The sequence below is a fragment of the Zingiber officinale genome, chromosome 1B (assembly GCF_018446385.1).
Source record: "Zingiber officinale cultivar Zhangliang chromosome 1B, Zo_v1.1, whole genome shotgun sequence".
Taxonomy (NCBI): Eukaryota; Viridiplantae; Streptophyta; class Magnoliopsida; order Zingiberales; family Zingiberaceae; genus Zingiber; species Zingiber officinale.
In genome coordinates, this window is record NC_055986.1 from 110,954,600 (window position 1) to 111,026,688 (window position 72,089).

A 72,089-nucleotide genomic window follows, 5' to 3' on the forward strand; every position below is an offset into this window, starting at 1 on the left:
ATACTAAGCTTCTATGGTGGAGTCCAGAAAAACACCTATGCTTATCACTCTTCCATAGTTATGACTTTACCTCCTAAAATAAACACAAAAACCCTGAGGTTGACTTATTATTGTCCCTATCCGATTGGAGGTCAAAATCCATACAACCCATAGGAACCAAATTAACTGTCTTGTAAGCTAGCATATAATCTTTAGTGCCTCTAAGGTACTTTAATATATACTTTACTGCAGTCCAATGTCCTTGTCTAGGGTTACTTTGATATCTGCTAACTATGCTCTTAGCAAAACAGATTTATGATCTCGTGCATAGCATACATTAGGTTGTCTAACTGCCGAAGCATAAAGAACTGCCTACATGTCCTCAATCTCCTTTAATGTCATCGGAGACATCTCTTTAGATAAAGACACTCCATGCTTAAAAGGTAAGAAACCTTTTGAGGAGTTTTGCATGCTTTAAAATGAGCAAGGATTTTTTCGATGTATCAAGCTTGGAATAAATATATATTTTTTCTTGTGATCCCTTATTACTTTGATCTTAAAAAATATATACATTCTCCCAAGTCCTTTATATCGAATTATTTGGACAACCATACCCCTACTTCTGACAACATTTTGATATTGTTTCCAACTACCAAAAATGTTATCTACGTATAGTACAAGAAATACCACCACGTTTCCATCACACTTCTTGTATACACAAAACTTATCCGTTTACTCAATAAATCCATAGGTGTGGATTACTTTATTAAACCGGATGTTCCAAGACCTTGAAACTTTGTATCAGTCCACAGATCGATTGAGCTTACATACATGATACTTTTTACCCTTTGCAATGAACCCCTCTGGTTGCTTCATATGGATGCTTTCTTCAAGACTTCCATTAAGGAAAACTGTCTTGACATCCACTTGCTAAATCTCATAATCCATATGAGTAGCAAAAGATAAAAGAATCTGGATAGACTATAGCATGGCTACCGATAAAAAATTTCCCCTTTTTCAACAAGCCTTGTTTTGAAAGTTTCCACCTTACCGTCTATCCCTCTTTTTCTATTATAGACCTTTTACACCCAAAGGCTTTTACACCACTTGGTGGTTCTACAAGCTTCCAGATTTTATTAGAATACATATATTCTAATTCTATTATTCATTACTCTTTGCCAAGATGCTTCATATTTATCTTGGAGTGCTTCGTCATATGTCCGGAGATCAGGTTCATGTCCTTCAGGGATCGAGTTCAAAAACTCTCCCAAAACATGAATCTTTTAAGGTTGCTTAACAACCCTCTCACTACGACAAGGCATTTTCTGCAATTGTGTATCATTTGTGATACGTGTTGCAGTTTTCTTGTGGTATCTCATCTTGTACAGTTGGTACTAGATTAGACATGTCTTTTATTATTTTCTTAAGAACAAATTTACTTATGAGCACGTGGTTCATTATATAGTCCTTTTCTAAAAATCAGTCATTGATGACCTTCTGATTTTTAAGACTATAAACCTACTTTTGTTTATCTAGGATAACTTACAAACAAGTGAACTCCTATCCAACTTATCATTATCTCTCTTTAACATATATGTTGGATTACCTGAATCCGAATATGCTTCAAAATAGGCTTCAGCAATTCTATATGAGTAGAGAGTTATGACTTGGAAGACACTATGTTCACTTTCATTTTCAGAGTTTATCCTTAAAACAAATTTGGTAATTTTCTGAATAACTTATCATCTATCTAATTATTCCATAAGAGTTCTTTACCTTCTTTCTACTACACCATTCTGTTGGGGTGTACCAGATGCAGTTAGTTGGGATTGAAATCAACTTCTGATAAGTGACTCCTAAAATCTCTCAAGAGGTACTTGCCACTACGATCTTCCATAGTGACTTTTTACTTTATTCCTCCACATCAACCTTGTACTCTTTGAACTAATCAAAGTACTTAGTCTTGCGGTACATTAAGTAAATTTATTTGTATCTTGAATAGTTGTCTATAAATTAGACAAAATATTCAATACTACCTCTTGTCTGGATAGTCATAGGATCACACAAATCAGAATGAACCGATTTCAACATATCTTTGACTCCATACCCTTGGACTTAAAAGCTTCTTGGTTATTTTTCTTCCAAGTAAGACTCGCAGTTGGAAAGATTTCCACTACCAATGAACCCAAAAGTTCATCACTACCAATGAATCCTACTCAAGTATAACCTAGCTTTATATGCCAAAGATATAATTGGTTCATTTCGAAGGTTGCTTTCTCTTAAAATTAGAAGATGTGTTACTAATTTCCATTTGTTGCATCGTGGGAGTTATTGGATTATAAATTGTCAACCATCATACCGGAATAGATAACTTTCCTATTTTTCTTGATAACAATTTTGTTATCAAAATAGACATAATATCTATAATAGTTTAGAAACCGAAATCGAGTTCTTTCTAAACTTGGTACGTAAAGACAATTACTTAAAATCCATATTTTATTCTTATCAAAGGATAAACATCTCCCACTGCAACAGCTACCACTTTTACAGTAGTGCCCATGTGGACGGTGATTTACCTTTCATTTAGTTGTCGGGTTTCCTGGAACCCTGCAATGAATTGCAGACATGATTAATGGCATCTTGTATCTACACTCCAGGTTCTGGTAGATAACACCACTGGACATGTTTCAACTAATGAATTAAATACATCTAAATTGTTCTTAGTTCTAAGAAGACAGTCTACCTTAATGTCCAAGTCCTATTTTCAATCATTACAATTGGGACTAATAAGTCTTTTTCTATAGTATGACTACTAGGGATTGACAAACATCCTAAGAATCACAAAAATATTTGATAAAGATCAACTCCTTAAAATCTCCATGAATTTTGTGTATACAAAATCGAAGAGGAGATTTTATTCATTAATTTTATTATCTCGTCAACTTTACTTTATGACGAATAAAATTAATAGTTGATCTGTCTTTGATCAAATATTTGGTCAAAACTCTTTGAATTTAAAATAAAATATTGATTCCTCAAACAATATTATTTAAATTCACCAACACCTCAAACACCGTGAATTTTGCATGCCACGTTAGTGTGGACGTATACAAATTCAACATTTGTAAAAGGAGGGTTTTACCCATTAACTATCTTGTCAACGTATCTTTATGACAAATAAAATTATCTCAAACACCGTTAATTTTGTATGCCACGTTAGTGTGGACGTATACAAAATCAATCATTTGTAAGAGGGTTTTAACCCTTTAATTTTATTATCTTGTCAACCTAGTTTTATGACAAATTAATAGTTGGTTTCATTTGGTCACACAAATAATAGCAGTGACTCCGATGGGGAGGATACTATTAGATGTGTCTAAGTGTATACCATTACTTGACACTAAGTCCATTAATAAGATTATGCCCCTTCCGTTGGGGAAGATCACACGCTCTTAATTAACTTCCTATAGTCATCCAAAAATGGAAGTCTGTTCTAGTGATCCACAAACAAGCTCATCCGTTATGGAGGAAGGCACTCAGAGCCAACGCGCAAGCTTGTTTGCATCACTTACAAACCAGTAATGGAGACCATGGGATTTATTTAAAAATCCCTCTCCCACTTAGTTATTTATAAACGAGGAATTTTAACTATGCTAGCCTACTAGTCATGTATACTAACATGCACACACAGCACAATATAAAAGCAATAAATAGAAAATCTAATTTTCAACTATTATGGCTTTTATCTCTAGTTGTCCTCCGTGTGTTGTCATTCCAAGCTGTTGCCATATTTGGCCACCGCCACCGGGTCTAGCTGTCGCATCCATCTTGCTACTAGTTCCGCTGCGCCTCTGGTCCTTAGAAGGTTCCACGCTTTGCAAGATTCGATCCGCGACATACATAGAATTTTACATTTTGATCCTATATTCCATAAAAGTAATGTACATGTATCTAGATCAAAAATAAAATCCTAATAAAACTAAATACAGCTCCTGCTGTATTTTAATACAATCATGCACACACAGATAAATGCCCTTGACATGTCCAAGGGTCCAATCACACACATAATAACTAAAAGTCATAATAGTTGGATCATGCATCCACAAAGTTAGCACATCCTACTATTAACCTGCCAAAATTATGTATGACATGTGCATAATTAAACTAATACCAAATACACAGAGGCAAAACCCTAGCTCTGATACCAATTGTTGGTTGCTACTCGGAAAACCTATAGGTTCCACTGTACAAAAATTTTGTACAAAGGTCTGAACCTTTTCCTAGCTACCATGTGTTCTTTTAAATTAAATTTTGGATCGCCTGCGGAACTTAACACGTTTGATCCAAAACTTAATCTATTTGTTCTTTTAGGTTTTAACTTGGATCTCCTGCGGAACTTAACACGTTCGACCCAAGTCTCCTTAAGTTATTAATTCCATTAAATATTAATTTCCATAAAAGGTTCCCAGTACTGACGTGGCGAGGCACATGACCTTCTTGGATATGGGAGCAACCACCACCGACTAGACAAAACCTTTAATAGAAAGCTAATATTTAATTTCCTAAAATAACTTTAGGTTAACCAAAGAGAACAATCTAATCACAAAAAGAAAGAAACAAAAGAACACAACTTCGAAAAACATATTCAAAATTCTAGAACGTAAGCCTCTTGTATTTGGTATTATTTCCATAAATAACTAGCATGATGCGGAAATAAAATTTACTAGTTATACCTTGTAGAAAAACCTCTTGATCTTCTACCGTATTCCTCTTCTAACCTCGGACGTTGTGTGGGCAACGATCTTCCGAGACGAGAAACCACCAATCACCTTCTTCTCCTCCTAGCTAGGTTCGGCCAACAAAGAGGAAGCTTCACCAAGGAAGAAAAACAAAATACTAACCAAGCTCCAAGAGATGCTAGCTTTCTCTCCTTCTTCTTCTTCTTCTCCGAGTAGTATCCGGCCACCACAAGAGCTCCAATAGAAGGGTAGGGTTCGGCCACCACAAGAGGAAGAGAGGGAGAGGTTGGCCGGCCACACCAAGGAACAAAGAGGGAGAGGAATAATAGATGTTGTGTCTTGTGAAGGCACCTCACCCCTTCTTTTATATTCCTTGGCCTAGGCAAATTAGGAAATTTAATTACAATAAAATTTCCTTAATTTCCTTGACATGATTTAATTGAGAAAATTAAATAAAATTTCCCAATTTAATCTCTAATGGTCGGCCACTTCTAGAGGAAATAAATTAGACAAGTTTTAATCAACAAATTAAAACTTCCTAATTTGTTTCCGGAAATTTTAAATAAAATTTCTCTTTAAAATCTCTTCATGGTTGATAAAGGAAATTTCTATAATTTTAATTTTATCAACATGTGAATAATTTTTAAAGAGAAAATAAAATAACTCATCAATCTACAAATAAGGAAAGAGATCTAATCTCTTTCTTTAATCTTTTGTAGATCTTTTACAAGAGAGATATTTTAATTTTAATTCTCTTTAAAAAATTATTTCTTCCACATAATAAAAACTAAAATTAAAATCTCTTTTTAATTTAATTTGGCCCCACTAGCTTGGGTTCAAGCTACCCAATAATATACCTAGGCCGGCCCTAGCTTGGTTCCCAAGCTAGCTTGGCCGGCCCCTTATTAGTGAGTATAGAAGGTGTGTATAGGTGGGTATAAAACTTCTACAAATAAGAGGCTACGATAGGGACCGAGAGGAGGAATTGGTTTTGGTCTCCCGATAAAATTAAGCATCCCGTGTTCGCCCCGAACACACAACTTAATTTTATCAATGATAATTCATTCCACTAGAGAATTATCATTGAACTACCGCACCAATCCCAAATTACATTTTTGGGCTCCTTCTTATTATGAGTGTGTTAGTCTCCCTGTGTTTAAGATATCAAATGTCCACTAATTAAGTGAGTTACTGACAACTCATTTAATTAATATCTAAGTCCAAGAGTAGTACCACTCAACCTTATTATCATGTCGGACTAAGTCCACCTGCAGGGTTTAACATGACAATCTTTATGAGCTCCTCTTGAGGACATTATCAACCTAGTATCTCTAGGACACAGTTTCCTTCTATAATCAACAACACACACTATAAGTGATATCATTTCCCAACTTATCGGGTTTACTGATTCAACGAACTAAATCTCACCCATTGATAAATTAAAGAAATAAATATCAAATATATGTGCTTGTTATTACATTAGGATTAAGAGCACACACTTTCATAATAACCGAGGTCTTTGTTTCTTTATAAAGTCAGTATAACAGAAACGACCTCAAATGGTCCTACTCAATACACTCTGAGTGTACTAGTGTAATTATATAGTCAAGATAAACTAATACCTAATTACACTACGACCTTCCAATGGTTTGTTCCTTTCCATCATGGTCGTGAGCTACTGTTTATAATTTATAAGCTACTGATAACATGATCTTCTGTGTGTGTCACCACACATCATGTCATCTACAATATAAATTAATTGAACAACTACATTTATCATAAATGTAGACATTCGACCAATGTGATTCTTATTTCTAGATAAATGTTTATACCAAAAGCTAGGCTTTTAGTATACACTCCAACAAGAATATCTAGTGAATATCGATGTATTTCATGATGGTCATCATATATACCACGACATCTTACTATAGTATAATCAAGGATTTTATCTATGCATCTAGCATGGATATAAAGATAAAGTACATGTCATATTGAATTGAATTATATTAAAATAAAAGATATTTATTTACAAGAGTCAATAAAGCTCTAGCCAGAAGTTGGCTTACAGGGCACCTCCTCTAACTTTTTCATCTTTACTTTTCCTTTAAAAAATAATTAATGAATGTTTTGTGCAACAACCAAGATGATTTTAATTTTTTCACTAATATATGTATTTGGCAATTTTATAAAATATCTATCTATATATATGTGTGTGTGTGATACCCTGCAGGACTTAAAAAAACGCGCCTATGCGTGACTACTTCATTGGCTTCTGTATGTGGCTTTTCCTTTTGCTTTTCATTTGTTTTTGCATTTTCATAACATGTTCCTCTTCACAACCAAGCTGAACTCTCTCATCAAACCTCCGAAGCGAAGCTAGGGCAAACCCTATTTCACTGTCGCAACGCCACCCTCGCCTCTCACTGTCCCTCGATGTTCCTCACTCTTAGATCCTCGTGCCCCTCACCGTCCCTCGATCACGAAGCTTCCAAATCCTTGCACCCCTCACCGCCCCATTGTTCTCGCTATCAAGAATAGCCAACATATTAAGGTTTCCTATGGGACTCTGTCCTTCAAGGTTGTCGACCTCTAGCAGCCGCAACTCCTCTATGTGAGACTCCTTATCTTTGCTACTTGCACTTCGTTGCTAATAACAATATACTTAATGTTAGATTTTGTCACTCTAATTTAGGGTTTAGGGTGAAATCTATTGATGGGAAAATCTACTACTTCCCATTGTTCATAGTTTTTCTCTCTTCTATTTGTTTCTCTAAGGCTGAATGTATCCATTTCTGAAATTAACAACTACTAGAAATTTACAAGATCAATTGTTGGATCTTGTATGTGAGCTTCATGATGCAAATGTTCAAGGCTTAAAGTATTCTATAAAAATCATGTTGGTTATGGTCATTCTTATATTTATTTCCATGATCTTTTAGAGGATGCATTTTTCTTGCTCGTTCCACAATTGAGATATTCTATGCTAGATTACGACAACATTCTTATTTTATATATATATATATTATTTAGAATATTTTTTCTGGCTATTTGATAATGTTATGCAGAGTTTCATTCATCTGAATCTGAAATTTCTTAGTAATGGATGAAAATCGTGGTGAAGATCAACAATACATTCCTCAAGTTGCAGATAATCGAAAGCCAAAATATGGGATGGAATTCTCATCAATAGATGAGACATTTTTATTCTATAACCAATATGCATATGAATCCGGATTTAGTGTAAGGTAAATAGTAGCAAGAAAAATAAGATAACAAATGAAGTTGTGTGGAAAACATTTGTATGCTTTAAAGAAGGGCAAACAAATGATCAACAGAATAAACAAGTAAAAGGTGATCAACGGACAAGGGAAAGAGCACGTGGCTAAGTTAGAACTGATTATAAGTCAAAAATTTCACTTATCAAGAAACAAACTGAACCGACATGTGTTGTCACTAACTTCATGGAGGGTCATAATCATCTACTCTCGATTTTTTCAAAGGTGTATTTGCTATGCTCACATCATAATATTTCAGTAACAAAAAAATGTTGATTCAATGGTTTTTCAGAGGCCAATGTACTAACTTGCCAACAAATATAACTTTTCAAATTTTTTTCACTTGGGATTTTTGGGTTTAAAGATTTAAGGTTTGATTTATTTGGTTTAACCGAATTAAAAATTTTAAAATCAAAATCGAATCGAATTAATTAAAATAATCAATATTTTTATAAAAAAAATAAATTTTTAAAATAACCAAACTGAACTTTAAATTCGATCGTTTGATTCAGATAATTCAATTAACCAACTTTTACTCACTTTAAGCCTAATATTCCTTTGTAGGGACAATATGGTCTTATTTATTGAGTGGCAGAAGAATCACAGCTTTGATTAAATAAGGCAAAAATGAAACAAAAAAAAAACAAAGATTTCAATTAGTGTGTGTTCATATATAATAATTTAACATGTTTGAGACTTTAGACAAGAATAAGAGAGTTTGAGATGGGATCGTATTCATAAATAAATGAATTAGTTATATAAGTTGTGCTTTGAAATTATCTGATAGATGAAAAACATCTGTCTTTCTCCAACATATATTGATTTTGGTTAACTTGTGTTCATGAATTATATTAGTTTGTGTCGACCATTGCCGGGTTGACTTGGCTACTCCAAACATCATACCTAAAGATCTAATTTTGATTGCTTCAATCTATTGCTCCAAGCAATTCATGGGTTGGATGTTTAATAGCTTCTCAGTCGGTGGCAAGGAGCATGGAGGCATACATAATACAAAATTATAGCCATCGGTCGAATTGTTTGATAGAATGACTCTTAAGAGATTGTTAAGTAAGATTTGAGATTCAAATTTGAAGTTGATTATAATATGGTAATATAACAGTTGATTATAATTAGAAGTTGATTATATTAATTTTATTCAAATTTGCAAGTATTATTTTCCTTTAGTTTGATACATCATTTTATTCAATAGGGTAATATAGCAGTAAAACGTCTTCTCGATTTTTAAGCATCTAAAAATTAAGTTATAATCTCAGTTTTTAAACATCTAAAAATTAAATTATAATCTCGATATATTAATAGATATTTTTTTTTAATAGACTATTAATTTACAAAAACTAGACTAATAAACTAAGACTCCACTATAAATACTTTCTAATTTATTATAATGACCGAGGGATCATCCCAAGATTAATGATGCAGCGATAAGTAAGAGCATACTTGGCACGAGGTAATTGTCACAGTATAGGTCAAAGCCAAAAGCGGTCAACATCGGGAAGCGAATCATTGGCCGATCATAGAGACTCTTGTCCAATCGGTCATCTGAGTAAACAAGCATAATTAGTCCGGTCAGCAGGAAAACAAGCTACACAGGCTGGAAGCCCAAGCCGAGCAGACCACCTGTCTGGCTCGAAGAATGGCGTTAGCATTATATACTTAATGAAGCAATAAAATGATAAAAGAGAAAAAGACGAATAATTAATAAAGAAAAGAGAAAATCAAATAGAACACTTCATCTATCATTAAATGAGAAAAAGTCTAGACAAAGATATACTCTATTGGTAATCAATATTATTAAACAAGTAAAGATGGAAGGTCACCAGAAAAGGTATAAAAAGGGCACGCCAAGTATGAAGAAAGGTAAGAAAAAATCTTTATCCTTAGTACTCACTTTTTTCTTACTTGAGCGTTAGAAGATCAACGTCAGGAATTCCTTTTATCACCTCCCGATTTTCCAAGTTCGCGTCTTCGGGCAAGATCAATTAATACACATAAACTGAATATGCGATACCAATTTAAAAAATTTAAAAAAAGACACTATTATTAATTTTTAAAAAAATGTTAACTCAGACGAAGAAAAAAAAGTGTCCCGTCCAATTTGTTTTAGTGGATGAAAAAAATAATTACAGATAGATTTTGCATCTGTCCCTTCTCTAATTTTACAACAAATAAACAATGAAAATTATATTAACTCTCGTACAATCCATCCTTTTTATTATGATCCTTCCTAAACTTTAGGGTAAAACAAGGCTTAAGCCAACAATAAGCATTCACTAATTTTTAGCTTATCAATGGATTCATCAATTTAACCAGTTGAAAATTTGTCTAAGGGAGTGCAGTTGTCGCAGTCCCAAGTCAGGTTTAGTCGGTTGTCCAGGACAAAACAAATGATCTAAATATGTGATCCTACAACATAAATACTAAACAATTTAATCACTGGAAGAATTTTCTTGCCAAATGTTCGTATCAAGGTACATCGCATAGGATCATTTTCCATGTTTACAAAAATGAACATAGAGCTGAATGGTCACCACCGTGTCAGAGAGGCCACCGTCGAGTAACAGGAGGGCATAGAACTGCATAGCGAGTAACAAAATATCATCAGTTAGATTTAACTTATTTGGTCGCAGTGGCAAAGGCCAGATCTTAATCGTGTACCTTGGTTTAAGCTGAAGGAATTTTTACGGAAGAAAATGTCGAATGGATTTGTGTCTTGCTGTCGAAGCAAAAGTTTTTCCAGGGGATCTCTACAACAATCAAGTTGATAGTTTGAGCTTGCATTTTGTTAAAAAAAAATAATAGAAAGTGATATTTTGAGAAAGACAAAATGATGCGAGAATAAGAACACACTATCAGATTTGCAGAAAAGAAAAACAAGGTAGAATATGTAGCAACAGGGAAAAAAAAGTAAGAAGCCAATTTTCCAACTATTTAACGTGGGTCTCCAGTCACCATTTGAACTCTTTTCGAGCATTTTTATGGTAGGAGAGACTCTTTTTCAAAATTTAGCTCCTTGTCAATAATATATACTCAAAACGTTTATATAAGTGCATGCTTACCTAGCCCAAGATGGAATGTATTTTTTCCTTCTTCGCAAGTTTTCATCTGCTCCGTCTTCGTCATCATCTGAATCTTTATATGGAGATATTTCATATGATTCACAATCTTGATTTTTTTTGTTAGTAGACAATCTGTCTTGAATAATTCCTTTAGTGATGTTTGAACTGGTAGTCACCTGCAATAACAAGATTTGGATAAATAAGAAGGGGGAAATGAAAAGATGTCTGATATAAGTAGAGACATGAGTATATAACAAGATGCTGGGCAAAAATATTCAGCTATTTAGTAGTCTGACAAATTCAACTTGTCGTGGTTAACAAATAAAAAGGGGAAAATATATGAAAAATAAAGTATGAATGGACTATGTCAATCAAGCAAGACGTTAAAAAAAATTAATGGATTTAAACTGATAAGCATGTTTAAGTATATATAGATAGATTAACATCAGTGGTTCATTTAATTGAAGGAAAAAAAAATTGACATTGGTATCAAGCATTACCTTAGTGGAAATTGGATCCACTTCATTGGTTTTTGTAGACCCAGAAATTTCCTTCAATTTCAGAGGTTGCTTAGGATCTTGCATTAGACCTTTCTTCTTTCCATCATCAACCTGTGGCGATAAAATAATTTAGTACAAGACTACCTAAGTGTCATGAAAAATTTGGAAATAGGGATGCCCATAGCTTATAAAGTCTTACTAGAGCTTTAAATCGAAGTTCCTTCTCTTCTTTCTTTGTGCGTAACCTTTCTTCTTGTTCTCGTTGCAACTTCCGAGTATCTTCATTGCATCTTCTTTTTCTTTCTCTTTCCTTCCAATCTTCTTCTTCTTGTTGCCTCTTCCTAGCTGCAATTTCAGTTTCCTTTCTTCTTTTATCCTCCAGTTGATTTTGCTTGAGTTGTTTCTCATGTTCTAACCTTTCTGCTTCCTTTCTTCTTTTTTCCTCCATTTGTTTTAGTTTTAGTTGCTTCTTCTGCTCTAACCTTTCACGCTCGAGCTTTGCAGCTGCTTTTCGTATTTCCCGTTCAATTTGCCTTTTTTCTTCAAGTCGCTTTGCAGCCTCAGCAGCCTCTAGTGCTTTCACTTTAATTTCTTTCTTTCCTATAGAGTAATAGAAGCATTGAGATTAAGGGAGAGCAGAGGGTAGCCACTAGCTTAAATTAGCTACCAGTGAGGCAAAAACTACTAAAATAAGCCAATAAGACGGGTGAAGAATGCATATATTGTATAGGTCTGCAGGCATGGCACTTTTTTAAATACAAAACTGAAACAATCTGCTACAAATCCAAATGCAGCCAAATGGCTTCCAACATTGTATAGGGCTGTAGGCTGTAGCTGTCACAACATTGTTTGCAGTACCTTATACACAGAGGAAGTGGTTTGAGCAAATCCAAATGCAATCAAATGGCTTCCATACACAAAAGAGAATTATAAGTTGACTAAAGAAAAACTTAGTATGAAAATCATATTTATGCAGTCAACCTATAATATATTTTTCTCAAAAGATAGGTAAACTATTGTTCTTTTATCAAAGAATTTTAGAAGTCTACCATTTTTATGTGAACTAAATGCAGAAGAATTGGCATGGCTATTCCAACCAACCAGCATTAATATTTTATCAAGTTGGTTTGGTGGATCTGTCTTACTCTTGGCATGATAGGTAGATACTATGCAGGCACACCAACTACTACAAGTACAGAATTTGAAGTACCTCATCAGCACTAAGTGCACATCAAAATGTAGCATATTTCTTAACATCGCACTGATCCACATGAGTCATTATTGTAAACACAGAAAACTGTTAGTGTACACATCTAAAGTCTTGTACTTTCTGCTGCTTGTAGCAATCCTTTCTGCATCATTTTAAGATTGGTGTAATACCAATACAGACACTTTTATAAAAACAATTCAAATTATCATGTTTCATAAATGTAAAAACTATTGAAGAATTTCCTATTACTAACTGTTCATAAATAAGTGTATAAAGAAAAGCTTCTATTATAGTAACTTAAACTCTTCCAACAAATTCAAAAAAAAAAAATGCACACAAGCATATATCAAGGAAATTGTGCTTCAATGCTAGTGAAAAAGTCAAGAGAGAAAAACAAACTGAGAAATAGATTACCTTTTGTTGTTGTTGCTTGCTGCTGTTTCTTAATCATTGGGATAAAAGAGGATACATTGGAAACAATATTATTTGGCTTATATCCCTTTTGGATGCTTGCTTGGCTTCTATTTCTCCCCAATTTTTTTGTATTTAGTTCAGGTTCACTAGACCTGTTACTTAAAGATTTAGCAATGCTCCTATCTTTATCCCCATTGACTGGAAAGCATTGATTCTCAATGTCTCCCATCTGATCTGTGTTGTTGCTATAAGAGCTTCCCAGGGATGAATGAACATTAATTTCAGTTCCATAAGAGAATTTTGTATCCAAGGATTGATGACTTCTATTTCCTGGAATAACCTTGATGAGCGGACAGGAGTTTTGTGTATTTCTATATATTGAGGATATATCTCTAAGTGGCTCTCGATCATCAAGAGCTTTGATTTCTTTTAAGCAAGTTCCCTTATCAGAGATGCCTAATTCATCTGAATGCTCATTATCGTCCAAAGTGGTAGAATCCTCATCAATTCGGAAGCACACAAGTTCAGGATTAGTAACCAATGTTTGTGAACCAGAACCACTTTTCCCTGAAACTCTTCTCAAGCAGGAGCTTCCAATTGGTGGTGTCAGAGGAGGTTTACTGGATGCCCCATCAAATGTATCACAAGAAGATGATGCATTATGAGAATACGAACTATCCATGCATGAAAAGTCAAAAACTGACTCTAAACTACTGTGTAGAGATGCTTGGGCATGTTCATTTGTCCTAAATAGCTTTCCATAATCATTATGAAGATAAAGGGGGTCATTTAAGTTCATGTTCCCCAAGAGACCATTAGGCAATGACTGAAAAACATCAGGAATTTTATTGATTTTAGAGTATCCTAATGGAGAGTTTGTAGGTGTAACCAGACTTGTTAAACTACTTGTTTGGATATTTAAAGAGAGAGGTGGAAACCCAGAATTGGAATAAGCATCATTTCCCAGTGTAGGGGATATGCCTATGCTAAATCCTTCAAATTCTGGTACGAACTCATTATTATTCACCAAATCATCCCTAACACTTGAATAGGTTTGTAAATCCTTCTCAAGAGGACAAATTTCTCTCTTCTCTATAGCCTGTAGATCACTGAAATCAACAATAGTTGCTGAACTATCCAATCCATCATGGGCATCATTTCCAGGAGGTCCAGATCCTTCTAATATACATATTGGTGCACCACTGTTGCAAATTCCATTTGATATAAAAGTCCTGGATTCATCTGCCAGATTGAGAGAAGGAAAAACATTTGTGCTCTGATTTGGCAAACAAGTATCTGTGAGTTGGTCCGTACTTTTGGAGCAAGAGTTCACCTGACAAGGCTGAATATGTCAGAAGAATAAGAGAGGTCAAGAGAGGTAATTAGAAAACCTGCAACAATATAGATTATGAATTTCATAATTCACATCTATTTGTTGTGAAATTTGGAAGTCTGGTGCAGTCTAAATGATATTTAAACTTATTTTGCAAAAAGAACTGAGGAACCCCAAGCCGGAGAGGCAATGAAAAGTTTCAAGCATACAAAACTTTGATTGCTCAAGAAAACAATTCTAACAGATATTAATCATAGGAGATCATTCTTGAAAGTGAATTTGGATCTCCCAAATTTCTCTTAAGCTACAAACTACTGCAAAAATAAATTATAATTAGTTTGGTGGAGAGGCCTAATCTTGAGTTTTTCTAGTTTATGTATAATGAAAAGAGATTTCAGTACCTCTCTCTCACACTGATTTTGCCTTTGATGAAATTCTTCCAAGTGGCTCCCTGAAACAGCCTTTACTCCTTCATAGTTCAATGTGGATCCAACGGGGGATGTTGTCTTCTGTATTTCTTCAAATGATGCACTATCTAAACTTCTCTTGGTGCTATAACAGTTACCTTCATGTGCAAGCATACGTTGATGAAGCCTTATTCTCGGAGTAGTGGCCAGGATACTATCTGAGTAGCAATTCAATTTTCTCTTTTTTGGCCATGATATTTCACATGCTTTTGCTGCCAAATTTCGTGAACTTTTTGAACTAGTTATGTTACTAGACCCATCAGGGTCTGAATAAGAAAGTACCTTCCCATCCCTACTCAAACTTCTCAATGAGTATCTAGGTTCTGATGAATGATTTAGTGATGGAACACCAGAAGCTGGTCGAGTTGAATCAGAAGTTGCAGTCAACCTGCCTCCTTTTCCTACATCATGTACAATCAAAATGGGGTTGGCAACTGTGCTACAACAAACATTGTGTGCAGCAAACTCAGTCTCTTCAGATTCTAGGCAAGCATCACCTCCCAGTAATACAGAATTATCAATCTGAAGATCATGTGGTGCTAGATTTAGGTTGCAGGCAGATTTATCCTCAACCATAGTCTTGTAATTGTCTTCTATTATGTCCATTGAGCTTCTGACAAATTGTTTCAGATCAGAATCATTGGTGCATGCCATCCCACAGGAAATTGTAGCTAGATCATGTGAAGTTTCACAAGATCTAGAGTGAATCTTTCCCTCAGGATCATGAGGATTTGCACTTAAATATTCTAAAGAACTCAATAGCTGTAGCATGTTCCCAGGGCAATCAAGTGATCTAGATGGAGATGCTTCATGAGCAGCTTTGCTTTGAAGAGCAAATGAGTTCCTTGCAACTGATAATTCTGGAGCATGATCAGAAATCAAGGATGCAGCCAATGACCTAGTTATTCTACGCGGATTGTGTTCTAAAGGTGACCCAGATGAAGCTGCTTTATCACCAACTTTACTATGAAGAGCAAGAGAGTTACTAGTAAATGATGGTTCTATAGCATGATCAGAAATCAAAGAACTAGCCATTGACCTAGTTATTCTCCTGGCATTGCCTTCAATAGTCACCTCGTCTCCAAAATTAGCAATCTGTTTTGTTCCATTAAGATACTCATCAGGTTCCTTTTGCTTTGATCTAATTATTCTACGTGGATTGCATTCCACAGGTGCTTCAGATGAAGCTGCTTTATCACCAACTTTACTATGAAGAGAAAGTGAGTTCCTAGTAAATGAAGGTTCTATAGTATGACCAGACATTGAAATTGTAGCCATTGACCTAGTTATTCTCCTAGTGTTTCCTTCAACAGTCACCTCGTCTCCAAAACTAGCAATCTGTTTTGTTCCATAAAGATTCTCCTCGGTGTCCTTTTGCTTTGACCAGCCACATTGGATACTTACAACAGAGCCAGATACCGATGAATCCTCAACAACTTCAGAGCATATGATGTCACAATCTCTTTGATCATCTTTTTGGTGACTGGTAATTGTAGCTACATCAGTATGTTCTTTACGAGTATACTCCTTAGAAATGCAAACTTCGTGTGCTGAAGGAGTGGGAAGAGGAAATGAGATTCCAGGAGCAAAATGCTTGCTGCTTAACTCTGTAACAAAACAAAATAATTATGTGAGATGATAACAAGAAGATGACTAAATGCTAAAATGTCAAGAGCTCATTCAAGCTGGAGCATTATAAAACATTCAAGCTAATCCTTATTTCAAGCAGTTAGGTATGTGGACTAGAAGTTTATGCATGGTTTGAACCAATCATCACATAAAATGCCAAGAGTCCATTCAAGTTGGTGTAATTTAAAAATCAATATGGTTCTTACTAGAGTTACTCACAATGTCTTTACCAATCACCACATACGTTATCTGCATGATGATGAAGAGACGAAATATTTCAATATTTCTTTATCAAACGGCGAGGTGATTAATTTTAATCACCTGGAATATTCCTTCAAAATTGCATCCTCAAATTTACTTTTCCCTAAAATAAAGTGTTATCAATAGATACTTTTATTATTCCCCAAGGTTTGGCAGATACGTTATACGAGCCTGCTAATCAGTTATTGGAAAGGGTAAACTGAAAGCTGTGACATAATGTAATATGGAACTGTTCCTACGAAACAAAACCCTAGATTCGCACTATGTCATTATTTAAGAATCTTAGCGATTTCCTTAAGGTTTAGTCCAAAACAGATACACACACCTTAGTCTAATGACATTTTGTTCCTGTTTTTGATATCATCCCAAATTTGAAAGTTTACCTCCTCCACCCTCACCCATCCACCACTCACAGCCCACATACACACACAAAAAAGAAGCGATTAATAAAGAGAGAGTTACCGTTCTGAGATTCCAAAAGCCAAGGAGGAGGCTGTTTGCCGTCGGCGAGAAGGCTGTAGGCGAGGGATTCGGCATACGACTCTTTCTGCTGCCTCAGCTGGGCCTCGATCCGGCACTTGCGGTCGAAGATTCTCTTGAAGAGTTGCTCGATCGTCGTCATCTCGGCCTCAGTTCCAGCAGATTCGAAACGAAAAAAAATTGAAAAAAAAAAAAAATCAAGCTGACGCCTGGCCGTCATCTCGGCCTCGGATCGACGACGGAGACGTCGGAGGCCTCCCGTTTCCTCTCCTTCTCGACATGACGCCTGAGCAGATCGAGTTCGGAAGGGGAATGATACGAAAGGCGAAAACGGATTTGAAATTTTGGAACGGTGAAGTTATTTGAGACCAAAACACATTAACCATAAAATGCTAACGTATACATATGCCGTGTATAATTATAGTCTAGCCCCTAAAGTTTTGTGATTATTAATTTACATCCAAGTAATTAATAAAATTGAACCAAATGGATTACTAATTATCTTACTATATATATATATCTTACTATTTTATTAAAAATCTCCCTCCTTTACTAACTAATTTTCGTGAAGCCTAAAATAAATTTACGTTAATATTCTTTTTTCTATTCACACTAAAAATAATTTCAAAATTTATTAATAATTCCACAAGCGAAACAATCAATAATCTAAAGTTCGAGACTCAGCTGCGGCGTATTATTATGAATTTTTCTCATCATTAATTTTCTCTGGTTGTTTTATATAAAAAAAATATATATAGTTCTCTTTAGTCCCACATCTTAGAATTGACAACACTATGATCAAAGAATCTTCTATAAATATTTTAAGCCGACAATGTTAAAAAATATACTTTTCTTAGTTTTATTACTAAGATAAATATAATATTAAATTAAATTATTTTTTTTCATAGGGAAATCCGTTACAGTAGTTTGTTACTGAGATTCTCTAGCATCACCCTTGCATTATTGCACTATTATATGGGTCTGACAAATCTTACTCAAATAATTAATTCTAATTCAGATTTTCAAAAGTCAGGTACTTTCAATGTATTATATTACACACGCGACAGTGCACGATCACTAATATTTTATTAAAAATCTCCCTCCTTTACTAACTAACTTTGGTGAAGTCTAAAATGAATTTACGTTAATATCCTTTTTTCTATTCACACTAAAAATAATTTCAATGTTTATTAGTAATTCCACAAGCGAAACAATCAGTGATCTAGAGTTCGAGACTCAGCTGCGGCATATTATTATGAATTTTTCTCATCATTAATTTTCTCAGGTTATTTTATATAAAAATATCTAGTTCTTTTTAGTCTCACATCTTAGAATTGACAACACTATGATCAAATAAGGTTCTATAAATATTTTAGGCCGACAATGTTAAAAAATATATTTTTCTTAGTTTTTTTACTAAGATAAGTATAATATTAAATTAAATTAATTTTTTCATAGGGAAGTTGTAAGGGTGACACTCGAAAATTCAAACAATTCGGATTTTCAAAAACCCAAATAATTCAAATTTTTAAAAGTCAGGTACTTTACCCTAATGACTCTACTAACGACTCTACTTTAGTATTTTAATGCTAAAATACTTTAATTAATATAATTTCATTATAAATGGTCAATATGATTTCAATGTATTATATTACATAAGCAACGTGTGTTGTGCACGATCACTAGTTTAAATTATAAATAGAGCAATGATGCGTGTGCACGATCACTAGTTTAAATTATAAATAGAGCAATGATATGCTCAAGGAAAAAATCTCAAGGAAAACCTTAAAGATAGACACATAAATTCATGGCCCATCATTTCACTTTTTGTGGGCCCCATCATTTTATGTGTCTATCCTTAAATTTTTTTTCTTGAGATTTTTCCCTTGAGCATATCATTACTTTAACTTAGGCTAATCCTAATTAACTCTAACAATGAGCATCTATTTAATTATTATATATATTATTGTTACATCCGATACTCTATTTAAAAATTTTACCCTAAATTTTGAATAGAGTAATTAAAAACTTTTTCATCAGTTATCCTATTAATTACCTAAATTATGCATTTATGAACAATATAGAAATAGGGAAAATAATATATGATGTATTAAAAAATGTGTTGGCACAGCGAGACCGGCAAAAGGGGAGGGGTGAATTACCTGCAAATCAAAGATACTCTCCTCAAACTTTTCAACTCTAAAGTAATAGCAACAATAATAATAAGAAAAATAAAATAAAGAAAAAGCAGGAAAACTCAACTAGTTGACTTGGTTACAACCAAGAAGGTTGTTAATCCAAGGCTGTTGAAAAAACGCACTAAGAAAGTCTCATTCTCTGAAGGCGGAGAAGCATTTTACACACTTGAAACTCAGACAGTTGCTTAGAAGTTGAATATAGAGTTGATTCAAGAGATGATTCAAGCTTCTGGACCAAGGCTATATTTATAGCCTTGGTTGCCCCCCTGAAGGGTTCCGGGCGCCCTAGGAGGATAAAATTTTATCCCCTACGCACGGATCACGGTTTGATCGCGATCTGGATTAAATTTGGGTCTAGGCACCCAGACCCATAAAGTCAACTCCAGTTGACTTTTTCGTCCGGGACCTCTGCTCCGGTTCAGCTCGCCTTGGTTCGAGTCTTCTGCTCCGGCTCTGCTTACTTGGGTGATCTTGACCGTCCGGAATAGGGCTCACTCTAACCCAACTTTCAGCCTTCTCCTCGAGCAGGCTTCCGTCCCGGCTTCTCATCCCTCGAACGTAACGCACGTTCTTCTCGTCCACCGGTGTACTCTTCCGCAGTTTTTTCATCCTTCGGACGCACCAAGCCTGTCGGCTCCCTTCCCGTGTCGTCCTTTTCGCTAGCTGCGTCTTCCGCTCTACTTTCTGCGCTCCTAAGCTCCTGCACACTTAGACACAAGGATCAAATAACAAGTAAGATCTAACCTAACTTGGTTGATCACATCAAAACAATCACGGGGTCCAACAATCTCTCCTTTTTTGATGTGCATCATGTTAGTTAGAGCCCTAGAGCCAATCATATAATGATTGTTGTATGGACTCGATATATCATATTCCTATATGTTTATAAAGGTATTTCTTTATGGTTATTATACTTACTTGTATTGGTGCCAAATAACTAAGTATAATAGCGTCTTTGAGTAGAAGGTTCTTATCTATATCAATCGATTGGTTGAATTGATAATGAGATGATATAGAGAACACTACTCTTAATTATTCCTAATCAAGTATTAACATTCAGGGACAATGTTAATGCGATGAGACTAGCATGTAGGTCAACTCGATGACTTGATCTCACAAGTCATGGATATAGAGATATCAAGTTGACACATGGGTATGCATTGGAGAATGTATACTAAATAACCTGCCATGAGAAAGTATCATAGATCGTTATATGAGTGTCATATACTTTCTCATGTGACTATTAGTATGACTATGAGTCCTTGGACCTGAAGTCACCATGGTTCCCTACATAAAGAGTCGCATGCTTTGGCTTCGTCAAACGTCACCCGTAACTGGGTGGACTATAAAGGCGATTACTAGGTGTGTAACAAATTATGCGGAGGGATGTGAGTAATGTAGATAGGATCTATCCCTCCTATATGACGGGAGTGACATCATAATTCTTGATAGAGTGAGACAACTAAGTGCATGGTCATGCCCAAATGAGTCAATATGAGATATTGAGCTCATTTGTTTAGAGTGAGTCTACTTGGAGTTCAAGATATAGATTGATTAGAGGATGATACGGTCTATGCCTCAATTGATCAATCTAGATGTCAAGGATAGAAGGACATTGTCACATATTGTGAGAGTCACAATTAGTAATCACAAAGGTGATGTTGGATCTCAACATTCTTGTAACTTGAGTAGTAATGATGTGTTGCTAGATACCGCTCATTACTTATGCTTCTAAATAGGTTTAGGAGCATTGTCAACGTTACAAGAACCTATAGGGTCACACACAAAGGGCAATTAGATGGAGAATATGTTCATATGATGAACCAAGAGGATTAGTTTCATGTGATGAACCAAATTGGATTAAGAGTAATCCAAATTAGACTAATTGAGTTGGACTCAATTTGATTCATGTGTCCAATGAGTCTAATTTAGATTATGACTCATTGAATCAATTTAATTTAATGGATAGAGATTCACTAAATTAAATTGACTTGAATCAAAGGTTGGATTTGATCAACCATGGGAGATAAGAAGTCAAGTTTGACTTGACTTGAGAGGGAAGATGAAGGATCAAGTTTGACTTGACCAAATGCCACCTCATTTGTGACTTGGCATGGGCCGGCCAATGATGGTGTTTCACATCATCAAGGTCACATCATTGTGTGTCACTTCATGAGGAAGACCAAGAGTCATGACTCTTGGTATTACATGGAGGTTCCGTGGCTAGCTTCGGGGTTTCCGCAACGCAAAAAATGATTTTTACGGTTCAAATTGTTGCTAACACATCAACCCAAGTTCAAGTTAGGGTAAAAACAACTGACAAGTAGTAATTTTAAAGAAATTACTAAATTAACATTTTAAGCATAAAGATTGCAATAAAAAATTTGCAATACTAAAAAAAATTTGTGTTTAAATTGTTAAAAAATATTGGCTCCCCCTAAACTGTACATATCTCTCCCCCTTTGATCACATCAAAAAAATGGGATAATAATTTTCAAGTAAAAATTTTCTAAGTAAAAGTTCAATCATTTTCAAAATAATTTTTTAGTTAAGAAAAAATTTAAGTTTTTGTAAAAAAAAAATTTAAGCAGAAAATGTTCTAAGTAAATTTTTTTACTTAGACCATTTTTAGACAAAATATTTTAAAGCATAATTTACTTTGAATGTTTTATCAGTAAGTTAATTAAATATTTTCTTTCAATATTTCGGCTTCTAGGCAGTGGCGAGGCGCTAGACCTTCTTGGTTATTAGAGCAACAACCACTTTCTTAAACAAAGCCTCATAAAGAAATTTATTGTTTAATTTTTCTTGCTGAAAGCGCTAACTTAAAAAAAAATAATCTAGAAAGGATTTTAGAATCCAGTATAGGTTCCTTCCTACCAGATTAATCAAAAACTTAGAGGGTACATAACTTTTAGGAACTTTTCTAAGTTGTCCTTGATGTTTTCTAATATACTAATTCAATTTTCCATAGATTCTAAGTTTTGATTTTGAAAATTTATTTAAGATGCATAATCATTTTTCAATTTCAATCTTTAATTTTTATTTTATAATTTTAAATTATCGTACATTTCTAGAGGACATGCTTTTGCTAATTTTAATTTTAACTCACTATTTTCCTTTTCTAATTTAACTAAGGGGGTGTTTGGTTCATTCCTAGGAATAGGAATCGGAATGAGAATCATTGTATTGTGGAATGGGAATGAGTATGAGCATGGATATCATTCTTAAAAGCAATATTTGGTTAGTTGCATATTTTCTATCGGAATAAATCAAAATTTCTATTTTTACCCTTAAAGGAAAATAAGAGAAAAAATTATATATGAGAGAAAGATGAATGTGAGAGAAAAATATGATGAAAGAGAATGATGAGAGAGAAAGTATGATGAGAGAGAAAGTGTGATGCCAATGAATTAAGAGAGAGAAAGTGTGATGAAAAAAATGAGAAAAGAGAATGTGATAGGAGAGAGCATGATGAGAGAAGATGAGATAGAAAATATGATGTGAGAGAAAGTATGATGGGTGAGGATGAAGAGAGAGAAAATGTAATGAGAAAAAAATGAGGAGAGAGTGTGTGATGAGAGAGATTGAGGAGAGAGAAAGTACGGTGAGAGAAAGTAAGATGAGAGAGAAAGTGTGATGAGAAAAAAAGAGAATAGTGAGTGTGATGGGAGAGATTGAGGAGAGAGAAAATATGAGGAGAGAGAAAGTGTGTTGAGAAAAAAAGGAGGGAGTGTGACAAAGAGATTGAGGAGAGAGAAAATATGATGAGAGTGAAAGTGTGATAAGAAAAAAAGAGAAAAGAGAATGTGATGGGAGAGATTGAGGAGAGAGAAAGTATGTTGAGAGAGAAAGTATGATGAGAAAAAAAGAAGGAAGAGAGTACGATGGAAGAGATTGAGGAGAGAGAAAGTATGATGAGAGAGAAAGTGTAATGAGAAAAAAAGAGTGAGATAGGAGAGATTAAGGAGAGAGAAAGTGTGCGATAAAATGACGAGAGAGAAAATATGATGAGAGAGAAAATATGATGAGAGAGAACAAGGAGAGAGAAGTGATACGAAAGAAAAAATAAATAAATATATTTTGATATTTGATATTAAGGGAGAAAATTTTAATTTTAGATCAAGGGTATTTTTGGAATAAGGGAATATTTTGATTGATGAAAATGGGGTAATGACTCATTGAAGGGGAGGTACATGGGAATGAGCTATTACCCAATTTTAAGGATTCATTACCTTATTTGTATTCCTATTCCCATAATCCAAACATTAACAATGGCAATCAATGATTCCCATTCCTATTCCCCACTCCTATTCCCCAAAACCAAACGCCCCCTAAATCTTTAGTGAGTACTTTAATAAATTGAAAAGACTACTTGGGAGTTAGATTACGTACCTCACTTACCTCTATTTCTGATGCTCTCCCTTCATCGCAGCCTTCTTCTTCTGATGATCCTTCCCCTTCATCTATGCTCATCTCCGAGATGGATTCTTCAAAAAGATGGTTGGCCATCAGTGCTAATCTTGAGAAGGCTTCGACTTCTGATTCCGAGGATGATGATTCATCTCATATAGCCTTCAGACTCTTGCGTTTAAAGGACATCGGTCTTTTGCAATTTTCCTTTTTGTTGTTCTTTTTCTTCATCTTCGGGCAGTCATCTTTGATGTACCCTTCTTCATTGCAATTGTAGCAACGAACCGTCCTTTTGTTGCGTTAATATTTTTTCGACTGCGATCTAAATTTATTAGTCTTAATAAATTTATTTAATTTTATTACCAATAGTGTCGTGTCAGTTTCGTCGATTGACGCTTCAGAGTCGGGATCGTCCATCTCAACTTGTAGGGCAACGTTAAGATTTGACTTCACTTGATTCGGTTCTACAATACGAGACTCGTGAAGTTCGAAAGTAGAAAATAAATTTTCTAAAGTACTTACCTCAAAATCCTTAGGGTGCGTTTGGTTCAAGTTATCATGTATAACCGTGGTTATGTGATTACCTGGTAATCACATAATCAGGTAATCACATAATCAAAATTATGGGGAATAAAACATAACCAAATGTTGTTTGGTTCAATCTAGGTAATGCAACAAAAACTTATTTGTTTGAAGGTTTAATAAATAACCTAATTTAATATTTTATTATATTACCCTTAGTTACAAAACCAACTATACATAATAATAATAATAATAATAATAATATATTATTATTATTATTATTTAAACTCTACATTTATTTGTTACTTTTTCTTTTTCACGTTTTTCTTTATTTTTTATTTTGTTTATTTTTTTATGGTTTTTTATTTTTTTTACTTTTTTATTTTTTTAAATTTTTTTCTTCATTTTTTTATTATTATTTTATTTACGTTTTTTTGTTTTTAAAATTTTTTAATGTTTTTTTTTTACATTTTTTCTATATTTTTTCTATATTCTTTATGTTTTTAACGTTTTCTTATTATTTTTTACTTTTTAAAATTTTTTTTAATGTTTTTTTACATTTTTATATTTTTTATGTTTTAACGTTTTTTTTATTATTTTTTACTTTTTAAATTTTTTTTAAAAGTTTTTTTTATTTTTTTTCTCATTTTTTAAAATTTTTTATGTTTTTTTATATTTTTTAATGTTTTTTATTTTTTAGTTTTTTAGTTTTTTACAATTTTTTTATTTTTTTAAAATTTTTTATTTTTTTTTATATTTTATTTTTTTCTTTACGTTTTCCTTTTTTATCACATTTTTCTTTTATTTGAAGGTATTTTGGATAAAAAAAAATTCGTTAACCCCGAAATCAAGAAAAACCTCAATTTTCCGAGGTTTTCCGATCCCTAGTTGCATGCCTCTTTTGTTGATATATCGGACATGGAACATTACTCGGGAATCATCGATTACCTAAACCAAACAGGGTTTTATTGATAACCTTGGATGAATAATGAAGGTTATCAAGAATAACCCCCAACCAAACACACCCTTAGAGATGTAGTAAGCATCTACTAAGGACGTCCACTCAGGAGTTCTTGGGAATGCGTTGAGCGCATACCGGATAGAATCTTGGTTCATTACCGATTCTCCGAGATTTGTCAGTTGAGTTATTAGCTCCTTTATTCTTGCTTGGAGTTGCGCTACCTTTTCGTCGTTGTTCATCCGGAGATTTGTCAGCTGAGTCCGGAGGATGTCACGCTTTGCTAATTTTGCTTCTGAGGTGCCTTCGTGGGGATCCAAAATTTTTTCCCAGAGGTCTTTGGCGGAATCGTAGCTTCCGATCCGACTTACCTCTTGGGGCGGCAGCACGCTGAGCAGATGGAACTTTGTCTTTCCATTAACCACGAAATCAGCTTGCTCCTTTTTCGTCCATTGATATTCTTCTTTGTCTTTTGGAGCTGTAAAACCATATTTCATAGTTATAAGAATATCGAAATCTATTTTAAAAAAATACCTCCATTCTTCGCTTCCATGTAGCGAAGTCTCCATCGAATTTCAGGGGATGAATGCTTGTTCCGACCATCGTCTTGATCTTGATGCTTTAGTCGGCGGTCAGTCCTTCTGAGACGGTCTGACTCTGATACCATGTGTTGGCACAGTGGAGCCGGCAAGAGGGGAGGGGTGAATTGTCTGCAAATCAAAGATACTCTCCTCAAACTTTTCAACTCTAAAGTAATAGCAATAATAATAATAAGAAAAATAAAATAAAGAAAAAGCAGGAAAACCCAGCGAGTTGACTTGGTTACAACCAAGAAGGTTGTTAATTCAAGGCGGTTGAAAAAGCGTACTAAGAAAGTTTCCTTCTCTGAAGGCAGAGAAGACTTTTACACACTTGAAGCTCAGACAGTTGCATAGAAGTTGAATACAGAGTTGATTCAAGCTTCTGTACCAAGGTTATATTTATAACCTTGGTCGGGGCGCCCCGAAGGGTTCCGGGCGCTCTGGGAGGATAAAACTTTATCCCCTACGCACGAATCACGGTTTGACCGCGATATGGATTAAATTCGGATCTGGACGCCCGAAAGGGTTCCGGGCGCCCGAACCCATAAAGTCAACTCCGATTGACTTTTTCATCTGGGACCTCCACTACGGTTCAACTCGCCTCAGTCCGGGTCTTCTGCTCCAGCTCCGCTCGCTTGGATGATCTCGACCATCCGGAACAGGGTTCACCTGAACCCAACTTCCGGCCTTCTACTCGAGCAGGCTTCCGTCCCGGCTTCTCGTCCCTCGAACGTCGCGCACGTTCTTCTCGTCCACTGGTGTACTCTTCCGCAGCTTTTTCATCCTTCGGACGCACTGAGCCCGTCGGCTCCCTTCCTGTGTCGTCCTTCTCGCTAGCTGCGTCTTCCGCTCGACTTCCTGTGCTCCTAAGCTCCTGTACACTTAGATATAGGGATCAAATAATAAGTAGAACCTAACCTAACTTGGTTGATCACATCAAAATAATCACGATGTCTAACAAAATGAATATTTAAATTTAATAAAGTTAATTTTTTTTATTCTACATTATGTATTTTGAATAGGAAAGTTGATGTGAATGCTTTGTAGACATGCATTTATGATGATTAGTAGTTGCTAATGTTTAGTGGCTTAGTAATTAATATGTACTTAGTTTGTGATTATTTTTAAATTAAAATTGAAAATCTAAGCAAAAATTTTAACTAAATTTCAGCTAAACTAAGATTTTCAAGTTGTGTCAAGCATGGTCTGAATTAAGCTAAGTCGCACAAGCGATCCTACTGCATGGAAATTGTGAGTAAGTCAATTGCAAATCACATCCGCATGACTATGAAATTATAGTCTTATGGTCGATCAGTTATTACTCCGACATTCACGATTCAATTTTCAAAAATGATATTTTTTAAGAATTTTTTCTCTAAATGAAACACATAATCAATGGATATTAGACTTCTAGATCATCACGAACACTTTTTAATTTATCCTAATAACAGATAAAAAATTTCCATCAAATCATATAAATTACCTCAAATTAACATTACCTGATCTCAATAACTTGGTCGAGTTGTCTGGATGTTCTCAATAACTTGGTTGCATAGCCATTACTTTGTTGCTTAGCTATGATTTCATGATCAGCTCGATGTGGAACTTAAATCTGCTTAGTAACGCGCACCACAGTTATTCTATGCAAAAACTTTTATACTAAAATTTGAATAGAGAAATTTAATTTTTTTTATCAGCTATATTATATATTTTCTAAATTTTGAAATAAATTCCATCCCTATGATTATTATTATTATTAATTAATTTAAAATATCCTTTAAATATATTTTCCCCCCAATTAAATAAGGAGTCAACTGTCAACAAATGAATAGCCCTTGGTTAGATCCTACGTTAATAATTAGTTAAGCGATGAGGTTGCCACGTTCATTTCTTCCTTAAACATGCCCAACACTCGTGCCACATGATATTAATTAAATGAATTTTTTAAGGTAAAAAATAATTTTTTTTTGTAAAAACAAATTCGACAACATTATACGTGTCAAAGAATCGAGATTTTGCATATTAAAGACAATTTATTATTAATTGACTGATTTTAGATTAGACAAATAAATTCGATATTAAAATAATTTACCACCAATTAAATTTTGTTTTAAGATATTCATAATAGTACATATAATATAATTTAACAACATTTACAATATAATTTAGCTGCATAAAATTTAGAATCATCTAATAATAGCATTCATAAAATAAATTGTTATAGACTATAATTCAATTTACCTCGAGTCTATGAATACGAAATAGTATTTTCAAATCGTGCATAAATTCTCTTTAAGATTTTTCACTCCAATAAAAACACACCATTTTATGAGTAGGGCCATAAACGAGCTAAGACAAACCATTAATCAAATTTGATAGTGTTCATAGAATCATACTTATTTAATAAGATAATCAAGTCAAAATCAATGAGAGCTTAAAATGAGTTAAATCGTTGAAATGATTATTTAAGTTTGGTTTGAATTTTTTTTTATGAGTTTGAGTTTGATTTATTTAGATATATCAAGTAAGATTTTAATTTAAGCTTACTTAATTGTTTAAAATTTTTATATTTTAAACATGTTCGGTTGGTTATTGAGTTTAATAGTATAAGAGACCTGTTTTTCTCCCCTCCCCTGACACTCTCACCTCCCGGCCCCACCAATTTTTTGACCTTTATACCCCTGCCCATTATTAAGTGTCCGCATTTTTTTTTACAAATTTTTATTTCTTTTTAATCAGTTTTTTATGAAATTTTTTTTAACAGTTTTATTTTTTAATCAGTTTTTATCAATTTTATTCTTTTAAAATAATTTTTTATTATATATTTGTAATATTTTATTTATTGTTTAGTTGTAGATTTTCACATTTCACACACTCGCTCCCAGCTCCATCATATTATTTACCTTTATATTATGTTTTATTCCATTCATTTTTGTTTTTTTATTTTTTTATTAAGTATTTTTTCGACAAGAATATCATACTGTTTTTATATTTGTAATATGAAATCGGATCCTATGTCTCCAATTTTCTCTCTCCCCGTGTTCCACTCATTGCCTCCAGCCCGCTACCGATGGCCTTTGGTCATCGCCCCCGACCAGAACTATACCCTAGGGGGATGGTAAACCGAGGAGGATCGCCATCGACACGATCGACATCCGAATTTGGCCGAATTTGAGCAGAGACTCATATCGATGGTGAAGGAAAGTCTGCTCAAATCCGGCCAAATTTCGACGTTGATCGCATCGATGCGACCCCACTACGTTCACCTTCCCCCTATGATATAATTTTAATCGAGGTGGCGACCGATGGTCGTCGGTGGTGCCGCCAACGGTGGGTTGAGGTAACGAGTGGGAACAGAGGCAGGTGATATTGGAATAGAGGATTAGATCTCTTGTAATCTTTTATTTTTTTAATAATAAATTTCAGGGGTTATTATTTATAAAAAATTTAAAAGTAAAATATAGATAAAAAATAAAAAAATTGATGAAAAAATAATAAACAAAATTTATTAAAAAAATAAAACTAAAGAAGTAAATAAAATTGGAAAAAATTAAAGAAGTAAATAAAATTAGAAAAAAATAACTTGTTATTTAAAGAAAGAGGGGTTAAAAGGTCATTTAATAGGGGAGAGAGAGGGGGGTGGGCTGTCAGAGGGGGTGGGAAAAGTAATTTACATAGTATAAATTTATGTTATTCATTTTGAAAGTTTTATTTTGTTTATTTAACATGTTGATAAGAGTTTTATTGATAAATATGATTTACGAACATTAACAAGTTGAACACATCATTTTATATGAGTAGGGCCATAAACGAGCTAAGACAAGCCATTAATCAAATTTGATAGTGTTCATACTTATTTAATAAGATAATCAAGTCAAAGTCAATGCGAGCCTAAAATGAATTAAATCGTTGAAATGATTATTTAATCTTGGTTTGAATTTTTTTTATGAGTTTGAGTTTGATTTGTTTAGATGTATAAGTAAGATTTTAATTGAAGCTTACTTAATTGTTTAAATTTTTTATATTTTAAACATGTTCGGTTGGTTATTGAGTTTAATAGTATAAATTTATGTTATTCATTTTGAAAGTTTTCTTTTGTTTATTTAACATGTTGATGAGAGTTTTATTGATAAATATGATTCACGAACATTAATAAGTTGAACACACCATTTTATATGAGTAGGGTCATAAACGAGCTAAGACAAGCCATTAATTAAATTTGATAGTGTTCATACTTATTTAATAAGATAATCAAGTCAAAGTCAATGCAAGCCTAAAATGAATTAAGTCGTTGAAATGATTATTTAAGCTTGGTTTCAATTTTTTTATGAGTATAAGTTTGATTTATTTAGATGTATAAATAAGATTTTAATTGAAGCTTACTTAATTGTTTAAAATTTTTATATTTTAAACATGTTCAGTTGGTTATTGAGTTTAATAGTATAAATTTATGTTATTCATTTTGAAAGTTTTTGTTATTTAATATGTTGATAAGAGTTTTATTGATAAATATGGTTTATGAACATTAATAAGTTGAACACACCATTTTATATGAGTAGGGCCATAAATGAGCTAAGACAAACCATTAATCAAATTTGATAGTGTTCATACTTGTTTAATAAGATAATCAAGTCAAAGTCAATGGGAGCCTAAAATGAATTAAGTTATTGAAATAATTATTTAAGTCTGATTTGAATTTTTTTTATGAGTTTGAGTTTGATTTGTTTAGATATATCAAGTAAGATTTTAATTGAAGCTTACTTAATTGTTTAAAAGTTTTAAACATGTTCGATTGGTTATTGAATTTAATAGTATAAATTTATGTTATTCATTTTGAAAGTTTTTTTTATTTATTTAAATGTTAATAAGAATTTTATTGATAAATATGATTTGTAAATATTAACAAATTGAATACATATACATTCAACTTTATTTATTTAATTTAACGAATTACTTAAATTTATTTATTTATTTAGTTAATTTTATATACATGGAATAAACAAATCATAAGATTAGTCAAGTAGAGGCCCAACATAAATAATTTTTTAAATTCCACATTTAACTTCAAACCATAATTTCGATAAAGAAAAGAGCAAAAACATATATATTTTTTAACTTTGACTTCAAACCACAATTAATAACTTTGTTTTTTTTAATTTTTTTAAAATATTTTAAATTAAAAAAATCAATAAAAAAATTAATATTTTATTATATAAATTTCTAATACATTAATATATCCCCTAACATATTACAATACCCAATAAATACTTAAATTTATTTTATTTTATTTTATTTTTAAAACCAAACATTATAACCTAATTGGGAAGCCTGAACCCTAGAGGTAAAATCTAAAAAAAATAACTTTGATACTATAACCCAAAGTCTGAATCTTAGAGGTAAAATCTAAAAAAAAAAAAAATAACTTTGATACTATAATCCAAAGCATGAACCCTAGAGGTAAAATCTAAAAAAAATAGCTTTGATACTGTAACTCAAAGCTTGAACCCTAAATAGCTTTGATACTATAACTCAAAGCCTGAACCCTAGAGGTAAAATCTAAAAAAAAATAGCTTTGATACTATCACCCAAAGCCTGAACCATAGAAAAAATTTTTTTAAAAATTTTTTAAATTATTTTTTAATTCAAAAATAAAAAAAACTAAAACCAGTGATATTTTGCACACGCAAATCGCGCAGTATATCATGATTTTTTTTATTTTGATTAAAAAATAAATAAAATATATTTTTTATGATTTTATTGGTAGGGTTCAAGCATCCTAATTTGGATATAATTTTTCAGTTAATTTTTTTTTTAAGATTTTACCTCTAAGGTTTAGATTTTCTAATTGGATTATAGTATTTAGTTAAAAAAAATTAAAAATAAAATAAATTTAAGTATTTACGGAGTATTGTAATATGTTAAGGGGATATCGTAACGTATTAGCTACTTATATAAAGAAATATTATTTTTTTAAATTAAAATGTCTGTATTTTGTTATTTTTTTTAATTTTGAATTAAAAAATTAATTAATTTTTTTTAAGATTTTATTTCTAGGGTTCAAATTTTGGGTTATAATAATATCAAAACTATTTTTTTTTTAGATTTTACCTCTAGGGTTCAGACATTGGGTTATAGTATCAAAGCTATTTAGGGTTCAGGCTTTAGGTTATAGTATCAAAGCTATTTTTTTTTAGATTTTATTTTTACGGTTCAAACTTTGGGTTATAGTATAAAAACAATTTTTTTTTAGATTTTACCTCTAGGGTTCAGGTTTTCCAATTAGGTTATAGTGTTTGGTTAAAAAAAAATTAATTTAAGTATTTATTGAGTATTGTAATATGTTGAGGGGATATATTAATGTATTAAAAATTTATATAAAGAAATATTAATTTTTTTAATTTAAATATTAAAAAAAATATATATTTTTTTAAAAAACTATTAATTGATCTCCTGCGCGACGCGCACAGTGGCGGACTGTGCGCGTCGCGCAGGAGGAAAACTACTAAATAATTGTTTTAAAAAATACTCTTAATTAATTGGTCTCTCTTTAAAAATTTATCTCTTGTTTTATTGTCCCATTCATCTCGCCCACTATTTCTCTCCTCGCTTTCATCCTCTATAAAACGCCTCTCTTTCTCCTCCCCTTCGATCGGCCTCGCTCTTCTCCTTCTTCCACGATCTCGGAGTCTCCGGAGCCGTCGCCGGACTCGCTTCCTGATCCCTTGCCGATCCAGGTGGCTCCCACTGTCCCCGTCACAATTACGAAAAGCCTTTGGCCTCTTTTGGCCACGTCTCCGCGGTCCGCGTGGATTTTTGCGGCAGGAGGTTCCTTTGGCGGCTTTGATTAATGGTCGCCGCGTGAGCCATGGTTGAGGACTTGAGGTGGCATACAGTATGGAAAGGTTGAATTTTATCATTTATTTTTCAAAAAAAAATCTGGAAAGTAATGCAAGTTTGGATGATTAGCTGGCTAGATTCCAATTTCTGAGCCTGAGATGGAAATTTAGGGTTTATGAGAAGGTATATTCGGTGATTTTTCATTCGTGGATCCCCTGTTCCAAGCCGCATTGAGTAGAAAAATCGGAGATTGCTTTGTGTATCTGCTATCTGGATCCCTATAGTTTGGCACCGGCGGCTTTTTTTCTAGTGTTGGAAGAAGCAGCGCATTTTGGATTAGTTGGTTGTGCTTATGGGATCTGAGAGCAGAGGAGAGAGGCATCACGGCCTGAAACCTTATGCCGAGGGGAAGGTAAAGAGCAGATCCAAGTTCAAGGTGTGGATGATCCGGATGACGACCACGGTGCTGCTTTGGACTTGCGTTCTCCAGCTCACGGCGCTAGGGCATACTTGGGTGCCACGCGTCTGGAATGGCCGGCCATCTTGCTCTTCCCCTTCCGATGTACCAATCCAAGGCCAACAATCCACCTCTGCCATCGTTAAGAAGTTCGTTCATTCCCCAAAAAGTGAGTGTTCTTTCCACTTCTCTTGATTTTTAGGGTCATCTTTCTTTGCTCGCCTTCAATTACTTAATTTTCTTTAATAATTGTAGCTGCATATACTGGAGAAAAAAATAGTTCCTTTTAGTTCTGATTTCCAAGATATTCATCTTGATTTCTTGGATCAAGTATCTGCAGCAAGATCTATATTTTATTTGAATTTCACGGTTAAATCACTTTGGTCGCTTGATCATTGTTAATTAGTTGTTATTATACTTTTTGTTAGGCCAATTGACAGCACCGATGTGGTATCTTGTTCTACTTTCTAATTCAGTTCTATGACAACTCTTCAATTCAAGTATCAGTTTCAGGTTCCATGGTACGATTGACCATAAACTTGCTACCATTCATGTTTAAGTTTTTTAAGGGCACAATCTTCCCTGTGAAACACAGACTGTGAGGACATCCTTGTGACTGATTAACCTTTTGGACTTGAGCTAGCCTATGTTGTATTTTCAACATCATTGTTGTTTAGCTAACATAGATATGCTGAAGCTAACAAGCTACCTCATCGTCCAATTTTCTTGCTGTTATATGTTAAGATTCTTCTGTGTGGGCTTTAAAGCACACTTATGTTAACCTGACTGAGCAAAGTTCTGATATGAAACTTATATTGTGTTTATGTTTAGGAATCTACAATAACAATGGGTACCTGATGGTCTCGTGCAATGGCGGGCTCAACCAGATGCGAGCAGCTGTAAGGATTTGATCCAACTTAAAAAGTATCTTTGGGTGGTCCTTTGGCACGAGCAGTTCCTTCTTGCCTTTGCATTGAATTGGTACTTATCGAACATTTTTGTCTTAATTTTCCAGATCTGTGATATGGTTGCCGTCGTGAGATATTTGAATGTGACACTTATAGTACCGGAGTTGGACAAATCATCATTTTGGTCAGACCCTAGGTGCGCTCGCACTTCTAATCTAAATGCTTAGAGTTGGGTTTTGATAACTCGATGGTCTACTCATTTGACCTTCCATCCAACTTTGCAAAGTTTTCAAAGCTAAAGGTCATGTTCATATATGGCAGTGAATTCCAAGATATATTCGATGTCGATCATTTTATCACATCTTTGAGGGACGAGGTCCGGATATTGAAAGAATTACCACCTAGACTAAAATGGAGAGTCGAGAAAGGATCAGTGTACACTATGCCACCGGTTAGCTGGTCTGACATATCTTATTATGAAAATCAGGTTAGTACGCCTTTCGAACCATGAAGAAAAACATGTGAATATATTAACACAGTTATCTTTACCTTATAACCAGATTTTGTCATTGATAAAGAAGCACAAGATTGTGCATTTCACCAAAACGGATACTCGGCTTGCCAACAATGCGCTTCCTTTGGAGATTCAAAAGTTGCGTTGTCGAGTGAATTTCGCTGCATTGAAATTTACTTCTCAGATCGAGGAGTTAGGTAGGAGGGTAATCAGAATTCTTCACCAGAATGGCCCCTTTTTAGTTCTCCATTTACGATATGAGATGGACATGTTGGCTTTCTCTGGATGTACTCATGGTTGCACTAACGAAGAGGCAGAAGAGTTGACGAGAATGAGGTAGGAGGTTTTCCCCCCTTCCCGCAATGTCCTATTTTCGATTTGATGAGAAATTGCGAGCACATATCCATTTGGCAGATATGCATATCCATGGTGGAAGGAGAAAGTCATTGATTCAGCCTTCAAAAGGAAGGATGGTCTCTGCCCTCTAACACCAGAAGAGACTGCTCTGGTTTTGAGAGCGCTCGATATAGATCATCGTATCCAGGTATACATAGCTGCAGGAGAAATATATGGCGGTGAAAGGCGAATGAGAGCTCTTTCTGAAGCTTTTCCAAATTTGGTGAGCGTATATGACAGTACATATCGTTTGTTCTGTTGTGTTCTTACTTTGATCTCTAAATGCAAGTAATTGAGTAGGTAAGGAAGGAAACTTTACTTGGTTCATCAGATCTTCGATATTTCCAGAATCACTCATCGCAAATGGCAGCATTAGATTACATGGTTTCTTTAGCCAGTGATATTTTCGTTCCTACATACGATGGAAACATGGCTAAAGTTGTCGAGGGTCATCGTAGGTACTGCTTTTTCATGTTCATCGATGTATATAACTATCAAGTGAATGCTAATTGCTATATTTTTCAGAAAGAACTAACGAACAAAGAGTGCTAAAACAAAAGTTTGATTTCTCTAAGATCTCTCTGTTTTACAATTTGCAGATTCTTGGGGTTCAAGAAGACCATCACGCTAGATCGAAAGGTCTTAGTAGACCTGATCGATCAGTATACTAATGGAACTTTAGCATGGGAAGACTTCTCTTCATCAATTAAGGCAGCTCATGCTACTCGCCTGGGAAGACCTACCAGAAGAGTGACGATACCCGACAGACCAAAGGAAGAGGACTACTTCTATGCCAATCCCCACGAATGCCTCCGAGAAGCTTGGTGAAACACAGAATTCTCATTCGTGTGCGTCAACACTTCCATTATGCGAAGAATTGCTCATGGAGGTGGTCCGACACGCGAGGTTAGAAGGATTATGGTTTTGTTTCATCCATCTATCGATGCATTGTGAGAGGTTAGAACACTGGAGGAATTGTTTCATCCAGTTGAAGAAAAAACATATTTACACAATAAATCTCATTCTTGTATATGAAAAAATGAGTTTGAATGTGTGAGCAAAAAGAAGAGAGACTAAGACAGCTCAAGAGAGAGGATTAAAAGAATTTGTGAAGTATCTGGATTCAGTAATTTATTCAAAGGTTAAGGAAAAACAGAAGTCTATCCCTTGATATCATAAATATTGTTTGATTTTACAGCATAAAAAGGGTTCAGGGAACAAGTCGATATAGCTTAGTTTGTGAACAATCTTCAGCCCAACATTACACAACATGGGTATTCTACAAATTAAGAGCAGCAGCAGTAGATTACAGCATATAAGATCCCAGTTGACTGCAGACGGGGATTTGAGAGTGGTCGGTCGGTTGGTCATATGAGCTGAGTCTGTGCTTCAGACGCCATTTCTGCAGTGTTCAACGGCTTCGATGAAGCGTACGGGGCATTGCTCACCACCCTGATCAAGCAGCAGTAAGATAGGAGTAAACTTTGGATATGTTAAGATCACTCGGTGCACAAGGCTCACAACAAGCTCGGGATACTAGTCATGAACCTACAAGGAATGTTACTACTGTTGTGGACTCTATTTTCACAGTCTAAGTATGCATCTTCTCAGACTCGTAATGGCATTGGTCTGGACTGATGAATGTGGGACCATACCTGTAAGGCACGCACAACCGCGCACTTGAGAAAACGTTGCCATTAAAATCCAAAGGTATCGGTATCAAAGCTACTATACTTTGACACTCATACTTCATTTGCATTAGATTGAAACAGCATCTTTCTCATATCACTAGCTAGCAGGAAATATTAAAGGAGTATGTTGCTAAAAATAACAAGTTTGTGATTCAACTCTTGAACTTCTTTTGAAATCCAACAACTTTGGGGGTAGTATGAACTTCTAAAAACAGACACTTACTTTTAGATTATTAGATAGGGATAGAATTATAAAACAAACATAACTGTTGCAATCCGCAAGATATAACAATGTCAGTAAAAGAAACATAAAATCATTATAAAAGTATATATATATGAAAGGAGAACAAATATTAACGCAAAACCAATAGAATTATAGAACTTGAAATTTATATGTTTTGGGTGAATCAGATCTTTGCTAAACATTTGTACTACTATGATTTGGAAGAACAATAATCACGAGATCATTTATCAGATACTTATTTGGAGGAGCATTGTGCACTGAGCGATCTTCTCCAAAGAGTTCTTATACAATTTAAGTTGACGGCCTTAGCACCCTAGATGAAAGAAGAAAAGGGGGGAAGGTAGGTATCGGTTCAAAAGTTTACAAAATAGTTTGAAAATTAAATAGCTAATAAAATACTTTTCAAAAATGATTTCTGTAAATCATGCATGATCTCTTCTAGATATCTTCAAATGCAAGGCCTAAGAAAGGAGGTAAACATCTACAAAGGAGAGATGTAGAATTGGCATTAGAACTATAATTGCATCATGCATCATTGTTCCCAAAAAAGACAATTAAATTAGGCCAACTTCAAGAGGAAGAAAATAAGCCCTAGAGTATACATTTTTGCCCCTACGGGTGTGGTGCAATGGTAATGCATTCAGAGGACCAACTAAAAAGATCAAGCTTCAAATCCCACTAGGGAAGAATATTCTGGAGGTCAACTTCTGAGTGTGCATAAGCTGTGCTATGGATTTACCCAATAGATGAATCAGAGGGAAAGGTTGTCCAAAAGAAGACCTAGAGTAGTTTAAATCAAAATATTACCAATTAAAATCAGCATCTTCATTGAGTCAAGATTGTTGAACTACAATTGCAACTGAAGGGCTAAACTAAGTAAGCTGGTATATTATCAACTAATTACCAACTTAACTAAGAGAGCGAAGTCATTTAAGCTGAGAAGCCAATTATATTGCAAAAGAAAAGGCATAAAAAAAAATCCAAATGAAAAATATCACCTTAAATCAAAGAGAAAGAGTGACTCCTTATTTAGAGAACCAAACAGGGTATGATTCCTCATGATACACTTTTATGTGAAAATATAGAACAAAACAAAATGAAAAGAAGCAATATAAAAGTGTGATTTAACAAAACAGATGAAATGAACAAGAAAGGAAGAAATTATCCCCTAAAAATCCAAAAGAACAGTTTGTATCTTATTGTTTACCTATTACGACGCTTCTCCAAGAAGCGTTGAAGTGAGTGCCTCCTAGCAATAGGGAGTTCTGGAGAAGTATGAAAGAAAATGATTTTAAAAATTTTAATTTAAAGCCAAGGAAGAAGCAGACAACCAGCTTGCAGCTTGCCGAGGGAACTACTCTAATTAGAAGCAAGCTGGGGTTGTTTCACTAGCGCACCTTCCGCCGAAGCTGAAGAGCTGAGAAATGACAGAGTTCTTGTGAGCACTGATGCAGCCGGTGACTGTGCAGCTTTAGGAGCAGCATCTGAACCAACTATGGCTGGGGCCTTGGTGGCATCAGCCACAGAAGCAGTTTTATTGGCAGAAGCTCTCGAGGCCACTGCCGTCGCTGCTGCAATGAACATGATAGCTTGTGCCTGTTTCAGCATCCAGCTGAACATTTAGATCAAGACCTTCTGATACAAATATGACACAACAAAAGGCTTACTTTTTCTGGAGAAACGGCATCATACACACTGATGGATCCGCCATAGAACATGATGAGCTGCGATGCTACTGGAGGACTTTGCTTTGGCATCGTCGTCGGAAAGTTCCTAAAGAATCATTCAATTAAACAACCAAGTGTTGACCTAAAAAATTAAAAAGGGAGCGAACATCATCAACGCACAAGTGCCAAACAAGAAACTTTCGCCGATTATACCACATACAACTGTCAGATCCATAAAACTAACAAGTCAATTTCTCACTATCTGGGTCTTTAGAACAAATTTCACAGAGCGGCAGGAATAACCTAATTCCCCCAATTCTCACCATTTGGAGTCGAACAAATTCCATAAAAAGTAGCTGATATAACCTAATTTCCCCAACCTCTCCAAAATTATATCCCAACAAGAAATCACAAACCCTTCTCAATGTCCCGACCCCAAAAGGTGAACTTGACCACAAAAATAGTAATTTTCACTGAATTTGATTCAAAATAGGCAAAAGCCCAACCTTCCGAGTCCAAGTATCCAGTACCTGATGCCGGTCTCAGAGGCGGTGACGGGGGAGTCTTTGAGGGAGAAATTGGGGGTTCCCTCCTCCGAAGTCTTCACGGACTCGATCTCGGACTGATCGCCGGAGGTCACCTTGCTCTGCGCCTCGAAGAGATCCATCGATGCGCTTACCAGCCACTCCTCTCGCCTTCTCCAAAATGAGGTGGAAAGGAAAGTAGAGAGGCCTTTTCTTATCGTATCATTACTCTATTTTTCTATTCGCGCACGTGGGAATTGGCTGGGATTCCGGGTCCAGAGTCAACGGACCAAGAATCGGATCCACCCATAACCCATGCATAATGCATTTGCAGGTTTTGATACTCTGCCCGATTCCCTTTCTTGAATGCCCGTTTGCAACTGAATACGTGGGGGCGCTCGAAAATGATCAGGATATACAAGTAAATGCACTTTCGGATTTACACGACGAATCGTAATTAGAATTCTATTAAAATTAACGGTGTTATTTGATACGATGAATAGAGATGGATTTTGATAAAATCATAGAGTCAGAAGTTAAGAAAATATGATAGTCAAAGATAATTTAAGATCAAAGGAATATGATAGTCAAAAATAAAAAGGATGTAATAATATGACGGTCAGAAATCATAGGGACGTGACAGTCAGCAGTTATGAGAGGAAAGAAGTTAGACCGCATGACATCATCAGCTGTATAATTTTTGGTTAGGTACAGACAGGTCAAGATCCCAGATCTAAGACATGAGATGTAGTCTGGAGTAAAATTGGACCTGCTCTGACTGGTTGAATTTCCATAGCCCGATCCACATAGGCAAGCTTGGCACTTTTAGTAAGACAACACCCGGTCGATCCTTCAATGATCCAGGGGTGAAAGATGGGACCCTCGCCATAGCTCATCTCCCTCATCAAGACTCGAGCAAGGTGCCACACCCGATCGGTTATCCTGAGCCCTCCGTAACTAAACTCAGGCGAGACAAGAAGCACTAGGCGACAATAATATCAGGGAATCATAACATTCTGTTAGAGAATAACTGTCATACTTCAGAGAATATTCCAATGGTTCTCTATCATTTACGAATGGAGTCTTCTTTCAACTAATAAGAGGGTGTCGCATGTCCTCCATCACCCAACAGAGGTCAGGCTCCAGAAGTACGTATGATCATATAAAAAGGGAGGTCCTCTCTCTTGAGCAAGTATGCGCACGCACACATTCACACTCATCTTCTACAGTTCTTTTTTCCTTCGTACACTATTTTTCTAGGGAAAAAAAAATCCTGATTTGAGCATCAGAGGGCCTACGCCGAGGACTTTTTCCCTGGTTTCTGGTCTCTAACATTCTGTGTGCTTATCTGAGTGTGCACAGAGCCTAAGTACCGTCGTTTTCGTCACCATTGTCCTTCATCTCCATGTGGGGGTCCGTGTTCCGGTGCACATACGCTAGGTGTGTCCAAGTCGCCTCTCCGTCAACACCGACGCCATCTTAGCCGACCTTCGTCTAACTCAGATTCTGGACAGAATCAATTTGGCGTCGTCTGTGGGAACTTCCTTCACCTATTTTGGACCATGACAAAGGAGGATACCAGAAGGATCAACGTTACCATGACAACAGAAGAATACGAACTGTTCAAAGAGGCCAAGAGGTGAGCGGCTTCTGAAAAACACACCACTGCTTCACATCCACACAAGATGTCTGTAGCTTCAAAGGAACAGACCCATATTTTTAACAGGGGTCTAAGAGGAAACAACCTGAGGATTTCTCTCAAGCCTTCTATCTTGAGCCCTGCCCGGACTATTATAACAAGGGCATGGACTATTATAACAAGAAAGAGCAACCGCAGGTCTCCATGGCCGAGAGTTCCCCGCCTAGAGATTTGAAGAAGGGGAAAGTGATAGTCCTCCGAAAAGACCCGAGGGAGATGCCCGAGTTGCAAGTGAACTTCTCTCTAAGGGTACTCGAGGAGAAGCTACCGAAGGGGTATAAGCCCCCAGCTATTGGAGAATATGATGGTAGCAAGGATCCGGAGGATCATTTCCAAAAATTTTGGAACACTGCGTTGTTGCACCAATACAACAACACCATCAAGTGTCGAGTGTTCTTAAATACTTTGTCTTGCTCGGCACAAAAGTGGTTCGATGGACTGCCAAACGGGTCAATCACTTGCTTTCAAGACTTTAAGAATGTCTTCCTACACCATTTCGCTAGTAGCAAAAAGTATCAGAAGACAGACCACTGTCTCTTCGCCTCAAGCAAGGGTTTGCGGAACCCTTAAGAAGCTATATCAAACGCTTCAACCAGGTAGCCCAGGACGTGCAGTCTACTACCTCAGAGATCTTGATGAGTGTCTTCTCCCATGGTCTAGTGGAGGTGGAGTTCTTCGGGCTCTCATTCGGGAGCCAGTAAAGAATTTTGATGAGATGTTGGGGAAGGCAGCCAGTTACATCAATATAGAAAAAGCCCAAGCGGCTCGGTGGAAAGTAGACAAGACACCTACTTCTGCCAACAAATTAGAGAAAAAGTCGCCCCAACCTCCAGCTCGACCCTTTCCCCGTTCCAGGTATGTCCGACCAAGATTTATGCCCGGTCAGGATTCTATGGCAGCGCAATGGGTAGAAACTGTCCAAGCCCCTAGACTCGGTTAGTGGAGGCCCCGTTATTGCACCTACCATAGATCTCATACCCATTCCACTGGAGATTGCGTCCGGTTTGCCTAAGATTCTCGGAGGGCGGCTGAACTGGACTTACCTCCGCCTAAAATCGCGCCCAAGTTTCAAAAACTATTAGCCAACTCGCCTATTGCCATAGGGTAATCGAGTAAACCTCTGCTCGATAATGCAGGTCAGGGGATCCAGCAGCCAGGTCGGGGCAAGGAGCCTATGGAATCCCTCGAGGAAGAGAACAGGGAAAATATCACCATTCGGGAGATCAACATGATCTTCGGGGGACCACTGATAGGGACTCCACCCGGTCCCGAAAGTCCCATGAGTGTCGCTTGGAGATACATGTGGTGGGGTGCAACCGGGAACAAGCTGCTGGGCTCATAATTAGCTTTGGGCCATAAGACCTAGAGGGAGTGGAGCTCCCTCATGATGATGCCCTCATCACCAACAACCATCATCACCAACAGCCGCGTGGCCAGAGTTTTCATTGACACCGAAAGCTCTGTCAACGTGTTGTTCAAGAATGCATTCGAGGGCATGCAGATAGATGCTAGTGAGCTCCAACCCGTAGCTACTTCCTTATACGGGTTCACTCGCAACGAGGTGCGACCAATGGGTCAAATTAAGCTAGCCATCTCTTTTGGTAGCGAACCATTGGTGAGGACCCAGAAGAGCACTTTCATTGTAGAACTCTCCATCCTCCTACAACGTCATCCTGGGAAGACCCACACTGCACGAATTTCGAGCGGTCATCTTCACCTTCCATCAGAAGATAAAGTTTCCTGTAGGCGACCAGGTCAGGGAAGTTAAGGGCAAGCAACTGGTCTTCCGCAGGTGTTATGTCGACATGGTGAAGGCGGAGGCTCACAAAGCTCAAAGAACCCAGGATGGAAGGATCCATGTCATCCAAGAGGAGTCTCTGCCTATAACAGAGGAACTCATCCCTTAGGAGGAGGTCCAGCTCTATCCAGAGCGTCTGGAGAGCATCACCTGCATATCGGGTGATCTGCCGATCGAGATCAAGACAGATCTGGTCAAATGCCTGACACGCAATAGGGGTGTCTTTTCCTGGTCCCCCGAGAAGCTACCGAGAGTCAAGCCTGAGGTAGCTGAGCATAAACTATACCTCCTGCTTGATTCCCGGCCGGTCAAGCAGAAGAAGTGGAACTTCTCGGCCGAACAAAATAAAATCATCCGAGCTGAAGTTGATCAACTCTTAAAAGCAGGACACGTTAGAGAAGTATAATTTCTACCCTGACTCTCTAACGTGGTCTCGGTGTCCAAAGCTAACAATAAGTGGAGGGTCTGCATCAACTTCTGAGACCTAAATGGAGCCAGCCCTAAAGACTGCTACCCGCTACCAAGGATCGATCAGATGGTGGACTCCACCTTGGGCTGCGAGATGATCTGCATGCTTGATGCTTATCAATGATACCATTAAATTCCTCTCGCCCGGGAAGATCGGGAGAAAGTTAGCTTCAGCATAGCCGATGACACTTTCTATTATACAGTTATGTTATTAGGTCTACGCAACGCAGGAGCTATTCATTAGTGGACGATGGACAAGATCTTCCCAGAGTAGATTGGGTGAAACATGGAAGTTTATGTAGACGACATTCTCATCAAGTCTACTGTAGCAACAAAGCTTATCGTCAATGTGGAAGAAACCTGTGGTACGCTGCGGCAGTATGACTTAAAGTTAAACCTACTAAAGTGCCTATTCGGAGCCCGAGAGGAAAAATTCCTGGGGAACCTTGTTACTGAGCACAGAATTGAAGCCAACCTGGAGAAGGTTCAGGCCCTTCAAGACATGTAGGCGCCTAGGAATCTGAAAAAAGCACAGAAGCTGGTGGGCAGGATTACGACACTCTCCAGGTTCATATCCTGATCCGCTGATCGAGTGCTTCCTTTTTTCAAGGTACTCAGAAGGGCTACTAAGTTTCAGTGAGATGAGGAGTGCAGTAAGGCTTTTGAGGAACTGAAGTAACACCTGAAGACTTTGCCTTCATTATTTAAACATGTTGCCGGAGAGCCGCTCTGGGTATATCTGTCAGCTACCCCTGAGGCCGTGGGGCAATGTTGGTAAAAGAACAGGACAATGTACAACGACCAGTGTATTTCTTCAGCCACCTATTGAAAGGGGTCGAGTCTCGATACATGACCCTAGAGAAGTTGGTTTACAGATTGATCCTTATGGCTCGCCGCTTAAGACCTTACTTCTTGGCACACCCAATTATTGTCCGGACCAATAACATCATGGGGAAGGCTCTTACCAACATGAAGATAGCCGACCGCCTCATCAAATGGACAACCGAGTTGGGTGAATATGATATACAGTATCTGTTGGTGCGGTTAACGCTAACGGTCGAACCCAGGTTTTGATGAATGACAAAATAAGTTAAGTTAATTTTGATGTTGATCTAACACTCTGACCGAGTGTGCAGGAGAAGTCCAGACAGGTTAACGGGATGACCGGATGTCTGGCACGAAACCCAGCTAGGTCGACGGGCCGACCGGATAAATGGCACGAAGTCCAAACGGGTCGACGGGCTGATCAGACGTTTGGCACGAAGTCTAGCTAGGTCGACGGGCTGACCGGATAGCTGGCACGAAGCCCAGACGGGCCGAAGGGCTGACTGGACGTCTCGCAGATAAGTGGAGGTATGTCACTGGAGGGGAGTGACTGTGAGGACGCGTTCCCGGGAAGAGAACTTAGGCGCCGATCCGACTTAGAACCATCTCGGAACTCTAAGTCGAGATCTTGACTAGATTTCGGTCTCGGAGAGACGGAATCTAATTACTATTTCTCTTATCTATAAAATTGTGCTAACAATCTGTGTTGCAGGGTACAATTGCCTCGGACTAATGTTTTTCTTGCAGGAAGGAGTTTGCTGGAAACTTGGGTCCAGGCACCCGGGAGGTACCTGGGCGCTCGGAGGCAAATTCTATCATCTTCAGGTCGTGGCCACGTGGAGCCTCCTGGTTGGGTTGTCTACGTCATGGTCGAGGCACCCTGAAGGTTCCAGGCGCCCGAGCCTTCTATATAAGGAGGGTCAAAGGCGGAGCTCTAACAACAACTCAGAGAACAAGATCTTCTACTCCCTGCTTTGCTGTGCTCTTGCGACGCTGCGAAGCTCTTCCGACAACCTGCGATTCAAGCTAAGTGTTCTTTCTTATTGTTATCGATATTATCTTTTAATAGTGCTTGTACTTGATATTGTAATTCTATTTACGAACTATTAGTGATTGCCCAATGAAAGCACTCAACGAGTGCGGGCCTTGGAGTAGGAGTCGACAAAGGCTCCGGGCCAAGTAAAATTGGTCTGTGTTAGCATTGCTTTCTATTTTCGCTGCGTACTCGCTACGATTTGTTTTTAATCACTATTCACCCCCTCTAGCGAACGCTACAATCCAACAGTATCAGCCCCCGAACAACAATCAAAGCACAAGCCCTGGCCAACTTCCTAACAGAAATCCATCAAGGTGATGCTAAGGAAACATGGAGAATATATGTCGATGGGTCATCCACTCAGCAAGGAAGCAGAGTGGGGATACTCCTTATATCCCCTCAAGAAGATATTATGCAACTATCTGTCCGGCTAAACTTCAGAGCTACCAACAATGAGGCGGAGTATAAGGCACTACTGGCTGGATTGCAGATAGTTCGACATGTAGGAGCAACCCAAGTAATCGTTTATTCAGATTCTCAGCTGGTGGCTCAGCAAATGGCTAATAACTTTGATGTCAACAATGAGAAGCTGTAGCTATACAGAGAAGCATATGAGAAAATGAAAGAGGACTTCAAGGAAGTTACAGTGACCAAGATTCCCTAAGCGGACAACCAGAGAGTAAATGAACTAGCTAAAATGGCTAGTTCTTTGACTACTTGGGTTTGGATAAGTCAATAGCCCAGAGCTTCCTGATAGCTCCGATTGACCTGTAGAACAATTTGGATGAATCAATTGACTGGAGAGCGCCAATGATCATTTATCTTCAACAAGGAGTTTTGTCGGTCGATGTTGAAGAAGCCAGATCGATTAGGAAGAGAGCTTATGCATACACACTCATCGGGGATCAATTATACAAGCGGACATTATCTCGACCACTGCTCAAATGCCTAGGCCCGGACGAAGCGGAGTATGCCCTGCAAGAAGTTCACCAGCGATGTTATGGAGTCATGTAGGAGGAAGGATACTAGCTTGAAAAGTACTCCTGGCCGAGTATTTTTGACCTACTTTGTAGAGGGATGCTCAACGGTTGGTGGACACTTGCCTCTCTTTCCAAAAGCACCAAAACCTGATCCACCGGCCGATTGAGATTTTGAAGACCTCAATAGTCTCTTGTCCCTTTGACCAATGAGGTATGGACATCGTGGGACCTTTCCTCTGTTAGGATCCTTCGTACGGCTAGAGAGGGGGTGTGAATAGCCGACCCCAAATCTCTCGCGTTTCTTCCTACAATTCGTTAGCGCAGCGGAAAATACAAAGAAACGAAAGAGAAGAAAACCAAACCTTAACACGAGGATGTAACGAGGTTCGGAGATTAGGGCTCCTACTCCTCGGCGTGTCCGTAAGGTGGACGAGTCCAGTCAATCCGTCGGTGGATGAGTCCCCGGAGAACCGGCTAATACAATATACTCCTTGTGGGTGGAGAAACCTCGCCACAAACGTTTGCAACAGCAAACAAAGAGTACAAGAACAAAGAGTAAGCAAGAAATACAATAAGAATACACAAGCACTCTACCAATCTTGCTTTCTCGTTGACTGGATGATGCAACAAGCAAATCAGCAGCAGCTGTTCCAGTCGGAAGCTCACGCGAAGCTTTGGACGAGCTCAACAAAACTCAAGCACAGCAGTTAACAGGAAGGAGGAAGAAGAGTTGTCGCACGAAGATGCCTCGATCCTTTTATACTGCGAAGAAGGCGAGAAAACTGGCGTTGCAATGCAGCTAGAACCTGATCGATGCGGGCCGATCGGTGTCGCGATCGAGCTCGATCGGTCCCGGACCGATCGGCGGTCTGCGAACATACATGCGTACTCGATCGATGCGTGGACCGATCGAGCTCTGTCTGATCGGTCCCCGGACCGATCCACCTCACTCTCTCACGCGGAGAATCGCACTCGTCTCTTGATCGGTCGTGGAGACCGATCGAGCATACACTGATCGGTCCGGGACCGATCGGGAGCTCTTTCTCCGCTCGATCGTTGCGTCTACGATCGATTACGATCGGTCACCCGGACCGATCGAGGCAACCGATATCAACTGGATCGGTCACGGACCGATCCAAACTTCTCGACCCTAAACCTAAGGCTTCACCAACATCCGGTCAACCTTGACTGTTGGTATATCATACCTAGCATCCGGTCACTCCCTTGACTGCTAGCACTCCCGCTAAGTGTCGGTCAATCCCTTTGACCCACTTAGACTTTCCACACCAGACGTCCGATCATCCATCTGGATTTTCCTCTTCGTGCCAAGTATCCGATCACTCTCTTGACCTACTTGGACTTTCCAACACGAAGTCCGATCATCCCGATCCATCTGGATTTTCCTTACCAGGTTTCACTCACCATGACTTTCCAACCGCCTAACATCCAGTTAGGACTTTCCCCTGCCTGGCTTCACTCCAGGACTTTCCATCTTGCCTAACATCCCAGTTAGGACTTTCCCTTGCCTCACCTCACTCAGGACTTTCCAAACGCCTAACATCCAGTTAGGACTTTCCCTCGTGCCAAGCTCCTGCTTGGACTTTTCGATGCCAAGTCTCCATACTTGGACTTTTCCCTGCCAAGTCTCCATACTTGGACTTTTCTAGTGCCAAGCTCCTGCTTGGACTTTTCCGTTGCCAAGTCTCCATACTTGGACTTTTCCGAATCAGTCAACCAGTCAACCTTGACCTACGGTTGCACCAATAATCTCCCAAACATCTATTCTTGTCCCATATCAAGAATAGAACTCTCTCACAAGAGTCAAACATCAACATGCAACTCAACTAGGTCAATCTTGACCTAAGGTTGCATCAACAATCTTCCCAAGTCAAACATCAAAATACAACTCGAGTCAAGTCAACTCGAGTCGGGTCAACCAGGTCAACCTTGACCTAAGGTTGCACCAACAATCTCCCCCTTTTTGATGTTTGACAAAACCATAATCAAGTTAGGTTAATCCGATAACCTAACTTAGGTTTTCCAACCATCTTCCAATGTCCAATGTTCTTTCCTTGAACATTCTCTGGACATTCTCCCCTTAGGTTAACCCGATAACCTAACTTGGGTTCTCCAATAATTCTCCCCCTTTTTGACACACATCAAAAAGTATTCCAATGTTCTTCCTCGAATATTCCTTGACATTCTTCCCTTAGCTTAGGTTAACCCGATAACCTAGCTTGGGTTTTCTGATAATTCTCCAATGAACACTCTCCCCTTTTTTTGACACACATCAAAAAGAACAAGGAGGGTATCAAGGTCAAGAGTTTCTTCCTAATGAAAGTCCCATACCTTTCATTTGAAGCTCTTAATTTCCTCCTTGATACTAAACTCAACAATCAACTTAGTGATAATCTCATATCACTAATCCTTAAAAGTCTTTTGGAGTAAAAACTCCCCCTAAAAGTCAACTCCCCCTTGACAATTAGGTAAAACTCCCCCTCAGGGTCAACTCCCCCTTGACCATTGCACCAACAATGTCTTAGAGAGTTCCAAACCTTTAGAAATCCAAAAACACCACTTCCATAACTGAAATTTCAGACACCAGCTGAAAAATCAGAAATTCGGCACGCCCTAATCGGTCCCCAGACCGATCAGAAGCCCCCTGGATCGGTCCCCAGACCGATCCGTCCTTCACCAGATCGCATCAAGCTTTCTGGATCTTACTGGATCGGTCTGCAGACCGATCCACAACACTCTGGATCGGTCCGCAGACCGATCAGAGATTCCCTGGATCGGTCCCCGGACCGATCCAGACACTGAAATCAGAATTTCTGATTTCCCCTTCCGGAAATTCAGAAACTCCTAATAAATTCAAGAAAATTCCAAAAATTACGAAACTTTGAGGATACATTCCTCATAACATACACTATCATGGAAAAATAGTTTTCTATGAAAATAGTTTCTATTTTCAAATCTTGATACAAAATTCGAAAACTTTGAAATAGTTCAAAGTTAAGTCAATTTTGTATCACAAAGTCCAATGATGAATGCTATCACTAGGAAAGCTTCATCAAGGTTTTTCAAATCAATTTTAAAATGCTTTTAAAATCATCTGAATTTGGGACCATAATCTTAGGGCTAGATGTACATGACTTGTACACAAGCTTTCCCTATGATCCTCCTTTTCTTGAATTAGGCTCATCTAGGTACAAAAAACTATGCACCTTGATCCTAACTCATGATCCTAATATCTCACACACATCTAAGGTGTATCAAACCACATTCAAGTCAATTTGATGTGAGATATGGATTAAGGTCAACTTAGGCTAAGTTCTCATGCATTTTCTAAACATCAATTTGATCTCAATATCAAATTATATGTTTGTCCTTAAATCAATTTTATTGATTATAATGCAAGAGATGATGACATGGCATATAATGATATCATAAGTAAAAACATGTGCCAATGTCATGATGTCATGGCATAAAGTTTGAATTTTAACTAAAGCATGACATATAAATAACCTAAGCATTATCATGACATTTCAAATGATCATAAATTAAATATGATGTCATGACATGGCATATGGCAACCAATCATGGTAAGTTAGCACAAATAAAATACCTAAATTCCCTATCTAAGTATCCTTAGCCTTAGCTAACTTAAAATCTAACCCTAGATTGCCCATATGTCCCTAAGAGAAAACCAAAATCCCAATTATGGTATTTCTCTAGGTTTTCTAAGATTGTGCCAAATAAGATTAAAATCGATATTTTTCAAATATGGCACAATTTACTCTTCAAGGAGTAAATAATAATTCTATTTCATTTTCAAAGGTTATCAAAACCTTGAAAATGCTCCTTGAGTGTCAATTTCCTCAAAGTTGGGTTAACTACCCTCCTTATTGGAGTTGACACTCTCTAACCCATCTATGGGGTAGAGAAAATGCTCCTAGGAACCCAATACCTACTTGAGCTCATTGGGTTCACTAAATATTCACTAGGGATAACTTCCCTAGAAACCCTCCTAATGACCCTCTTAGGCTTTGAAGCCTTGGTCATTTGGGTCTCATCAAGGTCAACTATAGGGGTGACTCCCCTTGTAACCTTGGTAATGGTCTTCCTAGCCCTAGGTTTTGTTCCATAATCGAATGGAACATTGTGATAAGTGGGCTTGACCATTTGGGACTTAGGTTTGTGACCCAAACCCTTTTTGTCCTTGGACATTGGTTTTTGACCCTTAAACCCTAGAGATGACTTCTCCATGTTTTTAAGAGCCTTTTCTAAATTATCAAGTCTTGACCTCAAGACTTGATTTTCCCTCTCTAATACCTCAAGTTTTAATTTGTCATTTTCTCTTGAGATATTCCTAGGCATGTGTCTAGTCTTCTTGGGATTTCTACCTAGGTTTTCCTTAATTTTAGAAGCGTTAAACCTAGGGTTGGTATTTCTAGTGTTATCCTTACCTAGGCTAACATGTTTAGCACCTAAGCACATGTGTTGATTTCTAGTGTTAACATGCTCATCATTATTTGCAATAGCAATAAAACTACTAGCATGTTTCTTATTTGAATTGCAATAGTGTGCCTTAAAAGGTACCTTAGGGTTTGCCTTAGCTCCCCCTATCGATGTGCCCGGTCTCTTGCCCTTGTGAGGTTGCCTCCTCCTTGGACATTGACTCCGATAATGTCCCCTTTGCTTGCATTGAAAGCACACCACGTGCTTCTTGCCTTTGCGTGTTGGGACTCCGGCTCCCTTGACTTTTGGTGCCGGTGGAGTCTTCCTAACCCTCCTTGGACACTTACTCTTGTAGTGCCCATGTTTCCTACACTCAAAACACATTATGTGTAATTTGCTTGAAATCACAGTGTTTGAGTTACCTAGGGTTGTGGATGGAGATGAGCTTTCTTCTTCAACCCTTCCGGAGGTGGAAACTTCCTCTTCTTGCTCCGAACTTGAGCAAGAGGAACTCTCCTCCTCTTCTTCCTTGGATGTTGAGTAGCCCTCAACTCCCAATTCGCTCCCTCCATGATGTGAGCTACTTGGCTCACTAGGCTCCTCTTCATGGCTTGAAGTGGAGCTCTCCTCATGGTACTTGGCCAAGTTATCCCACAATTCCTTGGCATTGTTGTATTTACCTATCTTACACAAAATATTAGTAGGTAATGAAAATTCAATTGTTTTAGTTACCTCATTGTTGATCGTGGATTGGTGGACTTGTTCCTTCGTCCACTTGTTCTTCTCTAGAGGCTCTCCTTCTTTATCCATTGGAGGAGAAAACCCTTCTTGTACACAAAACCAGTTCAACATATTAGTCCTAAGAAAATACATCATCCTTACCTTCCAATATGTGAAGTTGTCGTTGTAGAAGGGTGGAATCGTGATGTCTTCTCCGAATTGATCCATCTCTAGCTTTGCTCCCACGGGTGTTGATCCGACGAAGAGCGTCCTCGCTCTGATACCACTTGTTAGGATCCTTCGTACGGCTAGAGAGGGGGGTGTGAATAGCCGACCCCAAATCTCTCGCGTTTCTTCCTACAATTCGTTAGCGCAGCGGAAAATACAAAGAAACGAAAGAGAAGAAAACCAAACCTTAACACGAGGATGTAACGAGGTTCGGAGATTAGGGCTCCTACTCCTCGGCGTGTCCGTAAGGTGGATGAGTCCAGTCAATCCGTCGGTGGATGAGTCCCGGAGAACCGGCTAATACAATATACTCCTTGTGGGTGGAGAAACCTCGCCACAAACGTTTGCAACAGCAAACAAAGAGTACAAGAACAAAGAGTAAGCAAGAAATACAATAAGAATACACAAGCACTCTACCAATCTTGCTTTCTCGTCGACTGGAGTCCGGATGAAGCAGCAGCTGTTCCAGTCGGGAAGCTCAAAAAGTGTCACTAAGATTTTTCCTCAAGCGAGCAAGCAAAGATTTGATGTGACAGGCAAGAAGATTCTAAAATATGATTTGTAGGCTGGACATGCTTTGTTGTTAGTGACATAAACTTTCAAAAGAGTACAAAAAGACATGTATGGGTCTCGCTATAGTTCGATCGGTCGTGGACCGATCGGGAGGATGCCTGATCGGTCCCATGGGGTACAACACCTAATTCGGTGCTCACTCGACACATTCCTAGAACAGAGTGGAGGAAAATTGAGCTCGATTGACCTTGAGGTCCGAACGATTCTGACCGCGGATCAGGGAAATTGTTATTTACCGATGAAAAGAGCTTGTCGGTCCACGGTTGCTATGCCAACTCCAATCGAGCTGGAGGCCCAGGATGGTGCCGACAGTCTAGTTTTCCATACCAAGCTAGAGGCCCAGTCGGATAGTCATGTTCGATCGATTATGTAATCTGATCTAGCAGCCCATAGCGTGTGCAGGATCCTTTGACCCCTTAGACTTTACCTCCACATCAATCGATCCGATCCATCTGGATTTTCCTCTTCGTGCCAAGTATCCGATCACTCTCTTGACCTACTTGGACTTTCCAACACCGTAAGTCCGATCATCCCGATCCATCTGGATTTTCCCTTGCCTGGTTTCACTCACCAGGACTTTCCAACTCCATCCATAGAGAACTAGCTTCCGAGCCCTCTCTGACTTTCCATGCCTAACATCCATACTTGGACTTTTCCCCGTGCCAAGCTCACTGCTTGGACTTTTCCCGTGCCAACATCCCTGCTTGGACTTTTCCCGTGCCAAGCTCCCCCCCTGGACCTTTCCGTGCCAAGTCTCCATACTTGGACTTTTCCCGTGCCAAGTCTCCATACTTGGACTTTTCTAGTGCCAAGCTCCCTGCTTGGACTTTTCCGTTGCCAAGTCTCCATACTTGGACTTTTTCCCGAATCAGGTCAACCAGGTCAACCTTGACCTACGGTTGCACCAATAATCTCCCAAACATCTATTCTTGTCCCATATCAAGAATAGAACTCTCTCACAAGAGTCAAACATCAACATGCAACTCAACTAGGTCAATCTTGACCTAAGGTTGCATCAACAATCTTCCCAAGTCAAACATCAAAATACAACTCGAGTCAAGTCAACTCGAGTCGGGTCAACCAGGTCAACCTTGACCTAAGGTTGCACCAACATCCTCAAGGTTCCCGAGCAGAGGCGCTTTCTACTCGTGACGGTAGATTACTTATCTAAGTTGGTAGAGGCAGAAGCCCTGGCCAGGATAACGGAAGGAATTGTCATCCAGTTCCTGTGGAAGAACATTTTGTGCCGATTTGGAATTCCTCACAAGTTAGTCTCGGACAATGGTCGACAGTTCCAAGGGCGAAGGATCCAAGAATGGTGTCGAGGGTTTGGCATCACCCAGGATTTCATCTCCGTTGCATATCCGCAGAGCAATAGACAAACCGAAGTCACTAACAGAAAGATAGTTTGTGGGCTGAAGGTCAAGCTGGACCATGTGGGCGGTAATTGGGTTGAAGAGTTCTCCAGCATTCTTCGGACATATCGAACGATTCCGCGAGAGAGTACAGGACTTACTCCCTTCCATCTCGTCTATGGCAATGAAGCAATCGTGCCGGTCGAGGTTAGAGTTTCATCCATTTAACATTTACTATATGACCCTGAGATTGTTGAGCAGCGGCTGCTAGAGCTAGATCATATCAGTGAAACTCGTGAGAGGACGGTCGCCCGGTTGATAGCTTACCGACAAAGGATGCGGTAGAACTATGATAAAAGGGTGATCCTCCGCTTCTTCGGAGAAGGGGACCTAGTGTGGAAAAAGATCAGACCAGTAGGAGAGGTAACAAACTTAGCACCTCAGTGGGATGACCTTTATAAGGTCATTAAGAAACTAACGTCTGGTGTCTATTACCTATAGGACGCTCAAGGTAGAAGGTTGGACCGCCCATGGAGTGCTGATTACCTCTTGCCTTACCGTGTCTGAGTGTTGGAGTGTATACTGAAAGCCTAAACTTTTGTAAACATTTGTTTTGAATAAAGAATCATATTTGGTCAAATTATCTACATTTGTTTGTAGTTGTTCAATTAATTTATATTGTAGATAACATAGCATGTGGTGTCACATGCAGAAGATAATGTTATCAGTACCTTATAAATTATAAACAGTAGCTCACGACCAAAATGGAAAGGAACACATCATTAGAAGGTCGTAGTGTAATTAGGTATCAGTTTATCTTGACTGTATAATTACACTAGTACACTTAGAGTGTATTGAGTAGGACCATTTGAGGTAGTTTCTTTTATACTGACTTTATAAAGGAACAAAAACCTCAGTTATTATGGAAGTGTGTGCTCTTAATCCTAATATAATAACAAGCATATATATTTGATATTTATTTCTTTAATTTATCAATGGGTGAGATTTAGTTCGATGAATCAATAAGCCCGATAAGTTGGGAAATGATATCACTTATAGTGTGTGTTGTTGATTATAGAAGGAAACTGTGTCCTAGAGATACTAGGTTGATAATGTCCCCAAGAGGAGCTAATAAGGATTGTCATGTTAAACCCTGCAGGTGGACTTAGTCCGACATGACGATAAGGTTGAGTGGTACTACTCTTGGACTTAGATATTAATTAAATGAGTTGTCAGTAACTCACTTAATTAGTGGACATTCGATATCTTAAACACAGGGAGACTAACACGCTCATAATAAGAAGGAGCCCAAAAATGTAATTTGGGATTGGTGCGGTAGTTCAATAATAGTTCTCTAGTGGAATGAATTATTATTGATAAAATTAAGTTGTGTGTTCGGGGCGAACACGGGATGCTTAATTTTATCGGGAGACCAAAACCAATTCCTCCTCTCGGTCCCTATCGTAGCCTCTTATTTATAGAGTATTATACCCACCTATACCCACCTTCTATACCCACCCAAAGGGGGCCGGCCAAGCTAGGGCCGGCCTAGGTATAAAATTGGGTGGCCGACCCTAGCTTGAACCCAAGCTAGTGGGGGCCGGCCAAATTAAATTGAAAAGGAATTTTAATTTTAATTTTTATTATGTGGAAGAAATAATTTATTAAAGAGAATTTAAATTAAAATATCTCTCTTATAAAAGATCTACAAAAAATTAAAGAAAGAGATTAGATCTCTTTCCTTATTTGTAAATTGGTGAGATATTTTATTTTCTCTCTAAAAATTATTCACATGTTGTAAAATTAAAATTATAGAAATTTCCTTTTATCAACCATGAAGAGATTTTTAAAGAGAAATTTTTAATTTTAAAATTTCCGGAAACAAATTAGGAAGTTTTAATTGTTGATTGAAACTTATCCAATTTGATTTCATTGATGTGGCCGGCCATAAGATTTCAATTGGGGAAATTTTATTTTATTTTTCTCAATTAAATCATGTCAAGGAAATTGAGGAAATTTTATTGTAATTAAATTTCCTAATTTGCCTAGGCCAAGGAATATAAAAGAAGGGGTGAGGGTGCCTTCATGAGACACAACCTCTATTATTTTCTCTCCCTCTTTTCCTTGGTGTTGTGGCCGGCCATCATCCTCTCCCTCTCTTCCTCTTGTGGTGGCCGAATACTTCATCCCTCTTGGAGTTCTTGTGGTGGCCGGATACTACTTGGAGAAGAAGAAGAAGAAGGAGAGAAAGCTAGCATCTCTTGGAGCTTGGTTGGTGTTTTGATTTTCTTCCTTGGTGAAGTTTTCTTATTGTTGGCCGAACCTAGCTAGGAGGAGAAGAAGGTGGTTGGTGATTTCTCATCTCGGAAGATCGTTGCCCACACAACGTTCGAGGTTAGAAGAGGAATACGGTAGAAGATCAAGAGGTCTTTCTAAAAGGTATAACTAGTAATTTTTCTTTCCGCATCATACTAGTTATTTATGGAAATAATACCAAATACAAGAGGCTTACGATTCTAGAATTTCAAATATGTTTTTCGATGTTGTGTTCTTTTGTTTTTTCTTTTCCTTGTGATTTGATTGTTCTTTTCGGTTAACCTAAAGTTATTTTAGGAAATTAAATATTAGCTTTCCATAAGAGGTTTTGTCTAGTCGGTGGTGGTTGCTCCCATATCCAAGAAGGCCATGTGCCTAGCCACGTCAGTACTGGGAACCAATTATGGAAATTAATATTTAATGGAATTAATAACTTAAGGTGACTTGGGTCGAACGTGTTAAGTTCCGCAGGAAATCCAAGTCAAAACCTAAAAGAACAAATAGATTAAGTTTTGGATCAAACGTGTTAAGTTCCGCAGGCGATCCAAAATTTAATTTAAAAGAACACATGGTAGCTAGGAAAAGGTTCAGACCTTTGTACAAAATTTTTGTACAGTGGAACCTCTAGGTTTTCTGAGTAGCAACCAACACTGAGGATGTTATTTCTTACAATAGTAGTTGTTTGAGAGAAAGATCTAAGACCAGGGTGTTAGTTAAAGCCCTAGAGCCAATCATTTGATGATTGTTGTTTGGACTCATTGTATCATATTTCTGATGTATATAAAGACATTTGTTTATGGTTATTATACTTACTTATATTGGTGCCAAATAACTAAGTATAATAGCGTCCTTGAGTAGAAAGTTCTTACCTATATCAATCGATTGGTTGAATCGATAGTGAGATAATATAGGGAACATTACTCTTAATCATTCCTAGTCAAGTATTAACATTCAGGGACAATGTTAATGCGACGAGACTAGCATGTAGGTCAACTCGATGACTTGATCTCACAAGTCATGGATATAGAGATATCAAGTTGACACATGAGTATGCATTGGAGAATGTATACTAAATGACCCGCCATGAGAAAGTATCATGGATCGTTATATGAGTGTCATATACTTTCTCGTGTGGCTATTAGTATGACTATTAGTCCTTAGACCTAAAGTTACCATGATTCCCTACATAATGAGTTGCATACTTTGGCTTCGTCAAAGGTCACCCGTAACTGGGTGGACTATAAAGGCGATTACTGGGTATGTAACAAATTATGCGGAGGGATGTGAGTGATGTAGATGAGATCTATCCCTCCTATATGACGGGAGTGACATCATTATTCTTGATAGAGTGAGACCACTAAGTGCATGACCATGCCCAAATGAGTCAATATGAGATGTTGAGCTCATTTGATTGAGTGAGTCTACTTGGAGATCAAGATTTAGATTGATTAAAGGATGACACGGTCTATGCCTCACATTGATCAATCTATATGTCTAGGATAGAAGGACATTGTCACATATTGTGAAGAGTCACAATTAGTAGTCATAAGGTGATGTTGGATCTCAACATTCTTGTAACTTAGGTAGTAATGATGTGTTGCTAGATACCGCTCATTACTTATGCTTCTAAATGGGTTTAGGAGTATTGCCAACGTTACAAGAACCTATAGGGTCACACACAAAGGGCAATTAGATGGAGATTAGGTTCATTTGATGAACTAAGAGGATTAGGTTCATGTGATGAACCAAATTGGATTAAGAATAATCCAAAGTAAACTAATTGAGTTGGACTCAATTTGGTTCATGTGCTAAATGAGTCTAATTTTGACTTAGACTCATTGAGCCAATTTAATTCAATGAATAGAGATTCACTAAATTAAAATTGACTTGAACCAATGGTTAGATTTGATCAACCATGGGAGAGAAGTGGTCAAGTTTGATTTGACATGAGAGGAAGATGAAAGGTCAAGTTTGACTTGGTCATTGCCACCTCATTTGTGAGTTGACATTAAGTGGACTAATGATGATGTGCCACATCATCAAAGCTAGCACATGTGTGTGCTACCTCATGAGGGAGATCAAGAGTCTTGACTCTTGATATCCCATGGAGGTTTAAAAGCTTTGTGAAGTGGCCAACCACTTTACTCTTGTGTGAGTTTCATTTTGGTTTTGTAACCTCCTTCTTCTTCCTCCTCTCATCTTCTTCTCCCTCTCCTCCACCTTGGCCGAACCTTCAAAGGTGCTAGCACACCTTTTGTTTGGTTTTTCTCTACCTAATCGTTCGTGTGGATACGTATAGAGGAGTGTCCACTTGAACACTCTCGAGATCCGGCAAACTTGGACGAGCGGGATAAGCGAAGGGCTTCGCATCAAGGGTAATCTCTCTACCATGTAGATCTAGAGTAGATCGAAGTTAGAAAACATGTACACGAAAATTTTGTTTTTATAACTTCGCACGGATCCGGTGGCATGGGATTTCGAGGTTTTCGCAACACAAAAAGTGATTTTTGCGGCTCGAAAATCCCGACACAGGGAATGATCACTACCGACATTTGCACAGAAAACTCGGTCGGGTAATCCTGACCTGGATTAAACTTAACTCTTTCAGTGAGGCACTCTGGAAGCCCTCAAGACATGAACGCAGGACTTAGTTAAGTCCTACTACGCTCTTTGTGCAAACCTCGAACAAAACTCTTATAATTCCCGACCGACTGCTCCAGCCAAGATGGGTAAAGATCTAAAAGATCTCTCATAATAAGTTCTTTTGGCTCTCGGCCTCACGAGCTCTGCCTCACTTACACACGCGGGTCTAGCCTAAGGAAAGTAGGAAAATCCCAATGGAGAACGGGGACTAAGAAGCTAGAAGCAAGCTCTTATAAGCAAGGGAGGTAGCAGAAAAATGAAGTAGTACATGGGCTGAGTCACTTAAGCTCTGAAAAAACATCATCGGACATTTCTTTAATGATCCGATGATGGTCTAGGAAATCTTCAGGAGGGTCGAATGGCAAGTACCCTCCCTCTTGGACTTGTTGGATTGCTCCCACTGCTCCATATGCCAATGATCGGACGAAGCGATCTCCTACTTGAGAGACAAACTCTGGAGAGCGCAGGTACTCTACTCGATCAACCAAGTGGCACTCGTTCTCCCCCTTCTTATAAGTTTCCAAGTCCTAGGTTGAGTGAGACAAGGTAGATCGGGCTTGAGAAAGTTCTGCCCGTAAAGAGTCCAACTCGATAACTTGAGATTCCAGATCTCTTCTATGGTCTATGAGGAGCACGTACGTCTTTGGCGTTAAGTTCCTTGGTTAGATGGTCCATCTCTTGCTTGTGCATGAGCTTAAAGTTCTCCAGGGCTGTAGTTTGTTGAGCCAACTCTGACTGGGCTTTTTCCTTAAGGGTCAACTCCTCTTGATACTTAGAACTAGCTGATTGATGGAGGGCCTCAAGTTTCTTCTTGTCATCCCTTAACTGTTGGGCCTCCAGTAAGGCCTCACTAAGGAGTTGTTCCTGGGAAGAATTCAACCCTCTCAAGGATGCCACCTCCTCCTTTAGCTAAAGTGTGGCTGGAGAGGAGTCAGGAGGATGCGACTCCGGTCTTCAATGCGCTCCTTCAAGATCTTATTCTGCTGATACATGTCCGTGGCTATCTGACTCAAGCACAACATCGCGGCATAGAGCTGGCTATAGGAAATTACAATTAGAATTAGAAGGGAGGAACAATAAAAGAAGTCAAGGACTAATTGCAGTAGCATCTTCAATGAACAAGTCCACCAGACCATGAATTGGGACAGAGTTTGTCTGGTCCATAGCGCCTTTCCAGGTCGTTGTCAGTTTCCTCCAAAGCAGGGCAATACCAGCACAAGAAGAAGGGTCATGGTGTATCCCCCACTCAGAAGATATATTGGCGTGAAAGTGGAACACCTAGGACCTGGAGGATCCGGGAGCGGTCCTGCTAGGGATAGGACGAGTGAAGGTGGATGGTTGAGGAGAGGAAGGCCCGGTCGATGCAGCTAGTATGGATCCCCCCTTCAGATTGATCTCTTCCTTAACAACAGGGTTTTTCCCTCGGTCAAGCCCCAGTCGAGCCTCTGAAGGAATGGAAGGACCACCCTAGGATTATGGTTTTGGAGCAGAGGTTGCCGCTGATCGGGGCACCTGGGTCACAGTGGATCCCTGGCCCCAGGGCGAACCTCACTAGGCTTATGCCTTGACCGACGTGAAAGTGGTTGATCATCTGAGTCCGACCACTCTTCTGAAAGAAGAGAGCAACGAGAGAGAGGAACAAAAGAAGTTTGTTGAGCAGGTTCATGGATAAAGCTACCAGGATGTGTCGTGGGAAGGGCGACAGGATGAGATGAAGTACTATCTGCGACCATCCTAGGAGCGGTCGGATTTGAAGACGAGGGGCGTTGCTTGCTCAGGATTGTCCTCCCTTGACGATTTATTTCCATAACACTTAGCGGAAGGGGACTGATCAAAGACGCTCTGGCAAGAGTGTCCGCTGTAGCCAATTAAAGGTCAGTATAGAAAAGCAAAGGCAAGTTAGGACAAGGGTAACACTTACCAAGGGAATGTGGAAGCTTCGAACACATCCTCCGTCAGTAGTACTCGTAGGTCGAAGCTCCAGCCTACCAGTTGTGCCTCTGCTTCAATAAACGTAGGGTCTGCGTGATAATAGCCCAAGAAAGGCAATGAAGGAAGCGAGGACCTTCGCTAAGTGGGCCAGTTTACTACAGAGGGAAAGCGAAGGAAGAAGTACTTTGCTTTCCACTCTAGCCCCAAAGAGGGTAAGGGAGTGAAAAGAGTGGTCCTGAGGCGGGCATGGAGGCGGAAAAATCCCTTGATAGGGTGTCGAGGGGAAAAGAAGTACTAGAACAGGCGAGGGGTCCAACGGAGGTCACATAACTCATAAATAAGAACAAAGCCACACAAAATCCGGATGGAGTTAGGGGTAAGTTGGCAAAGGGGAAGCCGGAAATAGTGACTCACATCATTGAGGAAAGGGTGAATATTGTTGGTACCCCGTGGTAGTTTGATGTGATCAACCAAGTCAGGTTAGGTTATGTTAGTGTTTAACCCTTGTATCTAAGTGTACAGGAGCTTAGGAACACAAGAAGTCGAGCGGAAGACGTAGCTAGCGAGAAGGATGCCACGGGAAGGGAGCCGGTGCGCTTGATGCATCTGAGAGATGGGTGCTACGGAAGAGTACATCGGTAGATGAGAAGGATGTGCACGACGTTCGAGGGACGAGAAGTCGGAGTGGAAGCCTGCTCGAGGAGAAGGCCGGAAATTGAGTTCGGGTAAGCCCTATTTCGGTTGGTCAAAATCACCCAAGCGATCGGAGCAGCGAAGAGCTAAAATTGAGCTATAGACCTGCTAGAGGTGCTTTCAACAGGAGTTGAAGGCGCCTTCGTGACCTTTAGGCTGAAGGCACCTTCAACCAGCCATGGAAGGCGCTTTCCAGCCCATGGAAGGTGCCTTCGACCTAACAGATTTTGTCGTTGGCAGTGGATAAACTTTTATCCACTGCGCCTTACTGGAGGCGTCTTCCAGCCACGGATAAGATTTTTCAGGAGCTATAAAAAGACTCCTGGACCTACGAAATAGGTGACAACTATTGTATTCATTTCCTAGCTACTTTCTGAGCTTCCATCGAGTATAAGAGGATTCTCTGCCTTCAAATAAGAAGATCTTTAATGTGTTTACTTGTCTTGGATTAATAATCTTCCCGGTTGTAACCAAATGACTCTTTTGGTCTCATTTTTTTGTTGTTCATTTATTCTATTTGTTTTTTAAATCTGAGTTAAAAGTCGAGGAAGATTTTTCTTAACAGCCAGTTCACCTCCCCTTTGTCCGACCTACCTTGGACCAACATGTGGTATTAGAGTCAAGTTCGCTTCAGGAGGACTAATTGTCGAACGAAGCACACAAGATGGTCGGATCAAGCATATATCCACCGAAGTTCAAGGGGGATTTTGCCAACTGGAAGAAAAAGATGGAGGTATTTTTCAAAACTGATTTCAATTTGCTTTTAATAATGGAATTTGGTTTTATAACACCCAAAGGTAAAGAAAAATACCACTAGACCAAAAAGGAGCAGGTCGATTTCATGGCAAACTGTAAAGCAGAGTTCTATTTGCTAAGCGTCTTACTGCCACAAGAAGTCAACCAGATCGGAGCCTACGAGTTTGCAAAAGAGCTCTGGGAGAAATTCCTGGAGATACACGAAGGAACCTTGGAAGAGAAACTCGCGAGATAGGATCTGCTCAGAAACCAAATCAGCAACATCAATATGGAAGAAGGTGAAACCATTGTACATCTTCACTCAAGAATCAAAGAACTCATCACCGGACTCACAAATCACGGAGAAAAAGTAAGCAATCGAGATTCGCTAAGGTACGCACTTAACACATTCCCTAGAAATCCTGAATGGGGATCATCAGTAGATGCTTATTATATATCTAAGGATCTTGATTCAACTACTTTAGAAGAATTATTTTCAACTTTTGAAATCCATGAAACGAGATGTGTAGGTTTAAAGAAGGAACATAACATTGCCTTAAAGGCAAAGGTGGATGAATAAGATTCAGAATCTTCTTTCGATGATAGTGAAACATGACTGATGATATGTAAATTTAAAAATTTATTTAAAATTAAAAGATTTAATCAAGTGCAGGGTAGAAAAAGAAGGATAAGATGCTACCCCTGCAATGAAGAAGGACATGTGAAAGATAACTACCTTAAATTGAAAGACAAGGACAAGAGCAAGAACAAGAAGCCGACCCAAGTGAACAAGTACAAGAATATGAAGACGACATGGGATGAAACGTCGTCCGAATCAGAAATTGAAGCCATCGCTGGACTTGCGCTAGTGGCAAGTCACCAAGAAGAAGGAGATGAAGCAAGCTCATCCGAAATGAGCATCGAAAGCATCGATGAAAGGAGAGCGACATCGGAAGAAAGCAGTACTTCAGGGGGAGTTCCGGATCACGGGATCGACAAGGTAAGTCAGGTACGATCTCTTCCTCCTGCCAAATTATTTCAATTTAATAAATTATGAACAAAAAATTGTTGTAAATTAGAAAAAGAAGTTAAGGAATGAAAATCAATACAAGTTGAATCTTGTCGATTAGAAGATTTTGATAAAATTAAAATTGAGAATGAAAAATTACAAAAAGAGATAGAAACTTTGAAAAATCACACATGCTCAAATATTCAACATATTAGAAAATATAGTGGATTGAATTGGTACCTTAAAGACCATAAGGGCTAAATTAGAAAAATTTTAAAGAAATACGTACCTAAGAGATTCCTAGTTAACCTAGTTGGAAGGAATCTATTTTGGATTTCAAAATCATATTTAGATTAATTGCTTTTTGACTTAAGGCTTTCAGAGAAAATTAAATATTGAATTTCTTTAAAAGCCTTTGTCTAGAAAGTGGTTGTTGTTCTAACATCCAAGAAGGTCTAGTGCCTCGCCACAGCCTAAAAGTCAATTATTAAAATAAGTATTTAATTGACTAACTGTAAGCATTTAGAAGTTATAAAAATGCCTTAATTTTTCGTTAAAAAATTAATTAAATATGTTTTTTAAATTAATTCTTATCTTTTTAATAGTTAAATTTTTTTTCTTGTTTTACTCTTAGACTTTTAAGTACCCCATTGTTAATGTGATCTAAAGGAGGAGTAGTAAGAGATTAAGTTTAGGGGGGAGAGTAGTACAACAAATTACAAATTTTTGTACTTGTAAAATTTTACTTGCAAAATTTTTTATATCTATTTTTTATTCATAATTTACCCTAACTTAACTTGGATTATCACATCAAAATTGGAGAGATTGTTGGTACCATGTGGTAGTTTTGATGTGATCAACCAAGTCAGGTTAGGTCTTGTTAGTGTTTAACCCTTGTGCCTAAGTGTACAAGAGCTTAGGAACACAAGAAGTCGAGCGGAATACACAGCTAGCGAGAAGAATGACACGAGAAGGGAGCTGACGGGCTTGGTGCATCAGATGGATGAGAAGGACTTTGCGTGACGTTTGAGGGATGAGAAGCCAGAGCGGAAGCTTGGTCGAGGAGAAGGATGAAAATTGGGTTCAGGTGAGCTCTATTTCGGTTGATCGAAATCACCCAGGTGATCAGAATAGCGGAAGAGCTAAAATGGAACTATGAAACTGCTGAAGACGCCTTTAACAGGAGTTGAAGGCACCTCTGCGACCTTCAAGTAGAAGGCGCCTTCAGCTGGGCTGAAGACGCCTTCAACCAGTCATGGAAGGCGCCTTCGACCTAGCAGATTTTGCCATTAGCAGTGGATAAACTTTTATCCATTGCGCTGCACTAGAGGCACCTTCTAGCTCTGTGGAAGGCACCTTCCAACCACGGATAAGATTTTTTAAGGGCTATAAAAAGACCCCTAGACCTAGGAAATAGGTGACAACTACTGTATTCATTTCCTACCTACTTTCTAAGCTTCCAATGTGTATGAGAGGCTTCTCTGCATTCCAAGAAGAAGATCTTTAGTGTGTTTACTTACCTTGGATTAATAACCTCCCCGGTTGTAACCAAGTAACTCTTTTGGCCTCATTTTTTTGGTTGTTCATTTATTCTGTTTATTTTTTTTTAATCTGAGTTAAAAGTCGAGGAAGGTTTCTCTTAACTACCAGTTCACCTCCCCTCCCTCTGGCCTACCTTGGACCAACAAATAGGAAAGTGGAGGCCAGCTACAATATGTTCTTTGAAGAAAGTTACATCACCCTGAGGAGGCTAGGAGAGTTGATGAACCTCGGAGGATACGATGATGTGCATGGCTATGGACACTTCATAGTTGAAGTGAAGATCATCCAGATCTATGCTGCTGAAGGTTGACATGCCAGGAGCAGGCCTAGGTGTTGAAGGATCCATGGAGAGCAAAAGGAAAGCGAAAAGGCAAGAACATGGAAGGAAGAAGAGAAGGGAAGAGGGCTCAAGATAGCAATAAGAAGTCCGAAGGAGATGTGGAGTGGATTATTTATAGCTGTCAGGAGGGACGCTAGAAGGAACACCTTGATATCAGTGCCAATCATGCGATTTGTAAACGATGTATGCGGTGTCAGGAGTAGGCGCGTAAGTGATGTGGGTCGTTGGATCGCCTTAGAAAACTGTGTAGAAGGATCTTGTCAGAAAAAGCTGGGTCAAAGGACACGTGTTAAAAAGGAGTTGGAAGCCATTAGGACATCAGAGATAGGCAATGCTACAATAATTCCTACTCGGGTAAGTAGGAGGACCTTGGAATCACTGTGGCTCGCGACCAATCGAGTAGTTAGACCACGTAACCCGTTCGGGGAGATGGAGGGGCCAGTAAGGATTAACGCCTGATCAGGTGAAATGCCCCTTGTTGATGCCTACCCGGGTACTAAGCCGACCAGGCATTCAGGAAGGGGACAAACACTTAACAAGTCACTTAAGCATACAAGGTGAAATATCTAAGGGTCGTGGACTGGCCCAATAGATATTTAAGTACCACATTGTACACTGATAACATGTCCATTTATACAACACTTACACCACATCTTAAAGAAATTTCAAGTTCATAGTCACAAAAAGGTTTGAAACCTTACATCATCGTTCAAAACAAAGGCAGTTACAAGGGGACAAAGACTATTCAAAGGTAGGGAAGGCTTCATCAGGGAGCTCGTTGAGAAGGCGGGTCCGGTCCAGGAAGTCTTCAGGAGGAGTCGACAGAAGCAAGCCTTTCTCTTGCAGCTGCAGCAAAGCCCTTGAGCCACCATAACAAAGCATTTGATCAATAAGGTGGCTTATCTTAGCTCCAAAATCTTTGGAAGCTAGGAAGGAGGTCTTGTGAGATTCTAGATGAGAGTCCTCGCCTGCCTAGTAGCCTTTCATCTCTTCCCTGGCCTTGTCTGTGTCGTCCCTGTTAGAGTGTATACTAAAAGCCTAGCTTTTGGTATAAACATTTATCTAGAAATAAGAATCACATTGGTCAAATATCTACATTTATGATAAATGTAGTTGTTCAATTAATTTATATTGTAGATAACATGGTGTGTGGTGTCACACACAGAGGATCATGTTATCAGTACCTTATAAATTATAAACAGTAGCTCACGACCATAATGGAAAGGAACAAACCATTGGAAGGTCGTAGTGTAATTAGGTATTAGTTTATCTTAACTATATAATTACACTAGTACACTTAGAGTGTATTGAGTAGGACCATTAGAGGTCGTTTCTTTTATACTGACTTTATAAAGAAACAAAGACCTCAGTTATTATGGAAGTGTGTGCTCTTAATCCTAATATAATAACAAGCACATATGTTTGATATTTATTTCTTTAATTTATCAATGGGTGAGATTTAGTTCGATGAATCAATAAACCCGATAAGTTGGGAAATGGTATCACTTATAGTGTGTGTTGTTGATTATAGAAGGAAACTGTGTCCTAGAGATACTAGGTTGATAATGTCCCCAAGAGGAGCTCATAAGGATTGTCATGTTAAACCCTGCAGGTGGACTTAGTCCGACATGATAATAAGGTTGAGTGGTACTACTCTTGGACTTAGATATTAATTAAATGAGTTGTCAGTAACTCACTTAATTAGTGGACATTTGATATCTTAAATACAGGGAGACTAACACACTCATAATAAGAAGGAGCCCAAAAATGTAATTTGGGATTGGTGCGGTAGTTCAATGATAATTCTCTAGTGGAATGAATTATCATTGATAAAATTAAGTTGTGTGTTAGGGAACACGGATGCTTAATTTTATCGGAGACCAAAACCAATTCCTCCTCTCGGTCCCTATCGTAGCCTCTTATTTGTAGAAGTTTTATACCCACCTATACCCACCTTCTATACCCACTAATAAGGGGCCGCCAAGCTAGCTTGGGAACCAAGCTAGGGCCGGCCTAGGTATATTATTGCCCTAGCTTGAACCCAAGCTAGTGGGGCCGGCCAAATTAAATTAAAAAGGGATTTTAATTTTAGTTTTTATTATGTGGAAGAAATAATTTTTAAAGAGAATTAAAATTAAAATATCTCTCTTGTAAAAGATCTACAAAGATTAAAGAAAGAGATTAGATCTCTTTCCTTATTTGTAGATTGATGAGTTATTTTATTTTCTCTTTAAAATTATCCACATGTTGATAAAATTAAAATTATAGAAATTTCCTTTATCAACCATGAAGAGATTTTAAAGAGAAATTTTATTTTAAAATTTCCGGAAACAAATTAGGAAGTTTTAATTTGTTGATTAAAACTTGTCTAATTTATTTCCTCTAGAAGTGGCCGCCATTAGAGATTAAATTGGGAAATTTTATTTAATTTTCTCAATTAAATCATGTCAAGGAAATTAAGGAAATTTTATTGTAATTAAATTTCCTAATTTGCCTAGGCCAAGGAATATAAAAGAAGGGTGAGGTGCCTTCACAAGACACAACATCTATTATTCCTCTCCTCTTTTGTTCCTTGGTGTGGCCGGCCAACCTCTTCCTCTCTTCCTCTTGTGGTGGCCGAACCCTACCCTTCTATTGGAGCTCTTGTGGTGGCCGGATACTACTCGGAGAAGAAGAAGAAGAAGGAGAGAAAGCTAGCATCTCTTGGAGCTTGGTTAGTATTTTGTTTTTCTTCCTTGGTGAAGCTTCCTCTTTGTTGGCGAACCTAGCTAGGAGGAGAAGAAGGTGATTGGTGGTTTCTCGTCTCGGAAGATCGTTGCCCACACAACGTCCGAGGTTAGAAGAGGAATACGGTAGAAGATCAAGAGGTTTTTCTACAAGGTATAACTAGTAAATTTTATTTCCGCATCATGCTAGTTATTTATGGAAATAATACCAAATACAAGAGGCTTACGTTCTAGAATTTCGAATATGTTTTTTCGAAGTTGTGTTCTTTTGTTTCTTTCTTTTCCTTGTGATTTGATTGTTCTCTTTGGTTAACCTAAAGTTATTTTAGGAAATTAAATATTAGCTTTCTATTAAAGGTTTTGTCTAGTCGGTGGTGGTTGCTCCCATATCCAAGAAGGCCATGTGCCTCGCCACGTCAGTACTGGGAACCTTTTATGGAAATTAATATTTAATGGAATTAATAACTTAAGGAGACTTGGGTCGAACGTGTTAAGTTCCGCAGGAGATCCAAGTCAAAACCTAAAAGAACAAATAGATTAAGTTTTGGATCAAACGTGTTAAGTTCCGCAGGCGATCCAAAATTTAATTTAAAAGAACACATGGTAGCTAGGAAAAGGTTCAGACCTTTGTACAAAATTTTGTGGAACCTATAGGTTTTCCGAGTAGCAACCAACAATTGGTATCAGAGCTAGGGTTTTGCCTCTGTGTATTTGGTATTTAGTTTAATTATGCACATGTCATACATAATTTAGGCAGGATAATAGTAGGATGTGCTAACTTTGTGGATGCAGGATCCAACTATTATGGCTTTTAGTTAATTATGTGTGTGATTGGACCCTTGGACATGTCAAGGGCAATTTATATGTGTGTGCATGATTGTATTAAAATACAGCAGGAGCTGTATTTAGTTTTATTAGGATTTTATTTTGATCTAGATACATGTACATTCCTTTTATGGAATATAGGATCAAAATGTAAAATTCTATTTATGTCGCGGATCAAATCTTGCAAAGTGTGGAACCTTATAAGGACCGGAGGCGCAGCGGAACTAGGAGCAAGATGGATGCGACAGCTAGCGGTGGCCAAATATGGCAGCAGCTTGGGATGACAACACACGGAGGACAACTAGAGATAAAAGCCATAATAGTTGAAAATTAGATTTTCTATTTATTGCTTTTATATTGTGCTGTGTGTGCATGTTAGTATACATGACTAGTAGGCTAGCATAGTTAAAATTCCTCGTTTATAAATAACTAAGTGGGAGAGGGATTTTTAAATAAATCCCATGGTCTCCATTACTGGTTTGTAAGTGATGCAAACAAGCTTGCGCGTTGGCTCTAAGTGCCTTCCTCCATAACGGATGAGCTTGTTTGTGGATCACTAGAACAGACTTCCATTTTTGGATGACTATAGGAAGTTAATTAAGAGCGTGTGATCTTCCCCAACGGAAGGGGCATAATCTTATTAATGGACTTAGTGTCAAGTAATGGTATACACTTAGACACATCTAATAGTATCCTCCCCATCGGAGTCACTGCTATTATTTGTGTGACCAAATGAAACCAACTATTAATTTGTCATAAAACTAGGTTGACAAGATAATAAAATTAAAGGGTTAAAACCCCTCTTACAAATGATTGATTTTGTATACGTCCACACTAACGTGGCATACAAAATTAACGGTGTTTGAGATAATTTTATTTGTCATCTAGATACGTTGACAAGATAGTTAATGGGTAAAATCCTCCTTTTACAAATGTTGAATTTGTATACGTCCACACTAACGTGGCATGCAAAATTCACAGTGTTTGAGGTGTTGGTGAATTTAAATAATATTGTTTGAGGAATCAATATTTTATTTTAAATTCAAAGAGTTTTGACCAAATATTTGATCAAAGACAGATCAACTATTAATTTTATTCGTCATAAAGTAAAGTTGACGAGATAATAAAATTAATGAATAAAATCTCCTCTTCGATTTTGTATACACAAAATTCATGGAGATTTTAAGGAATTGATCTTGACCAAATATTTTTGTGATTCTTAGGATGTTTGTCAATCCCTAGTAGTCATACTATAGAAAAAAAACTTATTAGTCCCAATTATTGGAAATAGGACTTGGACATTAAGGTAGACTGTCTTCTTAGAACTAAGAACAATTTAGGTGTATTTAATTCATTAGTTGAAACATGTCTAGTGGTGTTATCTACCAGAACCTGGAGTGTAGATACAAGATACCATTAATCATGTCTGCAATTCATTGCAGGGTTCCAGGAAACCCGACAACTAAATGAAAGGTAAATCACCGTCCACATGGGCACTACTGTAAAAGTGGTAACTGTTGCAGTGGGAGATGTTTATCCTTTGATAAGAATAAAATATGGATTTTAAGTAATTGTCTTTACGTACCAAGTTTAGAAAGAACCTGATTTCAGTTTCTAAACTATTATAGATATTATGTCTATTTTGATAACAAAGTTGTTATCAAGAAAAATAGGAAAGTTATCTATTCTGGTATGATGGTTGACAATTTATAATCCAATAACTCCCACGATGCAACAAATGAAAATTAGTAACACATCTTCTAATTTTAAGAGAAAGCAACCTTCGGAAATGAACCAATTATATTTTTGGCATCTAAAGCTAGGTTATACTTGAGTAGGATTCATTGGTAGCTGATGAACTTTTGGGTTCATTGGTAGTGGAAATCTTTCCAACCTACGAGTCTTACTTGGAAGGAAAATAACCAAGAAGCTTTTAAGTCCAAGGGGTATGGAGTCAAAGATATGTTGAAATTGGTTCATTCTGATTTGTGTGATCCTATGACTATCCAGACAAGAGGTAGTATTGAATATTTCGTCTATTTTATAGACAACTATTCAAGATACAAATAAATTTACTTAATGTACCGTAAGACTAAGTACTTTGATTAGTTCAAATAGTACAAGGCTGATGCGGAGAAATGTTAAAGTAAAAGTCACTATGGTAAGAACATAGTGGCAAGTACCTCTTGGGAGAATTTAGGAGTCACTTATCAGAAGTAGGGATTCAATCCAAACTAACTACACCTGGTACACCTCTACAGAATGGTGTAGTAGAAAGAAGGTATAAGACTCTTATGGAAATAAGTAGATTGATGATGAGTTATTTTACCAAATTTGTTTTAAGGATATGCTCTGGAAACGGAAGTGAATGTAGTACCTTCCAAAGTCATAACTCTCTACTCATATAGAATTGCTGAATAGGTGTAAGCCTATTTTGAAGCATATTCAGATTCGGGTAATCCAGCACATATGTTAAAGAGAGATAATGATAAGTTGGATAGTAGTTCACTTGTTTGTAAGTTATCCTAGATAAACAAAAAGTAGGTTTATAGTCTTAAAAATCAGAAGGTCATTGTTAGCATCAATGAATGATTTTAAAAGGACTATATAATGAACCACGTGCTCATAAGTAAATTTGTTCTTAAGGAAATGTCTAATCTAGTACCAACTGTACAAGATGAGATACCACAAGAAAACTGCAACACGTATCACAAATGATACACAATTGCATAAAGTGTCTTGTCATAGTGGGAGGGTTGTTAGGCAACCTAAATAGGTTCATGTTTTGGGAGAGTTTTTGGACTCGATCCCTGAAGGACATAAACCTGATCTCCGGACATATGACGAAGCACTCCAAGATAAATATGCAGCATCTTGGCAAAGAGTAATGAATAATAGAATTAGAATATATGTATTCTAATAAAATCTGGAAGCTTGTAGAACCACCAAGTGGTGTAAAAGCCTTTGGGTGTAAAAGGTCTATAATAGGAAAAGAGGGATAGACAGAAAGGTTGAAACCTTCAAAGCAAGGCTTAGTGAAAAAGGAAACTTTTTTCACTGGTAGTCATGCTTAAGTCTATCCGGATTCTTTTATCTATTTGGCAAGTGGATGTCAAGACAGCATTCCTTAATGGAAGTCTTGAAGAAAGCATCCATATAAAGCAACCAGAAGGGTTCATTGCAAAGGGCTAAGAGCATCTTGTGTAAAGCTCATGGACTGAGGCAAAGCTTCAAGGTCTTGGAACATCCGGTTTATCAAAGTGATTCAGACCTATGGATTTATTTAGTAACCGGATAAGTCTTGTGTATACAAAAGGTGTGATGGAAGCGTGGTGATATTTCTTGTACTATACGTAGATAACATTTTTGGTAGTTGGAAACAATATCAAAATGTTGTCAGAAGTAAGGGTATGGTTGTCCAAACAATTAGATATAAAGGACTTGGGAGAATGTATATATTCTTGAGATCAAAGTAATAAGGGATCGCAAGAAAAGAATATTTTACTTATCCCAAGCTTCATACATCGGAAAAATCCTTGCTCGTTTTAAAGCATGCAAAACTCCAAGAAAGGATTCTTACCTTTTCAGGATGGAGTAACTTTATCTAAAGATATGTCTCTGTAGACATTAAAGGAGATAAAGGATATAAAGACAGTTCTTTATGCTTCGGCTGTCGGAAGCCTAATGAATGCTATGCACGAGATAAGAAATCTGGCATAGTTGGCAGATATCAAAGTAACTCTGGACAAGGACAGTGGACTGCAGTAAAGCATATATTGAAGTACCTTAGATGCACTAGAGATTATATGCTAGCTTACAAGGCAGTTAATTTGGTCCTTGTGGGTTGCATGGATTTTGACTTCCAATCGGATAGGGACAATAATAAGTCAACCTCGGGGTTTTGTGTTTACTTT

At 37.8% G+C, this 72,089-nt stretch overlaps 3 protein-coding genes across 7 annotated transcripts; 1 reads left to right on the forward strand and 2 right to left on the reverse strand.

Moving 5' to 3' along the window:
• Nucleotides 1-10,439: 10,439 nt before the first annotated feature.
• Nucleotides 10,440-17,733, reverse strand: LOC121971948. Of its 3 annotated transcripts, XM_042523508.1 has the most exons (9): nucleotides 17,347-17,733; nucleotides 16,034-16,601; nucleotides 14,929-15,958; nucleotides 13,195-14,536; nucleotides 11,770-12,170; nucleotides 11,571-11,681; nucleotides 11,071-11,246; nucleotides 10,670-10,758; nucleotides 10,440-10,587 (listed from the first exon to the last, which is right to left on the reverse strand). In XM_042523508.1, exons 1-9 carry the CDS (start codon nucleotides 17,582-17,584, stop codon nucleotides 10,550-10,552), a joined length of 3,993 nt encoding a protein of 1,330 aa, XP_042379442.1. In that variant the 5' UTR covers nucleotides 17,585-17,733; the 3' UTR covers nucleotides 10,440-10,549. The 3 variants fall into 3 exon arrangements, with proteins under 3 accessions (XP_042379442.1, XP_042379436.1, XP_042379427.1); XM_042523502.1 differs by having other exon boundaries at nucleotides 13,195-14,527; nucleotides 14,929-16,601; XM_042523493.1 differs by having other exon boundaries at nucleotides 14,929-16,601.
• Nucleotides 17,734-32,619: 14,886 nt separating this feature from the next.
• On the forward strand, nucleotides 32,620-36,403 carry LOC121971964 (rhamnogalacturonan I rhamnosyltransferase 1-like). 2 transcript variants are annotated; one of them, XM_042523520.1, is made up of 8 exons: nucleotides 32,620-33,499; nucleotides 34,162-34,229; nucleotides 34,346-34,434; nucleotides 34,560-34,725; nucleotides 34,799-35,088; nucleotides 35,167-35,371; nucleotides 35,449-35,606; nucleotides 35,748-36,403. In XM_042523520.1, exons 1-8 carry the CDS (start codon nucleotides 33,226-33,228, stop codon nucleotides 35,974-35,976), a joined length of 1,479 nt encoding a protein of 492 aa, XP_042379454.1. In that variant the 5' UTR covers nucleotides 32,620-33,225; the 3' UTR covers nucleotides 35,977-36,403. The 2 variants fall into 2 exon arrangements, with proteins under 2 accessions (XP_042379454.1, XP_042379464.1); XM_042523530.1 differs by having other exon boundaries at nucleotides 35,497-35,606.
• LOC121971978 (protein TIFY 3-like) lies at nucleotides 36,291-39,486 on the reverse strand. Of its 2 annotated transcripts, none has more exons than XM_042523541.1 (5): nucleotides 39,281-39,485; nucleotides 38,751-38,856; nucleotides 38,481-38,679; nucleotides 38,291-38,348; nucleotides 36,291-36,600 (listed from the first exon to the last, which is right to left on the reverse strand). In XM_042523541.1, the coding sequence occupies exons 1-5, from the start codon at nucleotides 39,415-39,417 to the stop codon at nucleotides 36,516-36,518; spliced, it is 585 nt and encodes a 194-aa protein (XP_042379475.1). In that variant the 5' UTR covers nucleotides 39,418-39,485; the 3' UTR covers nucleotides 36,291-36,515. The 2 variants fall into 2 exon arrangements, with proteins under 2 accessions (XP_042379475.1, XP_042379481.1); XM_042523547.1 differs by lacking the exon at nucleotides 36,291-36,600 and adding an exon at nucleotides 36,625-36,803 and having other exon boundaries at nucleotides 39,281-39,486.
• Nucleotides 39,487-72,089: the final 32,603 nt, after the last annotated feature.

Bases quoted from the DNA above. Each gene is read 5' to 3' on its own strand.
- LOC121971978 (XM_042523541.1), bottom strand. From the start codon at position 39,417: ATGGATCTCTTCGAGGCGCAGAGCAAGGTGACCTCCGGCGATCAGTCC. The intron at 38,680-38,750 runs GTAAGCCTTTTG...ATGCTGAAACAG, and splicing joins ATGCCGTTTCTCCAGAAAAA to GCACAAGCTATCATGTTCAT. The intron at 38,349-38,480 runs GTGCGCTAGTGA...ATACTTCTCCAG, and splicing joins CTCTTCAGCTTCGGCGGAAG to AACTCCCTATTGCTAGGAGG.
- LOC121971964 (XM_042523520.1), top strand. From the start codon at position 33,226: ATGGGATCTGAGAGCAGAGGAGAGAGGCATCACGGCCTGAAACCTTAT. The intron at 34,230-34,345 runs GTAAGGATTTGA...TTAATTTTCCAG, and splicing joins TCAACCAGATGCGAGCAGCT to ATCTGTGATATGGTTGCCGT. The intron at 35,607-35,747 runs GTACTGCTTTTT...TACAATTTGCAG, and splicing joins GTTGTCGAGGGTCATCGTAG to ATTCTTGGGGTTCAAGAAGA.
- LOC121971948 (XM_042523493.1), bottom strand. From the start codon at position 17,584: ATGACGGCCAGGCGTCAGCTTGATTTTTTTTTTTTTTCAATTTTTTTT. The intron at 14,537-14,928 runs GTACTGAAATCT...TGACATATTCAG, and splicing joins AAAATCAGTGTGAGAGAGAG to CCTTGTCAGGTGAACTCTTG. The intron at 11,247-11,570 runs GTAATGCTTGAT...TTGTTATTGCAG, and splicing joins TGGATCCAATTTCCACTAAG to GTGACTACCAGTTCAAACAT.